This window comes from Opisthocomus hoazin, chromosome 1 (assembly GCF_030867145.1).
Source record: "Opisthocomus hoazin isolate bOpiHoa1 chromosome 1, bOpiHoa1.hap1, whole genome shotgun sequence".
NCBI classification, from domain to species: Eukaryota; Metazoa; Chordata; class Aves; order Opisthocomiformes; family Opisthocomidae; genus Opisthocomus; species Opisthocomus hoazin.
This window is the reverse complement of record NC_134414.1, coordinates 132831058-132899840: the sequence shown is the minus strand read 5'-3', so window position 1 is coordinate 132899840 and position 68783 is coordinate 132831058. Positions and strand designations below refer to the sequence as shown.

Sequence of the window (68783 nt, the reverse complement as noted above, 5' to 3'; positions counted from 1 at the left end):
ATGTCACGCTGCCCTACAAGGTGCATCAGCATCGAGGAGGTAGGTCAGGCTCCCTTCTCCATGCCCAGTCGAGCTGTTGTGACCGTCACCAGAAAGTGCTATTCAGGTTGCAGCTCATGTCATGGGGACGCTTGCTCCAAAGAGAGTCTGGGAGACACAAATATGCCTCCTCTTCACTCCTCTTGAATCGCCAATGGCTGGATGTAATTTAGGAGACATGCTAAACACCCGCGATGATGGACTCACAGAAATTACCTATGCAGGGAACATAAATTACTGGATATTTTCTACCTTTAGTATAAATAACTGTTTATCTCAGCTCAGCTTTGCAGTTCTTTATTTGAGGGGCAAATATTTTTCACAAATAAACAGAAGGAGATCACAGATACACATGGCACGCAGCTGACTCTGGGATGAAAGTGAGCAGCTTTCCTCAAGCTTGCCCCAGATTTCAGGGAGGACTGTCATGGCAGCCCTTCCTGAAGACATCCATTTCACAACCAATACATTTTCGAGAACTGCAATTACTTTGAAATTGCAGTCCAGAAAAAATAAAAACTGAGCTATAAACACTGTCCTCCCTCAGTTCACGGGCCAAGGCTTCAAATATACCTGTCTCACAGATATGCAAGCCCCCCAAGCAATCTGCTTCAAGGGATGGATTTATGTATCAAAGAAATGTCATACCTAAATCAAAAGTATAAGAAGCTCTGAAGAATGCTATTGCACCTGAATTTGCAAATATCTATCTCTCCCTCTCTCTTAGGGTTGGATAGAGCTATGTCACAGAGGTGAACACCAAACTACACTCTCACATACCCGCAGCAGCATACAGGCATGATCCCAGCTGGACCAGCGACACATTGGGCCTCTGGAACAGCAGAGCTGCAGGAGATCTTGCAAAACTTGCTTACTACTATGTGACCCCACAAGCCGGGGATGGCTTACTGAGTGGATGATTTGGTGGCAGAAATAATACGGGGTGCGCCGGGAGCTGGAGAGACTCAGGAGGCAGCAGGAGATGGTCGTGTGGCACGGGCTGCCTCCCGCTGCCAGCTCCTTCGGACGCCAACCCTGGCGCTCCCGGGAAGGGGGACGCTGCGGCAGTGCAAACAAACTCACTGACGGGGATGAAAACCACTACACAACTCCCTGGTATGGCTCCGATTGAAAAGGCAGAGCAACAAGTATCTGCAGCTGGAAGGCAGCACACACACTTGTTGCTCTCCCTTCCTTTCTGTGCCCCTGGGCTTGTTCTCTGTTTGCCCCTTCAGATCATCCTGAAACGAAGTCCTACTCCTCAATACTTCAGGGTCCTCATGTCTGCCCATCTCCCGGGCCCCCGCCAGCCCTGCCTCTGCCCCCATGCCCCCGTGCCCCCCCACCCTGCCCATCGCCCACATCCCGAGCATGAAAGCCGGCCGGATTAATCTGGCACAGAGCACATTGTGTCTGAGGCATGACAGGCTCACTAAGGCGTGCAGCGCTGATAAAAGGCAGCTCTGATGGGCTCTGTCAGGGATCCCGGAGAAACAGCATGGAAAAAATCTGCTAACCCACATCCCAGCCCAGCGGCCGGGGTCTGGAGACAGCCGGGCACTGAGGGGAGCACGGGGAAGCCCCCACGGTGCTGGCAGGTCCCGCTCCGGGCTCAGCCCGCGGAGAAGCCCCCGGCCCCGGGGCATCAGCTGGCGCTTCCCGGGGCCCTGGGGTCAGCCGAGAGCTCACGGGGCCGAAGGAGGGCTGGTGCGATAACCCCCGCTCCCAAGCTGGTATTTACAGAGCTGTAGAAAGGGGTCAGCCCGACCCTTCCACGCATCCTTCTGCCGAAAAGATCCCTCTGGATATTTTTTTACAGTTCAGTTCCGCACAGCCATGGACTACAAGGCAGCTTTTTTTGCAGACCCTTTGGTTAGCGCGTAGCAGCGCGGCTCCCAGAAGAGCAGCGGGGCAGACCACAGCTCAGCAATGCCTGTCACCCTCCGATGTGCTGGGACTCTGCCTCACAAACAAAACCAGGAGCCTGTGGTGGGGGAAACCATCCCACAAGCAAGTGTGAAACTGACTGTAATGCTGTCCCAAAAAGTTAGCGGCCACGTTTGCTGCAAACAGGTTTCTGCCTCGGGCCCCACGCCGTTCAACAGCTGGCCTGACCACAGGAGTAGGGATAATAGGGACCACCGCATCAGGGTTGTTGCAGAGAAATCACGGTGACATTCACGTGCACTGCTGAGCTGGGAGGAGTTGCAGCCATGGGGTCTGCGTGGAGGGGAAAGTGGCAGCAGATTTCAAAACAATCTGGATAAATTGGAGAATTGGTCTCAAATCAGCAGGATGGAAATCACACAAGAGTGAGCGCAAAATACCACAGCGAGGTGTTGGAACTCAGATGCAAAATGGGGACTAACTGGATAAAGAGCACCGCTTCAGGAAAGGCTCCTGGGATCGCAGACAAAAACGTAGTCAACACTGTCGTGCTGTTTCAAAACAGGCAAGTCTCTTGATGGGATCCATTAACGAGAGATTCATAGGGCAGGCATGGGAGAAAATGACTGTGCTGCAGTTGGCCCCGGGGACGCCTCAGCTGGGGACGCCGGGCACAGCACTCTCCAAACTGGGTAAACAAACCGGAGAGCACTCCGAGGTGCAAGAGCAAGCACGATAAAAGCTTCAGAAAACATAATCTGTGAGGGCAGATTGAAAGAATTGGGCTTGTTTAGTCTGGAGAAGAGAAAACTAAGAGGGAACGTAACAGCCTTTCAGTACATAGCGGCTTGTCCTAGAGACTACAGAGTTCAAGGGAGGAACATGAGAACTGGGGTTGGTTTGCAGCAAAGGTTTAGGCCAACAAAGCAGTAACAGGGAGGCTTTGGAGCTGATGAGGGGTACTTCAGACTCCTTCACGGGTGCAATTTAAGTGAAGGCCAGAGAAATGCCTGTCCGGGATGGCTCAGGTATAACAAATATTGCTTCAGAAGATGAGGGCTTCTATGAGACCATAACCAAGCAGTCAGTGGTGTACTCCTTCGCCGTCCTGCTCTCCAAGTGAGCCTGCAGCTTTACTTACAGCTCCTCTCTGACTTCCAGCAAGACAAGGGAATGGGGTTACCCCGAGCAGAAGGTTTTCCATAAAACGATCATCCACCACCCTTGCCTCCCCACTCTAATTCATCACGTCCCCAGGCCCGAATTTTCAGTGGGTTTCCAAAGTTTGTTTGTCCTTTATTATTTATTTATGTGCAATTGACTTGTGAGACCCCAGCAGAGAGCTCCAGGAGGTCTCAAATTGCCATGCATGTACCAAATAACAACACCCATCCCAAAGGCCTTGCTCTCTAAATAGACGGGGTAGAGGAAAATTACTTCCCACTGAGAGATGTGGGGCCTATGGAGAGCACATCTGGAGAAGCTGAGAGAAAGGGACCTGTTTAGCCTGGAGCAGAGAAGGCTAAGAGAGAATCTACTTGCAGTCTTCAGTTATCTAAAGGACGTTAAAGAGAAGACAGCCAGCCTGCACCTGGAGGAGGCCAGTGAGAGGACAAGAAACAATGGGCACAGGCTGCAACAAGAGAAATGGTCACTGGAGCTAAAGAAAAAAATCTTGTCTGTGAGGATGTTTCAGCATTGGAACAGGTTTCATAGAGAGATTGTGAAATCCCCATCCTTGGAGATTTTCAAAACTTGTCTGGACAGAGTCCTGGACAACATGATCTAACTGAAAATCGCATTGCTCCAAGTCAGGGCCAAGGTTGAAGCCCTGTTAAGGTCCTGTCCCACCTGGAGTATTCTGTGACAGGTACACTGTGAACACCACAGAAGCCTCCTATGCGACTGAACCCTGCCACTGATGCTTCATACAGTATCCTCTCTGCCATGCTGGACTCTCTTCATGTGGGCATTTCTGTCCCTTTGCCCCATGAGCCTTTCTTTGGTCTTTATGTTCTGCAAAGCTGGATCCCCACTGTTTGCATCAGGCCTCAATCCACTGTAAAGCACTATGTAATAACAACATTTCTTGATCATGATTCACAACAATAGCTACCACCCAAGTTCTTGGCTCGGTGCGTAGCCCAATATCTAACAGCGTTCAGCTCAACCCAGTATTATCTGCACCCCCACCCCCTCCGACTCCAGCTTCAGAGCCTGGCCAACGCTAAGCCCATGCTGTTCCTGCTTGCAAACCCTAAGAACCCTGACTGCTGCTTGGAATGAAGAGGGAGCACTTGGAGATGAACTTTAGCAGTGCAGGCTCTAGGGAAGGCTGAAGTCCTTGCTTGTCTGTCACTGATTTATTGATGCCTCCCTAATTGTGGAATGCCAACCATACATGGAGATCTGCAGAAAGAAAGGACTTGACTTGAAGGAAAGAGAGGTCATTGCAGGCAAATCAGACACAGGCACCAAGAAATGTTTTTGTTTTGCTTTGTTTTGTTTTTTTCTTTGTTGCTGCAATGAATGTAATAAATGTTCATCTGCTGAGATGTTTCTACTGACAGAGTTTTCCCTTGTTCCAGATTTGGCCTTAACTCTTCTTAGTAACCCTGTTTAGAAGTGATTTGCCCAGCAAGAGTATGTGTGAAAGAGGGAGAGACAGTGCTCGTTTCCAAAGCAGACTTTTTGTTCATCCTCTGCCAGACATTTTTTGGACTGAGATATTTTTTTCCTTCGTTCTTTTGGGTCATAATGCAAGAACGAATTTGAAAATGATCTGTAGAAGTAAGATTTAGTAAGCTCACTGACATAGTAATACACCGAGAAGGAAAAAAAAAAGGAGCAAAATTCAGACCTTTTCTCTAGCCCTCCTTCTTTACAAACGTGGGTACTGTTAAACTAAAAGTTAGTCTATAGCAAACACTAGAGAACATTTATTCAATTTGGAAAGTTTAATCTGCAATAGTTCCTCACATACCACTCTAACACATATCTTTCGTGCCCTCTTCTTCTCTTCCCTCTCCTGAGATGGAGCAGAGCTCTGGTTTAGCAGCCGGCATCTGTCGCCAATTAGAGTGGCTTAAGATTTTACCTCTGTGGAGCAGAGGGGGAGCAGATTGGGGTCCCTATGTGTAGCTGCACACATCTCTTTTCTGGCACTTCAGTCCACATGCCGTCATTCCTCCCTTCTAGATTTGCTCTTCCAGACCCTCCTCAAATCAGCCCTCTCCCCCATTAGCCCTCTTCACACACCATGCCTGTGAGACGGGTCCTGTTGTTTCACCCCGGTGCAAGAGCTAAAGAGCATTGATTTTTGACGGCACACCAGCGAAAACGTGCAGTCTGCTTTACACTTTGGATTAATCACACTAATCGAGCATTTTGAATCTAGCCTTCTGCGGCATGGCCGAATGCAGCATCCAAACTGGGCTCTACAGCAGACAAGCTGTGTTGTTGGATTGAGGTTTCCGAGTCACGCTATTGAAGCATCACTCGTGGTGAAACATTTTATTAATAACTTTTGTTGCGGAACTTTATCCCAACAAACAATCTAAAAATGGCAGTACTCATAATTGCACCCACATCTTGTAGCACAGGGTTATTTTGTAATTTATTTATGTCAAGGGGCTTTTTTTTTTTTTTAAGCCTTCTTCACTGTAACCTGAAGGCTTGCTTCTGCCCTGCTTTGGTTGCTGTAATACAGCTCTGTTTATCCCAGCAGGTTTTTCCCCAGGGTGCGGACCTGAGGGTTCAAGTCTCAGTTCCAGTCTGGGTATAGGGCAAGCTGACTGGCAGATGTCAGGTAGAGATACAGACGTGGCTGACCAAAGCAGAGACGCTACACAACTTAAGACACATTGGTCTGAGTATGGCTGGTGCTGAAGAGGCTCTAAGGAGGGAATAGCCTCTTGCAGCGCAGAAGCGAGGAGCAGCAGCAGCAGGCTGTGTGTGGCAAAGGCTGCGCGGCACCTTCCTGCAGTAAACTTGGATCCAGTCTCTGGAAATCTCTCACATTCCCCTGGCAACGGATTCACTTTCCAAAACAAAACGAACTAGAACAGAATCATTTCCTATGAATGAAGTCGGGATGGAACATAAAACACAGGCGGGGAAATATACATGTATGTGACATACTTGAACCAGCAGAAAGAATGATTTCATCTAGCATCCAGCTGACTAGTAAAGGGAGTCAGCAGCCCCCGAGGAGAAACCATTAACACACAAACACATTTTATGCTGGCCAAGGTGAGAAAGGAAGGGCTGTAGGTACTGAGGTGACAGCTACTTTAGGATCAAAGGAGAAGGCTAAGAGGAAACTATAAAACTAACTTCAGATCTGGATGTGGGAGGCTGTGTGAACAGAGGGGAAAACTTAATTAAATGTGGCAAACAATGACTATTTTTTCTGGGAGGGAGCAGCGATAGTTTCACTTCCAAGATACTACACCTGAGCAAACATTAGCCAAAGATGGCTTGAATTAGGACTCTCCTGCCAGTATGAAAATGCAGATCTAACCTTGACTTCAAAGGCTAAGAAAATTAATTGGGGTAGGAGGGCTCTAGTTTGCCAGTGGCGCTCACTATCCCTTCCCTCTCCTGCAGAGTAGCTGGAATGGATAGTTGCTGGACATTGCTGAAGACATGGCCATCTCATTCATGTCAGTCATTTCTGACAAGACCAAAGAAAGAAGGTGGCACCAGTGCTGAGGTGGGTGGCCCAGAACATCTGCCAGGTGAAATGCTATAGCTAATATAGCTCAGGCAGAAAACACGAGCATCAACAGCATAGGGTGGCCTACAGGTCACCAGATGTAGGCCTCAACATCATATGACAAGTCTTCTGCAAACCATCAAGTCAGGAAACAACTAGCAGATTTCAACCACAGCACAGGCTTTGGTGGTAATGGGCGATTTTTTGCACCCAGCAAGTTGCTGGGACATGAAAGCAGCGAGACACGGTTTGCCCAAGCAAGCTCTACAACAGTGCAGGGAAAGGAAAAGGAGTACAAGGAAAGCACAGCTCGACTAGACTGCTGCTGTTGACCTTGAGCATAAAGAGGTTCTGTATAGAGAGTCAAATCTAGGCTGGATTACTAAGAATTACTAACAAGCATAGTAAAAGCAAGGAAAGTCAAAATCAGAAAGTCTTTGGAAAAAAAGGAGCTGGGGAATTATAGACTAACGAATTTAATTTCAATTACAGGAAAAATTCTGGAATGAATAATGAAAAAAGCTATTTGTAAGGAACTGTAATGTAATGGGATGAGTAACAACCAATATTAGCTTCATAGTTTAGTCTTGAAAAACCCATTTAATTTCCTTTTAAAATAAGGAGACTGACCTCGCAGGCCAGTAAGGAGAAGCAGATGTCAGTATCTTGACTTGAGTAAGTCCTTTGACACTGTCTCGCATGAAATTCTCATAAACCAGCACGGAATGTGTGGTCTATCTACTGCAGAGCAGACACAGCACTGGTACCCAGAAGCCTGTGGACATGACTTCACTCTCCACATACAGGAACCTATTGAACAGAGACGTACAGGTTTCTCTCTGTCTCTGACTCCACTCTGTTAGTGACTTAAACTGTGAGCTATCAGAAAGACGATTAAATTTGCAGGATGCCCAAAGCTGGAAGGATCCGCAAGTACATTGAAAAAAAAACCAGCCTGACAAATTAAAGCAGCAGTCAGGGAAAAAAAAGAGAGGACACAGTAGGAATCCATGTGAGACTCCACACTGAGGAATAACTTACTGCACAAATATGGACATGGAACTACTGGAGCTGAGATTCAGCGCAGATTAAAAACTGAATTGTTTGTCTTCAGTGACATACTCTTGGAAAAAACAAAAAAAGATGTGGGCTAATTAGACACATTCCAGAAGAAAACAAGAGGAATAATCAGAGGTCTAGGGAACATGATCTGGAAGGAAAATCTGAAAGACTTAGTAAAGGTTAGCCTTAAGAAAAGAAGACCAAGGACAAGCACAAGTCTGTAAGTTTATGAAAGGTTGCAGCAAGAGGAGAAAGGCACGGGTCGGTTCTATCTGCCCAAAACAGAGAGGTTAAGAAATAATAACAGGCTTAAACTGCGGTAAGAAAGAGTCAAGCTTGATGTTACAAAAACATCAGTGCAAATAGATGGAAGTCATGCATAAAGTGTCCAGGCTCTCCTAAGTGGAGAGCTTCAAGAACAGGTTGGATAGCTGTCAGGAGTGCCACGGATGTCTTGCCTCGGGCATCTGGAGGAGGAACAGAGATCTGGGGGGAGTCAGCACCTCTTCTGGGGGGGCTTGACTGAGGAGGGCTGAGAAGGATCCATTGTAAGTGGAGGGCCTTGCTAGGAGTATTCAGTGGGACAGGCGGGGAGGAGTGCGAGGCTGCTTCTCCTTCCCGCTTCCTCAGGCTGCTCTCCTAAAACTCCCTTCTCTCTCACACCGGGCCTGTTTCCACCTGCTCCCCTTGTAGTCCCATATCTGCAGTAGGTGCCACTGATCTTTTTGCCCTTCCCCAGCTGCTGCTGCACCCTGAAGGGCAGGAGGGGCTGGTCCAGATCAGCCTTGTCCTGGGGAGGGGAAGGATGAGGGGCCAGACGGGAGAGACTGAAACCCCAGAGGGAGGGCTTGCTGCTCCCACTGCCACTGGTGGGATGGAGTGGGAAAGCGCCATCGCTGCTGCTGCCAAGGGAAGGTCCCTGCAGCCAGCACTGCTGGTGGTGACGGGAACAGAGGGATACGCCTGCGGGAAGTGAGAAACCAGTGGTTTGCCTTCACACTTCCCTAGTGGCGACTGGCACCTGTCTCCTCTGGCCCATGTGAGGAGAAAGTCTGGCACCCAACGCAATTGCCCACATTGCCGGTGCCTTAGAGCACGTTACAGATCCCAGGGTGAGGGGGTTTTCTCACAACAGGCAGTACGGTAGATGTCAAAGCCAATCTGCATCGCTAGCCTGATCTTAACCAGGTTTTTACCCTGGTTACAGGGCAGCGATGTAAACAGAAGATGACTGGTGACCAGAGAATTGAAAGTTACCTTTGTGTTACTTCTGTGCCACAACAACCTGCATTTGTGAATGGAATTGCATTATGGGGAAGCACAGTTTTAGGAGTAAAACGTATTATAAACTTACATACTATCCTTGGATGCCAGAGTAAGGGTTGTTGGGTGTTTATATGCACAGATAAATTGCAGGCACACCACTGCCATCAGTCAAAAACCACCTTTTCCTCTGTGTTCCCATTCTAAATTCAAATTGCACCCTATGCTCTGCTCTGACAACCAAGCACTTCAGGACCTCTCAATTGTGCTTTCTGTGATTTGGGGTAAGAATAAAATTGTTCACCACTGACATGATGGTATAGACTCAGCATTTCAGCTGGTAAGTGGCAACTGAATCACCTGGAACTGCACGTATATGCTATATATCAGGACCTACAGCACACTCTTAAAAAAACCCAACTCCAACACTGAATGAAAAGCTGGCCCCATAAATATATAATATTAATAACAACTCTGATGATCAACAGAAAACTCAGGATAAGATTTTCCGCTTGTGTAAGTTAGCTGATTTAGATTTCATTGAAAGTAACAGTGCCAGCACATCAGCTAAGCAACCTGGACCTATAAGCCCACAGAATCCAATGCAAATGATTTACTTTCAAAGAAAGACTGGTTCTAAGCATTTTCCTGGCCTTTTGGGTGCCCACAGGTCATTTGTTCAACAGTAGTCTCATGATTAATAATAATCATTTTGCATTGCATTAGCAATTCAGCAGAAATGCACTTGCTGGTACATTAACCTTCTCTTCCCTTGTACGTTTTTACTGGCGAAAACCATCTCTGAGTATTTTTTTTCATTCAGCTGGACATTGGTGATATACACAGATGGACCAAGAGATGTCATGACACACTATGTGTGGCAGAATATATTCCTATGGGTCAAATCCTCTTCTAGTGTCACTCAGCATTAAAAATCAGTGGAGCACTATGATTTTACAGACGTAGGAGCCAGGTCAAATAATCTTTGTCCTACACTCTTGCCTTCTGGTCCACATCCAGAGCACATGGCATAGAGCTGCCCCTCCGGCTTCACCTGCGGCACCAGCACCATGCGCTTTGTTACCATGCGCTTTGTTACCGTGCCATTCGTTAGCCTCAACTCCTGTCAGGTCCCCACCTCTCCCTGCGTGTTGCGTTCAGCCAAACCCTGGTGCAGCAGGGAGAAATGACAAGGGCTTTCTTGGTGACAGAAATGGCCCCATTGTCAGAAATCATAAGAATCACTTCCTGGTTACAGTAGTTTACAGTAACCTTTAGATACGTTGATCCAACTTCAACCCCAAGATAAAGACACTGGGGTGATATATTGGCTATTCTGTTTTGTTGAGTGACCGTTTGAGAGCAAGAATGCGGCTCCCAGAAGCGTGACACAAGGCTTGAAGAGGCTGGCTGTATTTTCTTCCACTTAAAACTGGGAGAGGTGAATGGCTGGTGAAAGTGGGGAGGAGATTGATGGCTTTGGAAACTGCAAGGCCCCCTCGCTATGTGGGACAGATTTGGTACAATCAGCTTCAAACCTGACCTTGCCCTGCCTGACCTGTCAGTAACCTCAGCCCCGATCTTGGAAGGACCACCCTTCTCCAGGGGTAAGAACATTTTAGGGAATAAGGGGAAAATCTGAGCAGTGATCAGGTCAAGAATATTTGATTTTCCAGGAGAAGACATGCTGGGAGGCATGTAGAAGCTTGATGTCCTTCTCAGACTTTGGTCTTCATGGCAGAGCAGCCTCATGGTGCTCACACAGCATTAGCCCCAAACATGGTCTGAGACTGACTACCTCATTACACTTCTGCATGGAGCACCTTCTTGCCTCCTTTCCTAAGTCCCCATCTTGGTGACTGGACAAGCTCGAGAAGTGGGCCTGTGTGAACCTCATGAGGTTCAACGAGGCCAAGCGCAAGGTTCTGCATGTGGGTCGGGGCAACCCCCAGCATCAATAGAGGCTGGGGGATGAAGGAATTGAGAGCAGCCCTGCCGAGAAGGACTTGGGGGTACTGGCAGATGGGAAGCTGGACATGAGCCACCAATGTGAGCTCACAGCCCAGAAAGCCAACCGTATCCTGGGCTGCATCAAAAGCAGCGTGGCCAGCAGGTCGAGGGAGGTGATTCTGCCCCTCTGCTCCGCTCTAGGGAGACCCCACCTGGAGTCCTGCGTCCAGCTCTGGAGTCCTCAGCACAAAAAGGACATGGAGCTGTTGGAGCCTCATCCCTGGAAACATTCAAAGTCAGGCTGGACGGGGCTCTCAGCAACCTGATCGAGTTGAAGATGTCCCTGCTTACTGCAGGGGGAGTTGGACTATGCAACCCTTAAAGGTCCCTTCCAAACCAAGCTAATCTGTGATTCCACAATCTTCATTGCACTTTGGATGCTATGACAACAGTCAGACTGCATCCCTGATGGAATTTGTTGAGTCTCTTCTTCTTCAAAAGACATGAAGACCCACAACAGGCTCTTTCCAGACCCAAATATTTCAGCAGCATGACCCTCAGACCCATCTTGTAGCTCTCTGCTTCCCCCTGCAAGGAAATCACCCCCTTCCCTAGGAGCTGCCTCCCCCTGCTTTCCCTTTCTCATAACCAGTCATCCTTCACCGTCCTGTTTCTGTAAAGCACTCGGCACACATGGCAGCTGTGGGGGAGGGATGAAGGGGCTGGTGGAAGCCACTCAGATTTCACATTTATTTAATAGTCGTGGCTGTGCTTGTTTGATTTATCTTCACACATACGTTTGACAGATATGGTCTCATAAAAACTCCACAGAGTAAAAACACCAAAAAGGCCTGCAGCCATGCTGTGTTAGCATGCAGTCTGGCTCCAGCTCCGGAGCTAAGCCGAGATCAAGCTCGCTGTGGCTGGCGACACCCCTCAGATGGGAAACCTTTGAGTCTGCAATACCCGAAACGCAGGGTGCTCAAGCGTAGCTGGACCCGAGTTCCCCAGGTGGTGGTGTCTGGGCAATAAATAAAAAAGGTCTCCATTTCCTATTATCTTGAAATATCCCGCTGCACTTTACATAAATTGCTTTGTTCAAATAAATTTACATTTGGATGGCGAGTCTCATCCTTCCCCCGAATCCTGTGGCATACAGCAGTGTTCAGAATATCTCAAGAAAGCTCATGATTTTTATGGCACTTCCAAAAAACCTCTCCCAAGTCACAGCAATCAAAGAGTAAGCTTGCTTCACCCTTACCTTGCAAGGGTGTCACGAGCTTGCTGTATTTGTATTATTCCTAACACTCCCTTAAAAAATTGAGGTCTTACTAAATGAGTCAGATTCATACTGTCGTGGTTCTGGTAGATACATTTTCATTGGAGTGGAGCTGTGCCTTTGTACAATTTGTGCACAAAGCGACTACTGTGTAGTTTGGGATACAGGCTCCACAAAAGCATAACTAACTTTAACATATGCATACTTCACAGTGTTTTTTTTAAAGGGGAGCACACCTGAAACTCTCATTCCCAGCAGCTAGAGAGGCAAAGTGAAACAGCTGTAAATGAAGTCACAAGCCTGTTAATGTTGCTCAAAGGTAGGACTCCAGCTGCATTCAGGTGGTGTTTTATTACGCGTATAAATAATAACCCCCCACCCCCCAATCTCAGAGCTGGCAGCAGGGTCTGGAAGAAGGAGCTCAGGGCTGAGAGTGAAAGACCCTGTGTTCCAACCTGCTGCTCCAGCGGCCGCTTCGTTTCTGAATACATTACTCCTGTGTGTAAAATAACGTCCTTGATACTTGCCCGTCACACAGAGATGACAGATCTTGCTCTGTTAACAAAAGCAAATGTGAGGACCCGTGTATCTGGCCCGCAGTTATCTTGGCTGGTTAAAACCACTGGAGAAAATCAGCGGGACGAATTGTGACTGCTTCTCCTTGGGCAGATAAGATACTTGTGGTTCCTCCTCTCATTAGGGACGATTTTCCCCAGCTATAGAAACATCATCTTTTCTGCTTTAGGTAAATAAGTAAGGAAGATGCAATGGAGGTTTGGAAGCTTCACGTCTTCCTGACTTTGGATAACCTGTTTTTGTTTATGGGTAGCTCCTCCATCACTGATCTCCCAGCTGTGACGCAGGGTCAGTGATCCTCTCGGTACCATGCCCACCCGGCTTTCGTGGTCACACTGACCGGCGTCACCCCGTCACAATCCACAGGTGCAGCTCAGTGCCTGGCAGGGAGTTATTTTCCAAAGGTGAGGACCTGCACGCAGCAGTTCCTTCTCTCATTAGGGACAGTTTTTCCCAGCTATGGAAATGCCATCTTCTCCGTTTTAAAGAAAAAACGAAGAAGTTTGCAGACACACTGCCTTCAGGACACACTCACCAGCTGGCCTGTTTTCCGATTGCAGATACTGCTTTTCATGGCCTGGCTTTTTCTCCCCCTCTTACTCTGTTGCTGGCAGATGAAAAACTTAATTCACCTCCATTTATTACTTTCAAGGGGTGGAAGGACACGCTCCCAGACTGAGGGCCAACTTCACCCCACAGACTCCTTCTTTCTGGAGTCTGCACCATTTGAAGAAACAATGCATTAACTACAACACCTGTTGCTGAACACATCGTTATGCACAAGTGCCACACACATTGGGCAGTGTCTAGGCTTGGCTGCTCAAGCCTTGACCTGTGACAAACCGACAGAGAAGACCCATGGTCTGACACGACTCCGTTCAGAAGCAAGCCAGCCTTTGCCAGACGCAGGGCACAACAAGCTCCCTCAGAAAGCTGCAGGCAACATGGAAAGGCAGGTCCCTGGAGCTCACAAAATGAAATAACCACATATGAGATCTGTCTATCATAAGAAGGGGGATCGTCTCTCCTATGTATAAATGCAGAAAAGGCAGCCACCCTCACACTGGTGACATAGGCACCGATATGCAGCATTTCTAGCCCTTCTTTTTCATTGCGGATAGCTACAGAGCCGCAAGGAAGGTACTGACAAGCCATCAAGGAATTCAGCTGCTGGTTGGCTGTGCAGGACTTGGGAGCTGGAGGGTGAAAGTGATGCATGGAAATTAAGTTAATTATAAACCGCAGGCAAGAGAAGAGACTTGCTAGCAGTTACTTAAGAGAAGCTGCTGACTGTTTAAATACCATTAAGAAGATTAATGTTGGCCTGCAGAACCACTGAAAAATTAGGGCTGAAAGGGACCTTGAAAGGTCAGACCAGTCCACCCCGCTAACCCACTGCAGGATCACCTAAACCTCGGGCATCCCGAACAGATGCTGCTTAACTTGATCTTAAAGCTTTCCACTCCCCAGGCAGTCTATTCTTTATTATGCCTGTCATTAGAAAGTTTTTCCTAACATCTAAATTGAGTCTTTCCTGCTGTGACTTAAGCCTTCTTTTTTTTCTTTTTTCCCCTCTTCTCCATCACAGACAAGGAGTAAAGATTATGTCCTTTTATGTGCTTAAAGACTTCAGTTCTCTCCTCCTTTGGGTTAGGGAATTCCAGTTCTTTCAGGCTTGCCTGGTAGGTAATGGTTTCTTGACTTCCGCTCCTTCTCCCTGCTCTCCGCTGGGCTGGATCCAATTACCCCACATCTCCCCTCAACTTATTTTCCATCACCTCAACACCGTGACATGGCTGACTCGCATTCAGCTTTTGATCCTTTTTTTTCTGAAGAACTGCTACTTAACCCATCACTCCCGCCTCTGTACTGGGGGAGTTCACACCGCTGCCCGAGCGTGCGACCTTCCACTTCTCCTCATTCAGCTGCCTCCTCTTCCTTACAGACCATTTCCCCAATTTGCCCACAGAATTTTTAAATCTGATCCCGCCCAGCACCACATCTACAGTTTCATTTCATGCGTGAAGTATGACATCCTTACATGTATCCTTTATAACAAAGGAAGAAAAAAAATTCTGAAACAAATTGGATGTCGGGTGAAACCCGGCTGAAAACCACCTTTCACTTGAACGAGAGGTCTCTGGCCGCGGCGCCCTGGGTGAGGTCACTCGAGTAGGGTTGTGCCGGCTTTCTACAGGTCTTCCCGGCTGGCCTTGAGCATCAGACACCCAACAGCTTCCACAACCGCAGCACGGCCCTGCCGTCGGGCCTCTCCCCCCGCACACCCAACGCCTCCGTTTCTGTTTGCCGTCTCCCCGTCCCGGCCACCTTCGGCCCTCGCCCCCTCGCCCCCACCGCCGCGTCCAGGCCCAGCCTGCCCAGTGGCAAACGCCCACCGGGACCTCCCCAGGACCGGGGCTCGGCGCACAGGTGAAAAATAAAAATACACCAATGAGGATGGTAAAAAAATATCCTTTATTTGCTGACAGCGGCTGAGGGCGGGGGCCCGGGCAGTAACGCGGCCGCTACCTCGGCACCACCGGGCAGGCCGGGCGTCACCGCGCGCCTCCACCTGCGGCCGCCCGCCCCCGGCCGCGCGGCCCGCGGCTGCCCCCTGCCGGAGCGGCGAGGCGGCGGCCAGCTGCTGCGGGGTGCCGGGCGCAGGGCCCGCGGGAGCCGCTGGGAGCCGTTACCGCGGGCGGGGCCCCGCCTCAGGCTGCCGCCCCGGGGCCGCCGGGCCCTGCCTGCAGGGGCGAGGGGCGCGGCGTGGGGAGCGCCACCGCCCCAGCCGGGCCGAGGAGCAGAGAAGGTGGAAGTGAGCTTGTCCAGACGGGTGCGCTCCCTCTGCTCGCAGTACCCCAGTCCCGGCCCCCGCCATTATCGGTACTGATAATTTGACTTCTTCTCCCTTTTTTTCAGTCACGATTCCCTGCTGGTATAGGACTGAAGACTGCTGCTGTGCCTCGAGGTGCTAGGGGCTGCGTGAAGGCGCCCGGTGCCAGAGCCTGGAGACGGACGGCTTTCTGCACTGCTGTGAGATTACCAAAAGGTCTCCGCATCCCAGTTTCACCTGAACATGACACTAATAACGATGATAGTTGACTCCGAGCAGAGAAAGCTCCGGTGTGTAGGATAAGAGGAACCTGCAAAAAACTGGGAAACAGATCAGATCCTTGCAGAGGGAAGACTTTCCTCCAAACCGTCACCTTCCAGAGGCTCCAAACAGAACAGGTTTTGCACAGTCACCTCTGCATCCCTGGAAAGTGCTGCTACTGGTGCCTTTAAGGCTTGGTCCCAGATCTGTTCCACACGGGAGTCTCCCACCCTGCAACCCTGGCTTCAGGCTGCCCATGCCTGCTCCACCCGCACTCGGCGGGTCCCAGGCAAGGCCTAGTCTTCGCTCCCTCCGAAGGGCTCTCCTTGCGCAGGGAAAGGAGGTGACCAGGCTCTTCTGGCTATCTTTGAACAGATGTACACTTCTAGTAAGCCTGCCCCACAAGCGGTCATGACTTTCTGCAGTCGGGAACAATGGTTGCACACCAGTGTTGAAGAAGGACTAGATGTCACTCCTGTACAGTGACAGATTTCACTAGCCTGCTCAGGGGCCAATGCAGCCAGTAGACTAGAGAGGAGTGGTGGGAACATGGGTCCTCCTGACAGCTCGCTAGATCAGGTATAGAGAAGGTCAGGCTGTCCCTTCGCCTCCACATCCCCCTGTCCCCTTGCCCCTTTGCCTCTCTGTTCTGCAGTGAGGGCACGTCCTCACTCCACTCATGGTCACAAGGTAGGAAAAGGGGAAGCCAGTAAAAAAAGCCCATGTGGCACCACAGCAGATGTGAAAGAGACAGAACCTAGAACCGCCTTTGCTCTCCAGGTAATCTGAAGGCTACCTCAGTGCCAGACAGGCACCTCTTCATACCGCTGCACCCAGGCTCCAAGAACCATTTTGGGTTTGCATATTAATCAAAATGGGCTGATCTCAGCTCATTTCTTGCTCTATCTAAACTACCTCACTCAGCAGACATCCAAGTGCACTTCATGCCCCCAGCTCCACGCTGCGCCCATCTTGCCAGCAAGCGCAGCTGTGGCTCGGCTGCCATTCCCTGCAGCCTGCAAGGAGCCCACCTGCCTGATACGGGTGTGCCTCTCAGCAGCACCAGTGATTAGCACCTGCAGGAGAGGACCTGGCAGGCAGGCTACGCCCCTCCTAATTGACTGAAGGAAGAGGAACACTTGAACTTCCTCCAAAAGGAAGCACAAGTTCCAGCTTCCCCACATTCATTTACTTGCAGAGCTTGCCCTAACCCGCAAGCAGGCATCAGCTTGCAGTTCAGATGAAGCAGAGTTAGACCAGCCCAAGTCAGCTGGAGGTATTGACCCTTCTGGCAGTTTGGATGCAGACTGTGGGCTCAGCTTAAACATGCCTTTCTTCCATTCTCCACTATCTAGAAGGATTGGCTCTTCCCAGCCATTATGTTCTTCATCATGACTCATTCCAACTACAAGTCCATTGTATCCTTCAGCACTGCCTATCCAGCCCCTGCAAAACACACCAGGGAGAACCCCAGAGCACCTATACTGCTTCCACACAGGCAATTCCTGGGGAGAAACAGACATGCTATCAAATATCCCATTTTTGGTTTTAACCACACAAAGAATCTACCAAAAGGCTCTTCATTTTTTTAGAACGTCATATATTGTAATAGTCCGGTTTAGCTTAGGGCAAAACTTAAGGCCAATAAGAAGAGCAAGAATCTCTCCAGAACAACAATCCACCCCTCAGGAGATGGCATTGCAATATACTAGGTTACTTCAGTGACAAGCCCAGGGAACTCTGGTGACAAAGCACAGAGAGCATACAGACAAAAACCAAACCAATATCTAGCTTCCTAAGCAAGCAGGCTGGGCAGGCTGCCTGCCAGCCATCGCTGCAGTGTTAAACTCACTGCTCTGATTTGTGTAAGTGCTTTTTAGTAAGATATCAGGAAGGCGTAAGTGTTTGCAAAATGCATGGTGCTGTGATCACATAACTGAGGGCTCCACTTTCCAAGCCTCTCAGGAACAATGGTTTTAGGTTAAGAGTTTCCCTGTACTCATTACGTAGGGCGAAGCCTGCTCAGCAATGAATGCAAACAGTCCCACAGAACGACGACAACTGCAGGTGCAAAGGAGGAAATGCTAGAGGCACAATAGTGCTTCAAGGTTTATTTTCCCCAAAGACACATAAAAGAATTAAAACAGTTCTAAAAAACCACAATGCTTTATTATACTTCACAATACATAAATACAAACTGTGCTTCCTGCTTGGACTAACCAGCAGGGAGGTCTTTTATTCAGGCCTTTATGTCAGTAGGTGCATAAAGCTGTTTCATTTACTTTAGGTACAGAACAAGTGAAAGGAGAAGTGTATGACAGAGTAATTCCAATTTTGTTCAAGGCCAGGACCTTCTCCTGAGAGGGATGCTCTGCTGTTGACTGGAAGCCATGTTCAACAGATACTGCTCACATCGCGTACAGATGTCTGCAGTCAGCCAGTCTGCCATGGTTCCTGTGTAACAGCACAGAGGCTGTGCTAGGCAACGGGGTTCCAAAATAACAGGTACACTGGAGTGAGAGAGGGGGAAACAAAAAAAGCCAGAAAGCTGACCCAGGTGTCTGTTAGAGGGTATGGTGCTCTTTCACCCTTCCCCCATGCATGATCCGACACTGCTAAGTGATGTAGCTAAATGCATGAGTTCACCAGAGCAGTCAGCTCCACTTAGGAAGGCTCTTAAGCGCCAGAGCAGCTTCATTTACTGACACCTTCTCTCTGTTGACAGTATGTCAGCTAAAGGGTTAATGGATATCTATGGTTGAGCCAAGGTTATGGCCGCCTCCTTACAGCATATGCTGTAGGATGGCTTTTTGCCCTCCTGAAGTATGGCAGTAATGCAGTCACTCAGACCGCTTCTGCAGCACCTGCATCATGAGCCAGACCAAACCACTGCCCCACAGAGTTAACTTCAGTAGTGAACACTGCCCCTGATTTTTGGCAGCTGAAGTGCAAGCCTTTGAACCAGAAACTGCTGTGACTATTTTGCCTGTATTAAAAGAATGGTTTCAGAAAGAAGAGATACCTGTTCCCTCAGTAGAATATATAACTGATTTGGAAAGAAGCGAACAGATAATGTATGTTTCCAGTCCTAGATATTGCACTTATACCCCCAAGGTCTGTCGTTTCCACCCAGAACTGTTAAAAGCCCTTTTTGAAGCAGTTCCCTTTCTGGGGACAAAAAAGAAAGGGCGTCTGTATGTGTTTGGAGGGACTGAGAAACCATTCGTGGCACTACTCTTCAGTCAGTTATACCTAAGACCGCTAGTATATCTCATATCTAGGTATAAAGGGGCTACTCCTATGTTGTAGTGACAGACCCCCAGCTGTGGGGGACAATGTAATGGGGTCTAGAAATTTTCATACAAATGGAGCTGTCGCAAGGAACCTTCTACATCTGCACTAATATCAACACTTCTGAAACCATGTCTGAAACCTTATACCTAAAAAGCAAAATGGATTTCAGAGCACCTACACATCCTCCCTTTTGGTCATCTAAAATCCACAATACTTCCAGAGAACTGTAGAATGGTTAGTCCAGTGGCTAAACCAGTCATTCAGCATAACATTCAGCTGACCAGCACGCTATCGCATTCTGTTGTCTGCATGTTTGTAGGCTGGCATATACAAATAACTGGTAACACCTTTCAAGTTAAAGACAGAACATCCCTGTCCCAACTTACCTAAAACACTCCCAGTGCTCTATTTCATGCAGCAGCTCTGAGCTCTTCTGCTCTTGAGTAGCTGGGTCCTCCTCTCTGGAGAGTCTCAAAAGTTTTAAGAACTGAAGTGGAAGATGTACACACATTCTGAAGGGCATGGACATCTAGAATCGCAACACAAGTCACCTGAGTTCTCAGGGAAACAAATCCTCCTTCTTAGCAGGAAAATTTGCATGGCATGCAGTTGATTTACTGGTACACTTAGAAGACAGACATTAATGCAGTGAACTTCCTGACCCTTGTATAAATAGAGCACGGAGTTACCCCAACCACTTTACACAGGATGAAAGAAAGAGTAACAAGAGAGGGTTTTTTTAGACAAGTATGACAAGAGATGCCTGCGGCACCCTGACTGCTCTTGCACCTTGTAATATTCCCTCTTCTCTTTTCTAAGAAAGAAGCTAAAGGGTAGATTTGAGGTATCAGTGGGATGAAGCAAAGCTTCTTATGATGAGGTGAGGTGCAGGGAAAACAGAAAATGTACAAAACCCAATATGCTGTTGTAAAGACTAGACTTGCCTTTATGCAGCAGTCACAGCAGACAACACTATGAGAAAAAGATTCCCAGCATTATCATTTGAGTAAAGTTCAGCAGATACCAATGCTGCAGCTAAGGGTGACTTTCCCAAGTCTTAATGTGTGACTGTGGTATAATCACTTGATAGCAAAATGAGCAAGCTTAGAACTCCCCTGTTCAGTTTTCCAGCCCTCCTTTTTATCCTAGATTAAATCATCTGAAATATGTCAGTATCCATAGCTTGAAGGCTTTATCTGCAAGTGTCCATTACTTTTCACCCAGCGCTAGCACCAGACAGTTACTCAATTCCCAGTGGTTATTCACTTGTTGCTTGTAATCAATTCAGTTAAGTGAGCCTTAACAAGCCTGAAGTTTGTCTCTTCCCCTTCCATGAACAGAAAACCTTTGACAAATAAGTGGATACAAGTAGTTCCAACTCCTTTCCCAGTCACAGGATCAGAAGTTCACTTTTTCAGTCCTCAACAGAAGGTTCTGGTGAAGAGCCCCTCCCAGAACCTGCTCAAGCCCTTGACTGAAGTTAAATCAAACCTTTCGAGCAAAATGCAGAGAGTGATCTCAGAGAAACTGAATCTAATACTTGCACAGTAAATTTGGTTATTGCTAGCTTAACACTTAGAGTTAAAACTGAGATACGAAGTTTTGCCACATGCTCTGCAGCTGTAGACACTTCAGCCTGGCTTGTGCAGTAAGGCAAAACTGAAGGGCTCAGCAACCTGTTCCTATCCAGTACTGCAACTGTTTGAATACCGAGTATTTTCAGCACTGTTCTTTCACTCTTTTCTCCCTCCTCATTCAGTCCTTTTGTACCAGCTCACCTGCTGCAGAGGTAACAGCTGTAAGGCCACTTAAGAAACATCTGCTTATGGCAGCTGAAACAGATCTGTGGAAAGGAAAGTTACTTGTGAATGCCAATGGGAAATATCATTGTACCAACACTATCCACTGCCTGCCAAAGAGCAAGCACATAAACCAACCTTCTAAAGGCTTTAGATCCACCTACAATAACAGAGGTCCAATAAAGGATAGCAAGGACACAGGAATTAAAAGCTAAAAAGGCAAAAAAAAAAAAAAATCTCACTTGTAGGCCAATGTTTTTATGATGCAGAGGTTTGGGGCAGCTGCCAGACAACAGGAGTTTAAAAAAAGGCTCTTGAGCAAACAATAGCTGCATTGTGCAAGAGTGTAACAGTAGCTAGTTAAGGGAGCAGGAAGAAGAGAGGCATTCTTTGAGGTAGACTGCAACAATCCCAAAGAGATTAAGTCAAGGCAAATTTGAGTCCAATCCTGAAGCAAAAAATGAGTCATAAGGAAGCTGATGAGTCGCTTGAACTTTATAAAAAAGAACACATTCATGCACAGCTGGCAGTCAGAAGTGATATTATCTTGAGAAGCAGAGCTTGAGAAAGCTAAAACAATTTCAGCAGCAAGAACACAAAAAGGGTAAGAGAGCCATTTTAGAATTGGCAGAGAGCAGGCAAGTTAAAGCAGGGCTGTTAAGTAAGGTGAGAAGAAAACAAGGATTCAGTCTCAGGAGCATCAGACAGATCGTGGCAGTAGCACAGCTCTTAGTAGCACCCTTTGGCTCTGCTAAACAAGCGAGGGCAAGCAGGTGACCCCTAAGCCAAGTAGCACAGACTTCCTCACATCTGTGTTGCAAAGAGCTTGCACTCAAGACGTCTGCTCCAGAGGGGCTGGCTGCAACAGCCCCTCTAAAGGAGACCTGGTGAATAAGCCAGCAGTTAAGCAGAGCGGTCAGCCAGCAGTCCTGTGCTGCAGGTGATGCCCTGTCCCCCTCATCTCCCCGACCTTTGTGTCCACTCAGCAAGGTGGTTTGAGTCAGCACAGTTCAGGTGTGGGAGCCTGAGTTAAGAGCCTTTGTTTCACTGTTTAGCAGTACCAAATCCCAATTAATTTGTGATTTCAGAGCTGGCCAGTCATGGCAGTCAGCTCTCCTAGAGTGGAAACAACAGACAAGATGTATCAAGCAAAGGCTTGGTTACTTTCTAGGCAACTTGCACAACTTAAGCTTGATCAGAAGCCATCACCACACAAGTATTAAAAGATTTTTACAGCCTAGGGTCAAACTCAGATCAGCTGTATGAACAGGATAAGTTGAGGCAGAGAACACCTCAGCATTTCAGCATGGATGGCCATGAAGCCAGCCAGCTCAAGGACAGCACAAAGACAAAGAGAGGAAACATACCTTTGCTCTCAGAAAGGCGCCATCACTACCTCCTTGGAAGAAGCCTTGCCCTTCCAGCACCATCATTGCATACCTGGTTCCAATCAGCTCAGCAATGGTTGGTGATGACCACTTCGCAGGAAAGGGACAGTCCTATCCAAAGACAGAAGGTAAGCATCAGGGAAAGCTGAAGGAAGCAGATATTTGGGGAGGTCATCCTCAAAACTGGGTCCCAAAAGGCTCAAGAGCATTTGTCCCCCAGACTCAGTTCTGCCAGTGATGGGGAGTACCAGTTGACTCTTTGACAATACTAGCACAGAAACTACTACAAGGGTTTTAGTGGTTGCTATAGTTTCCAGGCAGCTTCCTGACACCTCATTAGGGAAGCAGGACCCTTGGTCACAGTAGTTAACATCATCTTCAGTGCCAGTCTCTGGGGAATTCTACCCTTTGGCACAGACCACAGCACAGACAGCACCCTGGTCCCTCCTCAGTACAGGATCCCTTTCCACAGCACATCACTCTCTTCAGATCTCTTTCCCAGGACCCACTGGCCCCACACAAATGGTAGCTATGTTCTGGTGGTTGAGCAGAGGAGACAACAGCGCTTTTATCCCCGAGGTGGGGAGCCCAACCCACCTGCATGCCCCACCACACTGCTGAACAAAGAGGCCACACAGAGTTATGGTCAGTTTAGAGAGTTGCCAGGGGTGGGGCAGGGAGGGATGCAGAAGGAAAGGAGGTGGCAAGGGCACAGCACACCTTGTCAGGGCAGAACACGGCGAGGCCATGATTCAGAAGGTTGCAAAAAAGCACACAAAACCCAGCACTGCTCCCCCAACAGTTATTTAGAGCCTGATGACTTCAGTACCACATACATTTAAAAGTCACTGATGCTGTGCTATCTCCATTTTGTCAACCACTTGTACCCTTGATTGCAGTTTAAAGTATGTTTGTGAATTTATCAGAATCTAGAAAGAATGAGGGGACTAGAAGAAAGCGGGACAGTCCCACTGCCAACTACAGTCTGCTCGAGGAAGCCCTGACAGACACTTTCAAATAATGCAATGGTATTTTTCTCTTCTTGTATGAGGAACAACTTTATTTCATATCATTCAAACTGGGGAGCCTCCACAAGGACACTACAGCATCTAGTCTCCTCTTAAGCTATCTCGAAGGAAAGAATAATATCCCAACTTAAGATCAGTATACAATATGGCCTAAGATAAAAACCATAGAACATGCTTACTGCTTGCATGAGGACCAAGGTACAAGCTCTGGTCATTACCAGATGTATCAGACCAGGCTTGCTAGCTGACATGCTGAACTTACAAGTTCCTTGCTTTGAAGGCCTCTCTCTAAAGATCTGGACCTTCTTCTGTAAGGAGGCAGTTGCTTTTGGCCAGCATTCAGGAAACCATTAGGTTTAATGTCTCCTAGTGTGGGTGCACTCATGGGAGGATATGTGCAATTTGCAGCGAGACCTGGATAGGAAGAGAGAGTTTTAGGGTGCAGAAAACCAACTGGCATCTTCTAAGTAATCACCCCAAAAGCTGAACACTCAAGAGCACTACACTGCCTCTGAAGGTAGCAAGGCTTACATCTCTCCCCCTCAAACCCCACCAGCTCAGATCACAGAAAGCAGAGGTTACATTAATTATGCTTTTCAGTAGGCAGTGATGAGGCTTCATTAGCACCATTTAGTTCAAGAAAATCAAGTGGTGCACAGAATCACGGAATGGTAGGGGTTGGAAGGGACCTCTGTGGGTCATCTAGTCCAACCCTCCTGTCAAAGCAGGGTCACCTACAGCAGGCTGCACAGGACCTTGTCCAGGCGGGTCTTGAATATCTCCAGAGAAGGAGACTCCACCACCTCCCCGGGCAGCCTGTTCCAGTTCTCCGTCACCCTCAGAGGGAAGAAGTTCTTCCTCATGTTCAGACGGAACTTCCTGTGCCTCAGTTTGTGCCCATTGTCCCTTGTCCTGTCGCTGGGCACCACTGAAGAGTCTGGCCCCATCCTCCTGACACCCACCCTTGAGATATTTGTAAGCATTTATTAGGTCCCCTCGCAGCCTTCTCTTCTTCAGGCTGAACAAGCCCAGCTCCCTCAGCCTCTCCTCGTAGGAGAGATGCTCCAGTCCCCTCACCATCCTCGTAGCCCTCCTCTGGACCCTTTCCAGTAGCACTTTCTACTTCAACATTCAAAACACTCATTTAGCTTTTACTGTGAATTCCAGTTAGGCCTTTGGGGTCATGCCATCAATGTTTTGAAGCTGCAGGAGCTATACAAGCTTCAGTCAACTGCAGAGGAATGGTTTTCTAAGGGCATGTCCCCAGACTCATTACACAGTGTTGGAGCTTCTCCTGTACAGTGTCTTCAGGTGGCCAAAGAGAAAGTGTACAGTGAACCCAACCTAAGCCTTTGGGAACCCAGCAGGCCACCAACTGTATTTTGTCACCTGGTTTAGATGCACAGCTAGAAGTACACTGACCTGTGCTGTTGCAGGATGCTACTGATGACCTGGTTGAGGCAAGCCAGGTGCTGGAAGGCAGCTTGGGAGTGGTTTCCTGTAGACCAGAGGACAGGATATTCTTAAGCTGCATACAAGAGACACCAAGCCCACTTCCTCAGAAGTGCTGCTGCTAAACAAAACCCAGGATACCCAGGACTGACCAGAAATGTTCAAAGCTCAGCGAAAAGTGGAGCAGAGAGAGAAATCAATGTGGTATATTTAGCAACTTTATATTCCAAAATGTAATACCAAGTTAATTCCCCTCACAACCAGGAAGCTCCATCCAAGCTAGTGAAATTTCAAATTCATCTGTTCTCTCTCACTCAAGTTCAATGCAGATACTAGTCCCAAAGTTTCATCTGTTCAGGAACCAACTTCACAAAATCCTCCCTATACAGCTATCAGAGTATATTGGAACCATTTTTTTTGCTCCAGTTCACATGCAGCAACACTGGAAAACAGTTCAAGAGACTGTGCCCCGCTAACCCAACTCAAACTCAGTGCTGTATCTGAATAGCATTGTTTCTAGCTTCTCTAGAAATGCAGAAAATAAAATTCATCTTATTAGTCTCCATATGAAGGCCCTTCTAGTTTAGCAATAACACATCAACCACAGGGTTCTCAAATGCTGAACATTCCTACAAGTAGCACAGACTTGTGCAAATATAGCTAAGATTTTCTGCTTTCATTAATTCATATCCGTTTTCCTCAGTTAAGCAACTGCATTTCAGACAGAAATGTTTACAGAAAACAGATTCCTGTTTGTATGCCAGCGCATCTGTGCTAGACATGATGTGTTAGGGCTTAAGTTCTGTTCCACAGAATGTCTGAATATGCTCAGACTGAATCCCAGAACCAAGCAGTCAAGCTTCTCATGATCAAGCCAGGGCTTAAAGAACCGAAAGACTACATAGCATGGTTTATTGAAGAACGGTGCTCCCAAAATTGCTCCACAGGCAGAAGAATGGGAATTCACTTGTAAGGTTGCTTCCTCAAAATAAATCATTCAGTTTTCCTTCCGCAAGCTCACATACCACATGAAATGCAAACACATCAATACATATAGCATCAAATGCCTCACTGTGAGGTAAGAGCAGGAATAGTTTTGGCCCATACTGGCAAAACTCCTATGCATATTAAAACTTCTGCAAGATCTAGTTTTAAGAGACAAGAGCAGACCTTGTTTCTACAGGCTGCAGTCATGCCACAAAAGGCAGTGTTTAAATATGGTATGGACTTATGCACAGGAAAGGACTTCAGTGAACCTAATAGTACCACATTCGTTCATGTTTGAGAGACAAGATTGCCCACACTAGGATTTGAACCTGATGTTCCAGGATACATCTGTGTCCAGATCTAATGCCTGTAATACTTGTGCCTCTCCAGTGTCCTTTCATTTAAAGCCATACCTGAACTCCTGATTGCAGCTGCTGTGTTGCAGGGTTGACAATTTTAAACTCAGTACTGGCATCTTGCAGAGTTAAGAAACTATCACTTGGAGATTTCAAGGCAATATTATTTGGTGTCACGAGCATTTCTGCAGGAGAGAGGGGGAACAAAAAACCCCCCATGCACAGACAAGATAAGACATTGTGCTGCAACAAGAAAATGACAAACTTGATATCCACACAACAGAAACTGAGATTTGGCTAGACTTCGTCCTGGTAGTTACATAGTTTTAGGTGATGGTCAAATCCTGTTCTCCCACTTAGTGGACAGACAAATTTGAACATCCACAAAAAAAGGGTAAGTTGAAACATCTTTTGAGTCTTAATAAGCCACAAAAGGATTTTCTAGAAAGAATTATTTTTATGCCATACCACCTCTATCACACAAAATTTGTGTTGCCACCTCCCTTGCATTATACATTCTATGGAAAAGATAAGTGGGCTTTCATTTCAAAGGCCACCTATTATTTTTAGTCAACGCTGACTTCACTTGCATGCTTGATAGGTCACTTTGTAACAGGTACCTTTGGGCCTGCTCCCATTTTCCCTTGCTGCTGCTGACCGAAGCTTCTGCGGTTGCTTTATTTGTGCCATGAGCTGTTCATGTGGGCTGGACTCCCATGGCACATGCTCTTTCAGCTTCCTCTCCAGCACCTGTGGGCAAAGCATAGCACCAGAAAGAGCCAGTGGACAGAGCAAGGAGACCAGCGGTGACAAAACTACTCCTTCAGCAATGGCACTGCTTTACAAGTGCCTCTCACTCAAGAGGGCACTGCACCCAGCAACGAGACACACATGAGAGAACCTTTAGATCATGCATAGTAGAATACTTTCGCAACTCTCAAATTTGAAACTGAGAACTCCAGGAGTACTTTCAGGACCACAAAATGCTCCAAGTGGAGGAAGTAGGGAGTAAGAGGATCATCTTTCTCCTATGAAGATGTCACCTTCCATTTTCCTATCCCCACGTTTTGACAGAAGGATCTACCCAAAAGTTAAGTATGGTTAATATATCCCCCTCCCAAATCCAAACCAGAAGCTAAGACATTAGCTCTATATTCCTAGAAACTGTCCTGTCAGCTCCAGAATCATCCTGTTTTGCTGTCATTAGATGCAGAACCAGGTCACCTACAGGCTTTAGAAGAGGCTTGGGAGCAGCTACCTCAACTTTGGGGGTCCTTTGTGTTTGCTCGATGATCACCTGAAAGAGCAGAAATGATGCTTAAGCAATAGTTCTTCCTCTACTCCTGGTACACCCTCCCATTCAGTGGCACAGTGAATGACCTAAGTCAGGAATTGGAGAGGTGGGGAAATCACCGCAAACCTGAGTTGGGAAGTGTAGAATGATGTAGTTTACTTGCGTGAGTTTTTGGTAGAGACAGATTTGCCTGTGGCAAACTAGAGGCAATCAGAAATGCTGCACAGCCCTTTGAGGCTTGCACAAGAAGCATACAGCCTTCTCACCACAGCAGCTCATGAGCTGCTCTAAGCCACTGGAAAACATCGTACTCAGATTTTAATGCCAGAAGTGATTCTGATAAGTGCCATGGTCACACCACATTCATCAGTGAGAACTCAGCTCCAGGGACGAAAGTGATTGAATGGGTTAACAAGGCTGTAACTAAAGAACTGTAGCACCAGGCAGCTGTACCCATAAGCTAGAGTCCCAGAGACTGGCTTACAGCCCTACACAAACTACGAACAACAGCAAGATAGAATTGCAGGGCCGGTATTCATGTGACACAGACTGTCTTCCTCATCGAGCCCTGTGCTTGCTGCATAGGGGAGAACTGACAAAAAAGTAAAGTTGCACATGCATGTCTTTAGGTGCCTCATTCACTTATTCTTACTTTGAGGCTGTGCCATTTACTGTCCCTGTGTGTACAACTTCAGAACGCGTAGGAGTGCAGGTAGAGCAACACTACAGCTTCCCACACTAGCTGTGCTTTCATGCATTTGCAAATTAGACCGCTGTTTGCTAGAGAAGCTTTAAAATACTTTTGCTCATGGGGAGATCCTCGTTTAAGAGCCCTCACAAAGACCTGAGTAGCACTCTGTGCTTTCTTCTAGCATTTCTGACTACTGCTCTTCAAACACCTTTGTTGTTCTCATAGACCACAGAAAAAAATTTTTAAAAAGGAAGAAAAAAATAAAATCAAGACCCAGTTCATCCTGCCACCTTGAGTTATGGTTCTGTACTGCACAGTGCATTGATACACAGTACCTTGCTAGGAACACAGGTAGTTATGACATATTGTCTTCTTTCCACTACTATTCATTTATACATCAATTAAGACATCATCTCCAGAGAAATGTCATAGCCTTATCTGAAGGCTGAAGCCACAGTCAAGACTAGCAAGAGCTGGGGTTTTATAGAGGTGCATGGCTTAGCTGAGGCTTTTAAACCCCCTGCACTCTAGCAGCACCAACAAAGAGAAAAAAAGCTGATGTCTAGCATGGTATGCAAAGTTTTCACTTTTTAAACTATCACTCTTTATTACAAGTGGAGTTGTGTCTCATCTTCTGCCAAGACATCTCTTTGCAAAGCACGCCAATGCCACAAAGCCTTATGCCAATGTTTTAGATCTGCTCATCATTCCCAGCTCAAGCTGCAGCAAGCGAACAGCATCACAAGCCTTTAGAGACATCCTAGACATTTTTGTATCTGGGCATCTTCACCAACCATCCACACTGTTGGAAGTCCCTACCACTTGAGTGAGCACAGCAGCTGCCTCTGGAAGGGGCTCAGTGTTTTTTACCCTGACTAAACACCTGCAGTAGCTCATGTACACTGCCTAGAGACCTCTGCCTGAGGCTGAGCAAAAGACTCGCTCCAAAGTGCTTTTGCACTTGCACATATCCCATAACATCCAGGAAAGCAAAGAAACTAGTGAGATGCCAGGCACAGCTCAGCTCAAGCAGCCTGGGAGGACACAAGCGTCCAAGGTGGAAAGCACACGCAGACAAGCGTCTGATTCATGAAACTGTTGTGTGCAAGGCAGTGAAATTGCTCCAGGGAAGGGAGTGGATGACCCCTGGAGGGAGAAAAAGTTTACCACCCAGCTTCATGAAAGCGTGGCTACCTCTGACTTAAAAAGTTACTGGAAATTAAGCACTTCGGTGGACAAACAGGGTAATCTAACATTGACCTGCAGCTGAGAGGGAGACCCAGACACTTCTGGACTTGGAAGTACCTTTGAGAAAGGCAGGCTTTTGGAGACGAGGTCTCGACAAATACTGCTTAGAAATGAGATACAGCAAGTGGTTTCAAAGTTAACCCTAGTCACTCACCTTCCGAAGGGTGTACCTCTTGTGCTGAATGTCATCCAAAAGTAATTCATAGGGAGAGCAGATACGTTTCTTTGGAGGCGCGTGACACTGTGGTTGCTCAGTGGTCTTGCGTAGCCTCACGCCATTCTGCAGTTCATGGATGACACTGGGCCACAGGGATGCCTTGGAGAAAGAAACCAGTAAGGGCCAAGTCAACAGCTGGCTAGAATTCACAGAGCAGCATTCCCTCCCTCCGTGTAACAGGGCACACTTGGAAACTGAAGTAATTCAGAAACACAGAAGCGTGTCCTTGACACCCCCTTCAACTCACTTCCAGATCAGGACACAGTACCAGAGCAGAGAATTGCTTCTCTTCGCAGAACTTAATTTACAGCGAGGCATCTGGGAGCTGGTTCACCAGGCTCATTCCCAAATCTTGTCATTAACTTTATGAATGTACTTCAGCAAAACACAGCTTCTGCTTCCAGGCAGCTAGACCCATTTTCTCAAATACCTACTTCCTGCAAGTGCTCCAGGTGCCAGAGTTTTTTCATATTATTGGATCCTAGGAAACATTAGGAATGAAATCCCAAATCTTACCACTAAAATCCTCTGACCTTTCAGAAACCGAGAGTTGAAGGGACCACAGACAAAAGAGGAAGACAAGCGGAAAGGGATCTCATACTTTAACCTTCACAGCAGCATAGGTTGTCAGTTTCAGCCTGGAGATGCAAGCTGATAACTCTGACATTTGCTCATCCTGTTCCTGTATTAATATTGGAGGATGCTCAGGCACGCAGTATAACCCAACAAAAGTTAAAGACAGGAAAAAAAATAATCAACTCAATAGCATGTTTAGACAACATTGTAATGGAAGTGCTAAGTCAACAGCTTATCTGGATCCCAAAGGCAAATTGAGTAAGAACAAGTGATTGTATTATAAACAGTGAAAGGGAAGCAAAACATTTTAGAAAACTGCCTCAGAACAAAGTTTCTGACTCAAACTCCTCTCCCTTTTCCACTTACAGTATGAAGCATCTCCTCTCAACTTATCCCTTCAGATATCTTGGTATAATATTAGAAGAGTCTTATTCAAGCTATGACTGATGGCTGCCTTCAGGAAGACAGATTTTTTTGTTGGATTGTTTTAGCCTGGCTTTGGTACAGTCATACCTCGACTCCAGAGAACTAGAACTGTCAAGAGTGACCATATACTAGCCATATGTCCTAGGCTATATTTATTATTGTGTAAGAGAACACACAAACGTCTCTGGGCAATATTGATCAGCATTAGAGACCTTTGAAATAATATCCTGAGCCATTTGTACTTTCTAGAGTTGTGTTTCACATGGTGACAGAACTTCACTGAAAGATATGACTTGAAGAGAGACTTCTGTACTGTAATATTGCCCCATTAGTTTTGGGACAAGAATTGCCTTCAGCTGGCCATTTCAGAGCAACTTGTATACCCAAAACATTTTTCAGATGTAGTGACATCATTATCACTCATACTTTTCTTTCCTTACTGACCTGGATCACTGCAATTACTCTACTTGGGCCATCCCACATATTGTCAATCTCCACATAAACTTTGCACACCTGTGCAATACAACACAAAATGCCACAATACTCCAAACACATTGAATTCAGTTCAGCAGATGAGTGGTAAGACAGCTGTGTTCCTAAGAGGTCTCACTGCTTAGATTTCAAGGTGAAGATTGTCTTGTGACATGTACGGATAAGCTCTGCTGAAACCCTGCATGCTACCAGGCTGCGGTCTGCTTCAGAAGGCCTGTTTTGTGGCATCAACATGAAAAAGTGCAGACCGTAGAGGGTATTAGCTGCTTGGCACCACTCAAGGCATCAGCTCTAATCTGTGGGATCCAGTGAAGTTGGAATCCTGGTTATTTTAAACTAAAAAGTTTGTCAGAGCAATGCAATCAACTGGCGCTTAGGGACTTGGAAACTAGAGGCAGAGGACTTGCAACAGACATCCTGCTCTTGGAATTCATGTCTCCTGAAGGAGCAGAGGCCAAATACACTGGCCTTCAGGCCACACAGCAAAGCCCATGTATTTATTCATGTATTCCCTGCAGAAAAGAGCTATAGCAGTTGATGAGTTTGTGGTTTGAGATAGCTTGCCAGTTTATTTTAATAGATCACAAAATTGAGAATATGCCCAAACACACATTTCACAAACATTTTCATACGAATAGTTTGAGCACGCTTCAAAGCAAGTGCTATTTAGACAAAGGGAGCGAGTCCACAAGTCTCTTGGGGCTTGCCGTTTGTCTCCGCAGACTCCAGACTACAGTGCATTTGTTTATGCTGGGCAGAGCTCCAGCCTGAAGAGCTATTTGTTTTCTGATTGAGCCCTGACAGTGTAGGGCCTTGAAAAGAACAAAATAAGTTGCTTTCTCTGCCCCAAACACAGTCCAAGATCTATGGAAGGACAGAATGGAAAGACAAGAAAGGCAGTGAGCAGAAGGTAGGAGCTACATCTCCAACCTCACCCTCCTTCAGCCCTTTGTTTGAGCTGCCGGAGCTGCACAGCCACAAAGATGGACAGAGCTACTGGCCTTCAGTCCCCTCCAGCCCTGAACCAGCACAGACTCTGCATAGTAAGAGTGAACTAGTCCCCCCCAGTACTACCACCAACAGAACAGTTTTCTGGGAGTTTTCAGTCCACATACAAGAAAGGAGCAGATTACTTTTGGCAGGTGTCAGCTCCTGCCAAGAGCTGGTGTTTGGGGCTCATTTGCAGGAAGAAACAGCCTGAGTAATTACTTGTGGACACTTACTCCAAAGACTGCCTCCAGCTTTGTTTTTAGAAGTGGTTTAAGTTGAACCACAAAGACAATCTTTGTGTAGAATAAATGTCCACATGAGGTTAACACATGAAATAGTTTAACTTCAGGTTCACTCCTCCACTTGTTTTGCAGACAAGTCTTTAACTACATGAGCTCTGGAACAACCTAAGAAGTTTCATTTGTGTTCAAGCTCTACTTCTCACAGAAGAGTCAACAGAAAGCCTCAGAGAGCCAAGGTAGACAAAAAAAAAACCCAACCTGCCATAATGAAGGAATTAAATCTCTTACCGAGCGTTTTTCCTTCTTCTGAAGGGGATTTCCCACCAAATCTTCCACATCCATTTTTCTCAGACTCTGAGAAGCAAGCACATGAGGTCATTACCTTGCAATGTTCAGTGATTTCCTATCTATCCAGTATAAATTACTAATGTTAATCTGAAAAGCCTAGAAGCCCCAAACACCCACGCTTTCAAAAGCTACAATAAATAACTAATATGGTGCAGGAACAGTAGCCTTTCACATCATGAAAGCAGATCTTCAGCTAGGTACTCCATTTCTAGTGCAATGGGAAGGTTACTTTAGAACTAGGTGAATGTGTGAAGGTAGAAGGAATAGCAGCTAAGGGGCGATCCCAGATGTACCTCTTTGGAGGTCTGGATGATGGCCACAAGCTTCTGAAGTTCCATATATTCAGTAAACAGACTTCTACAGGTCATTTCGTAATGGCTGGTAGCCTCAGAAGGCCTGGACAAATGCTCCTCACAGGCCTGAAAGAAGTGCAGCTATTTAAAAAAGATCTTGAAATGAAAAAAAACTGGTAGGATAGAATAAAGCAAGATTCCTTTTCCTCAATCCACAGTTAAAAAACATCTTCCTCATAGTCTCTTTTTATCTTTTTTTTTTTTCTCCTATTGCAGATGCAGAGGAACAAAGAAGCAAGATGTCCAGTCTTATAAGAACAGTAACGTAAGTAGCTGTGTAATTTATCTAGCTTGTTCTCCTTAAGCTGTGCTTTGAAATAAGTACCTGGAAGGGGAATCCTCCAGTGCAGACAAAGCACAAAAAACCACAGCAGGTGGTCACTTGTCTTGTTCTTTTTCCCTACCCTGATTAGACTGAGGGATGAGAAATTTCTCATACCTTTAAATTATGGTTGAGAGGAAAATATTTGTTTGAGCTGACACAATCAAAGCCCAGCTCTTGCAGAAACTGCATACTATGGACAAGTGACATTTTTCAATAGCCATAGTCTTCTAGGTATCGGATGTGGACAGTATGTACAGGACTTGGTAGACACAGCTGTGCAAGAGCCATGTTCAGTCTTCCCTCTTAATTCTTTTCCATAGGCACTTGCATGCACCTAAGATGGTTTTGCCTTTTCCCTCTGATGGGAGAGCCCCATGCTCCCTCTGTGTCCTCCAACAAGCTACCCAGCTTTTTCCCAGAAATGGTCTTGCCCCTTGGTTAACAGCATTGTTGCATCAGCTCCTCTAAAGCTGCTAAATTTACTAAGTGGGAAGAAGGAAACCTTGATAACATCCTGCAGGGTGACTGCTGGTTTCATTGCCTCATCATCCAGTTTCAACATGTGGCACAGCAGCTTCTCCAAAGGATCACTCAGTTCTCGCTCCACTTGGCTGTCGATTCCCCAGTCCAGGGCTTCATAGATCACGACTCCCAAGTACTCCAGCAGCTGCAGACAGAGACCAAGGAAGTAGTGCAGCACAAAGCATTGTGGAGAACTTCACAGCTCTCACCTCCCAGCCATGCACATACCCTCCACTGCCCCTCAGGGCTTAGCACACCTCTCAGGATGAGAAGGATGCAAAAGGAAGCTAGATGCTCATCAGGTAGCCCGAGATAGTCCCTAAATAAACAGTTTTAAGATTTTTAAATGGCCTTATCTAGCACCTCTAAGTCATCTGTTATTAAGAGACAATGACTGTGGGCTATTCCACAGTAAGCAGCATCTGTGCACATTGTTTCCCAGTCCCATTGTCTTACTTGAGTTCAGTCCTAGCATTTTGTTTCATTTTCCAGATTGCAGGGGACAGAGTCACTCTCACAGGCCACAGCAAATATAAGCACTTTGATAGTTTCCAAAGACGTCTGCATCTCCTGAGCTGGCCTTCTACTACAGCAGAATTGTATATGCACACAAAATGAAGGTGAAGACACAGGCTTACCTTGTCCTCTGACTGCTGAATGCTGCCAACATCTGAAAGGGAAAAAAGAGGGGAGGGAGAAAAAGGTAACTGCATAGAGATTGATAAACAGCTTTTAGAATCCCTGTATAGAGGGAGAAATCAGAAGAATTCTTGGTAATAAGGAAAGAAAACCCTCTGGTTAAGGTCGGTCCCACCTGGGGAAAATAGGCCTGTATTTGGGGACTCCTGGAAAGCAACACAGGATTCTCTGCTTATTGGGAGCATTAGCCCCAGACTAACTGGTGCTGAGTAGTTTTGCTGTTTGCTCATAGATACCTAACTACAAGGAAGGCACTGGATCTTTGTTGTCATTCTTTATTAACTGCTCTTGTCCCTGAAGAGTTTGCCTAGCACTGACCTCTGCAGCAGTGCAACCAAGCAGTGCATAAAAGCAGCTCGTTGCCCCGGCTGGCTACACATAGCAACAAAATAGGGAAACTGTCAATCATAGATCTGTCATGAGAGTTACTATAACAAAGAAACCATACATTGGAACATATAATAAAGCCTCAGACTATTTATTTCAAATAACATAAGTGGTAACAAACTTCCATTCTAGCTATTCCCTAGAACCAAACTACTTGCTACAGCACTATGAGAAAAATTAGTATGCCGTACATCTCTATTGCCACTCATCTACAGCCCTTTGAAATGAAGTATAGGCAGCAGAACAGCTTCATGAGAACATACAGAGAAAAGAGAGGGAAAAAATAAAAGCAGGGAAAAAAAGCCTCCCCATTTTGTCCCCATGTTACAGCCTGTTATAGGAATAGCCCTTAGCATCCACAGCTACCTACGCTCTTACCGGACTTGTGGTACGCCTTGAAGGAAGCAGTACCATCAGCATGGATAAAGATGCTTCCAGGACCTTTTATGAATACAGAATAGAGCGGTGGACACAGCCCCTGAGCCAGCTGCTCCATTTTATGGCAACACTGAAAGCATATAGCCCAGGCTTGCTCCTCGCTTATAGGATGTTCAAAACACCTTAGTATCTCAGCTAGAGAGACCTTCGTGACCCCCTGCTCACACTGTGGAGACTCCATTTTCACCTTCACTTCTCATCTCCACTCTCAGCCTAGGAAGCCAACACCCCCCCCTTTCCAGGACAGGCAAGTGCTGTTAGCAGCCTTTTATCAGTTCTGCCTCCTGGTTTGCTCTCATCTTTCTTCCCTACAGGTGTGATCATTAATGCCAATTTTGCTCTATGTTTTTAAAGGGACACCACTTTCATCTGTACAAGACTCCTTGAAAGAAAACAGAAAGTATACAACAAAATGGAATCTAAAGAGAAGATAAGGATGTACAAAAATCATGTTCCATTTAACTCCATTGTTTATAACAAATACATTAATTTGAATTACCAATATTGGCAGGTAAGAAAAGAGTACATCCAACTTCAGGCAGAGAAGGAAGGAGGCAGGAAATAATGTCTTAGGGGAGAAGAACTCACAGAAGCCCACAAAATTCAGTCTGTTTGATGGGAAACTATTCTGGAAGCACGAATATGTTACAGCAATCAGCTCCACGGGGCAACTGCACCCATCCCAAGCCCCACTCCTGCCTGGCCTTGACCCTTTAGCCCTGCCACAGGAAACCCCAACCGCTGGGGCTAGGCGCAGTGTACGCAGCGACCGGGCAGGCCGGGTGGGCACCGGGGGTAAGCGCAGCAAGGCCCTTCGGCCGGGTGGGGGGCGGGTAATGTGGGGCATGTGTGGGAGCGTGTTGGCAGAGGGCAGCTGCGTGGCTTGTGACCAGGTCAGAACTGTGACCAGCTGCCGTGCTGGCTCCCAACAGCCCGGACACCCCAAGCAGACACCGAAGAACGGCGAGGTTCAAGAAGTGCGAACAACGCTCATCATTTGTGTTTCTGTCCCTTCTCACTTCGGGCATTTCGGGAGGGCAGCATGGCAAGGCCAGCACAGGGCGCCTCGGCCTCACCCGACCCTGCGGCGGGGGCTCACGACTGGCGGGGGCTGTGGGGGGTTCTCTGGCATGCCCCACAGCCGCTGCCCTGCCCGCGGCGCTTGGCCGCGTCCCCACTCCCGCCCGCAGCGCAGGGGGGCGGCCGGGCCCTGCTCCCGCGCTCGGCCCTGCCAGGCGGGAGGCCCGGGGCTCCCGCGGCTCTGGGGTGCCAGGCACCCCGCAGCACCCGAGCCATGCTGTGCGGGGAAGGCGTGAGGGCACCCCAGGGCGGGCAGCCCCGCGGGCAGCCCCCCCCGCCGCCACCGGACCTACCGGGGGCAGGCCCTGCCCCGCGGAGCGGCCCAACCGCTCCCCCCCGCCGAGGCGACTTGGTCCGGCCCGAGCCTCCCCCCTCCGGCCCGGCAGTATGGTCCCGCCCGCGCTCGGCCTCCCTCCTGCCCTGCGCAGCGCCGCCCCCACGTCGGGGAAGATGGCGGCGCCCGAGGCCGCGTGGAACCGGCTGGACGTGCCGTGGCCCGCGAGCAGCGCGACGGTGGCCCTGGCGGACAGCCACCCCGCAGGTCCCCGGCGCGGGCCGGGCCGGGCTGGGCTCGGGGCGGGCCGGGTCGGGAGGCGTGTGAAGGCGGTTGGCGGGGGCGCGCGGGGGGCCGCGGGGCGCGCGGGGCGGCAGGCGCTGAGGCGGTGCCCGCCTCCCGCCCGCAGTGAGGTGGCTGCGGGCGTTGCGGCGGCAGTGCGGCGCGGCCGGCAAGCGGCTGTCGGGGACCGGCTTGGCCGCCGAGGGACGCGTCCTGCGGGCCGTGCTCTACGTGTACCACAGCAGGCTGCTCCGGCACCGGCCCTACCTGGCCCTGCAGCAGGTGAGCAGCGGCTGGGCGGCAGCTACCCGGCACCTGGTCGCTGCGCCGCTGGTCCCTGAGGGGCCTCTGGCGCAGCGCTCGATGGCTGGGGCGTGGTGCGGGAAGCCTTTTGGAGCAGGGGCCTTGTTGTCGCCTTTGAGCCTCCTCGCAGTTCGGTTCAGTGGGTTCCTGGCGCTTTGCAGCCCTGTGGAACCAGTCCTCGGTCTCTTGCACTCGTGCTGAGACCTGAAGTACGTACAACTACATAACTTTGAATAACTTTGAATACATGAGTAATAAAGGGATTTAATTTTCAATTAATTGTAATGATGGGAGGGGGGAGGAAGAATCCTAGGCTACTCTGTTAGGCACTTTCTGTTTTAACATCAAAAGCGAACTCCTTACCAGCTTTCCAGTAAAGGGATTGTCAGCAGTATCTTCAAGTAACTGTTCTGAAAGAAAACAGGAATAATTCTTACTTTTCTCATTTGTTTATGCATTTTCATTCTTGAAAGCCAATACTAAAGGCCACTGTATGCAGCAGGGGAAACTGTGCAGCACCAATCCACAACAACCTGCTCAAGCCCTTAATTCCATATTCACAGTAGCGTGAGAAAGGGATCTTTTTCGTCATAGCGCAGATATGGAAACGTACCCGAACATTCCATCACACGAACCTGCAGTTTATGCTGTTAAACTGATAAGGGCGAGGTGTCACTTAATGTAGTGACAGTTCTTAGACCAAGGCACTCCCATCTATCAGAATACCAGTCAAAGGAGTTTTGTTTTTTTTTCTAGGTAGAACAATGCTTGAAGCGCTTATGGAAAATGAACTTGGTGGGCTGCATTGAAACTCTGGCAGGACTGATTCCCAAGTAAGTGTCGTGATCCCATACGTTATGCTATCCATTAACTCAGTCTCCAGAGCTGAAGGGGGGCAATGCTAGGTCATAACTGTCTCCTCATCCTTGTATCAACATAGGAAAAATACTTCCCAAGCCCACACGGAGTGCTTAGTTCCCAGCCAGCCTATGCTGGAAACAGTGGCTGTGAAGGTGTTGGGAGGTTGCAAACTCATACTACGTCTACTGGACTGTTGCTGTAAAGCTTTTCTGTATCCTTTTTTCACCATGAAAACATTCTTACAGTTCACCAGCAGCACCTCATGAGACCAAAACTAGGTCTGCTGTACGCCCTGTATTGCTGATGGACTCAACTGTGCAATTCATACGTGCAACTTGAAGTTTATTTGACAGCCAAACATATTATCAAGTTATTATGTGGGAACCTCAGGCTGTTGGCTGGCTGCTGTTCTGGCCTTGAGCAACCCAAAGTTTGGATACTCATCTCCGAAATTATCCAGGATATTGCCTTGTGAATTGCCCCTAGTTGGTGTGTTCAGCAAGTCCCATTAAGTGCTGTTTGTTTTTTGTCCTTAACTGGTGTAATCTTCAGCTTGTCCGTTAAACATCTCTGCTCAGAAGAATTCATACTTTTGAACACTGTGGCTTCGGGGTTGTTGAGCCGGCTATGGTTTGTGTATTCAAAAGTCTGTCGTGTTTGTTGTCTGACATGCCTGTCAGGGAGAAGGGCTTGTAATTAGGCTTTGCTGCTGAGTGAGCTTTATTTGGTTGGGAGGAGGAAGAGGGGGGTCCTTCCATCCTCTTGGACTTGATTCTAGCACCTGAAGCATTGCATCAGTGGGGAGAGACTTCTTACATGCTGTTCTGGAAGGCTTTGTTCTTGGTTCGTAGCAAACTTTATGTAGCACTAACAAAATCACAGTGGATGAAGAGTTAGAATGTACCCTCAGCAAGTTTGCTGATGACACCAAACTGGGAGGTGTGGTAGATACACCAGAAGGCTGTGCTGCCATTCAGCGTGACCTGGATAGGCTGGAAAGCTGGGCAGAGAGGAACCTGATGAGGTTCAACAAAGCAAAATGCAGGGTCCTGCACCTGGGGAGGAACAACCTCATGCACCAGTACAGGCTTGGGGTGGACCTGCTGGAGAGCAGCTCTGCGGAGAGGGACCTGGGCGTCCTGGTGGACGACAGGTTGACCATGAGCCAGCAGTGTGCCCTGGCTGCCAAGAAAGCCAATGGGATCCTGGGGTGCATCAAGAAGAGTGTGGCCAGCAGGACGAGGGAGGTTCTCCTTCCCCTCTACACTGCCCTAGTGAGGCCTCATCTAGAGTACTGTGTCCAGTTCTGGGCTCCCCAGTTCAAGAAAGATGAAGAGCTACTGGAGAGAGTCCAGCGGAGGGCTACGAGGATGATGAGGGGACTGGAGCATCTCCCCTACGAGGAGAGGTTGAGGGAACTGGGCTTGTTCAGCCTGAAGAAGAGAAGGCTGCGAGGGGACCTTATAAATGCCTACAAATATCTCAAGGGTGGGTGTCAGGAGGATGGGGCCAAGCTCTTTTCAGTGGTGCCCAGTGACAGGACAAGGGGCAATGAGCACAAACTGAAGCACAGGAAGTTCCGTCTGAACATGAGGAAGAACTTCTTCCCTCTGAGGGTGACGGAGCACTGGAACAGGCTGCCCGGGGAGGTTGTGGAGTCTCCTTCTCTGGAGATATTCAAGACCCGCCTGGACAAGGTCCTGTGCAGCTTGCTGTAGGTGACCCTGCTTCGGCAGGAGGGTTGGACTAGATGACCCACAGAGGTCCCTTCCAACCCCTACTATTCTGTGATTCTGTGTTAATGCCAGCCTGCCGCAAACGCTAACATCTGGTACTCTTTGCAGCAAGCAAAGCAAGTCCTGCCTCATGCAGAAATGGAAAGGCTGGGATAAAGTTGTTCTATAATACTGCTGAGTGTTCCGGGGAAATCGGTGTTCTGGTGTGTCTTGGTGGAAGAAAGTAACTGCTGTCTGTAGCTGAAGGAGTAACAGCAGTTTGAGAAGAACTCAGTAAAGCGTTCTTCGGCGCAAGAAATCTGTCTGCCCAGTAAGTGTAGAGCAGGTGACCAGTAAGTGTAGAGCAGGTGACTGTATGGTGTCAGTGCTAGCGCCACTCCTGAATTGGCACAGGTTGCTTTTTGAGGGAACACCTCATCTTAAATGATTTGGATGTGACCTGAGAACCTGATGAGTCCCAGGTTCTGCTCAGGGAAAGCAGAGGGGCTCCTGATCAGGGACTGACGAGTCAAGTCACTCCTATGCTCTGATCTTGACCAGTTCCTTAAAGCTCAGATGATTATTAAGGAAAGCCTGGTGATGGAGTGTAAAAAGGTAAGCTTGTATTGAGGGGGAATCGGGAAAGGGCAGCTTGGAATATCTTCCATCAGCTCTTCTGCTTGAGCTGAAGGTAGTTGTTCAGTGACCACAAGGTGTTGCTAGAGGAGACTCTGTACCTTTCTGTCTTCTCTCTTCAGGATTCAGTACAGGTGTGTATTGCAGAGCCTCACATCCCTGTATGGCATCTTGTCGACATCCCTTCGTCTGGTGTCCGAGACCCAACAGATGCCTTATATCAAGGGGTTTACCTTCCCTTCTGATATCAGTAACTTCCTTGGAGTTAACGTTTCCTCTGAGGTGAAGAAGCAAAAGGCTAGAATGCTGACAACAAAAAAACCTACCAGCTGGCTGAAGAAGCTCTCCCCAGAAATGCCAGAGGCAGTGTCACAGGTTGGGAAAAAGAGAAATTTTGCGACCTGCACGAGTGCTGTGAAAAACTGTAGCATCGCCATGGACATCGGCGAGCCAGTTCTGGTGACCAGAGCCAGCAGAGGTAAAGCCTTGTGCCACAGTGCCACTTGTTTCTGACATCTGAGACCGACTGCAACTTCTGTCTAACACAGTCACGCAAGCGCTTCTGCTACCCCCAGAGTGCGGTTCTAGTACAAACTCCCCTCTCCGGTCCTTGGAAGAGGAGGAGAATGCTGCACATAACCCTTCAAAAGCTTCACAGAGCTGTGGATAATGTCAGTATTGTGAGGTTTTTTGTTGGTTTTTTTTTTAAACATGACACAGTGTGGAGAGAAGGTAATGAATGCAGTATACATGTCCTGTAAACAGTCATTCATAGTTTCCTGCTTTTGCATAGGTGGGGCCCAAGCATAGTGAGCGAAACTAAGAGCACTGTCTGCAGTCCATACAAGAGCAGATAAGGTTGTAAGTACAGGATGCAAGTATCCTGTGCTTGCTGGTTCTGGGCTGTGCCAAAGTCTTCCCCTGCAGTCAGGGCTATGGCCCAGGTGTTTGCGTGAAGCTTTTACCCATGAAGTTCCCCTTTGCAGCCATCTGTAAAACTCTGCATCCTCTTCATCCCTTGCCAGCTGCCATGTGAGATGAGTGTAGTGCCCCTGAGTTTGCCTGGAAATGCCGAGTACAGGTGTGAACCTACAGAGATGGCAGGAGGTCTGAGAGCTCAGCAGGGCAAAGCACTGCGGTGTCTCTGTGCAACAACTTGAAACTGGCTTTACTTCATAATGCAAACCCTCCTCTCTCTTCGTAGGGAAGCACCTGGAGTTTGATGTGAAGAGCTTACTTAGACCATCCAGACCTCCAACACAAGAGGTTTGTATGGTACTGTTTTATGCTTTCTTTTTTTTTAAGTCCCTAACACTCAAAACATGATAACCCTGATTGAAAATGTCCCCTTTCCCTGCCTTGTTTTTGCTTGTCTGACAACCCAAATTGTCATGGAAGCTTTGCACTGAAAATCACTACTAATTTCTGCTTAGGAATTTTAGTATTTATTGGTACATCACGTGAAATGACCAGAGAGCAAGTCAGTAGTAGACAGGCATGCAAATTCTAACTGTCTCTTCTTTTTGTATTCTACAAAACAAGACTGCTCTTCCACTTTTTTCTTGGGAAATAAGGAATGTTCTCTGAAAAACCTCAGTGCTCTGCTCCTGTCCAGCAGAGAGGATCAGGCATGTCATTTTAAAAGACTATTTCTATTACCCTTTGTTTCAGGGTATAAGCACTGCATCAACACCTTTTAAAGCAAAGTCGGCATCGCTTTCGTCTCGTATAGCAAAATTGCAGCATTCTGGATCTCTTGTACAGATGGTCCAAACAGCTGCGTCATTTGGGGAGCTCTCAGAGGCACTCAGAAAAGCTATTCTGTGGTGCAGAGGCAACAAATTCAGATCAGAAGCTTATTTTCTGCGTAACAAGTTGCTGAAAAGCAACCGGCTGCACCACGTGGAGGCTCAAGGATGCAGGTAATTTTGCATGGGTGTGGGGTTTCTGGATCTGACACTTTACACTGTAGCAAAGTATATAATCATAGAATCATAGAATGGTTTGGGTTGGAAGAGACCTTAAAGATCATCTGGTTCCAACCCCCCTGCAGTGAGCAGGGACATCTTCCACTAGACCAGGTTGCTCAGAGCCCCAGCCAACCTGGCCTTGAACACCTCCAGGGAGGGGGCAGCCACAGCTTCTCTGGGCAACCTGTTCCAGTGCCTCACCACCCTCACGGTGAAGAATTTCTTCCTAATATCTAAGCTAAATCTGCCCTTTTTTAGTTTACAGCCATTCCCCCCTTGTCCTATCACTACACACCCTTGTGAAAAGTCCCTCTCCATCCTTCCTGTAGGCCCCGTTCAGGTACTGGAAGGCTGCTCTAAGGTCACCCCGGACCCTTCTCTTCTCCAGGTTGAACAGCCTCAGCTCCCTCAGCCTGTCCTCGCAGGAGAGGTGCTCCAGCCCTCTGTAGAGAAACGCAGTGGTCTAACCCGTTCTTTCTGAACTCAACTGGGGTCACTAGTTCAGGTTACTGGACTCTCTGACATAAACATTCTGTTTGGTGTCAGTCATTTGTGAAAGGATTTAAAAGGCTAACCAATGCACAAATACTTAAGCAGGAGGATGAAGATGCAACTTAAATCATGTGCATGTTTAATGTTAACGATTATATGATGCAAGAAGTGTTGCCTTTTCAGAATGCTGTATTGTGGCTACCATTCTACAAGGTCCTGTTGTCTTTCCTGAGTATGACAAGCAAAATGGTAGAGAAGGCTAATAACCAAATCTCTCCAAACCCCAAATGAAATAACACTTTAGCAGCTGATAAAGTTATGTTTTGTGCATCTTCCTCCCCTTAAGCTTGAAGAAAAAACTGTGCTGTGTCAAAACATCTGTCCGTAAATACCTCCTGTACGGGTCACAAAGCACACGCTGGCCAAAGCAATACCTGATGGCACGGTTCTGTCGAAGGAGGATCACATCATCCATGCACTTGAAGAGAACTCTGAAGACTGTTTGGAAAAAACCTTCTGAGCTGTCTGCGGTCTGTGAGAGCAGCACATCACTCATCCTCCCAGCTTACCAGGATGGGCCTCCGAGTTGGGAAGGACAGTCCAACGCTGATACAGGCTGTGTCAAACGAAGCACAGCAGGGACCCCTAAGCAGCTGCTGCTGGAAGGAAGCCCTGGACCCCTGTGGAAAGAAGCTGCTGAGAACATGGATATTGATTCTATTTTTGCAGCAATGGGTGTCTGACCCTGGACTTGCAAGGAGGAAAGGGGTCAAGTCATTCCAATTTTTGTTGTGGTTTTTTTTTTTTAGTAAAAACCCTCAGAACCCTAATGGTGTCTTGGTACTTAAACCCTGAATTGTTAAGAAAGTAGCAACTATTTTATTATGGTTTTGTAAAGCAGCTATATTAATGGAAGGGTGTTCCAAGCAGCTGAATAGCCTTCATCCTTTTACCTAGCCTTGTCCAGGAGCAGGGGTAAGGAAAGGCTGTAAGTGCAAGTAAAGCTGAAATAGGTTAACTTCAGTTTCCTAGGCTTAATAGTGGTAGAAAACAAAGAGCTGTGCCCATTGGGACAGACGAAAAAATAACCTTCCTAGGCAGTTAAGTGCTAAAACCCTGTATTATGCACCTTGTGTGAATCCATCAGTGAAAGTTTAGTTATGAGGAGTGGGCACAAACTTAAAAAGTTTATTCAAAGAGCACATACAGAACAAAGAGCAGAACTTTGGTGTTGAAGACTGTCCAGTTAACCAAGATCCATTTTCTAGGTTTCATGTCATAGGAATACCCAGCGATAACCGAAACAGTTGCAGAGAATCGCCCATCATTAGTCCTCTAGGTATCCGACTGAACACAACCCTACTTCAAACAGACTTCCCGCCACTATAAGAATCATTACAGAGATCTTTTCTCACTTCATAAAATGGCATAAAATTACCCAAGTATGCCACATACAATCAGGTAGCATTCAGCTGCTTGGATAATTTCAGAAGCAGCTGGGAGTGAGGGCAGACATCTCAGCAGTCACCTCCAGCCTGACTGGCCCCTCCAAACAACACCCATGACGTTCCTTCCTTCTGGGCAGCAGGTGCCCAAGTAATGCCCCAGTGTAGCCTGCACACAGAGTCAAGATCCGTAGTTCGCTTCATCAAAGGCCTTTCTGGCTCGTTTCAGTTCTTCGTTCATGGTTAGGAGGTCTTTAACTCTGGCAAACTTCCGGGGGTCCTTGCGGATCAGAAAGACAATGTCCTCAACCTGTACACGGCCCTGCCGCCCAATGGACATGGCCTTGTGTGTCTGTTAGAGGAAAAGAGGAAAGTCATCAGGGTTTCTGTGCCCCTTAGCTTCTTTAAAACTCTCAATTCCACTTTATTTCCTGTCATTTTATAATCAAAAGGCAAGCAATGGCAGGATCAGGGCACCACCATCCTAGTCACCAGAGAACTTCCCAGTAAGCCATGGACTTGCTGTCGCTCTGCTGTCCCCAGCTGCCTGTCGGTTACACCCAGCACATGCCACTATACACACATGACAGTAATGGCATCAGAACTAGAGCTGGGTTCCGTGTGGGACACCCGGCCTGCAGAGTGCTTGAAGGTGAACAGCATCAGGCAGAACTTGGAAGCAACGTGAAGTACCTGTAGCACAGGACAGTTTAGGGCATTTTGATGAGGGAAGGCAAGGCCAACCTTTCAAAAGAAAGGGGATCCACAAACAGTAGGAGTAACTTTTTTTTCAAAAAATAAAGTTTCAAACAGTATCCAAACGTCTGGAAGAGGGATGGCTTCAGGCCCCAGAAGCTCTGACTACTGCTGTAGCACAGAGCTATGTTCCCATCCGTGTAAAGACAGGAGGAGTACACAGAAAGTCGGCAGACTCGGAAAACTGACCCTTGTCTTTTATCAGCTGCACGCACAGTGGTGCCACCAAAGTGAACCCCAGAGTCATCCGCGTGTTCCCCCCCACCCCCAATACCAATCTGACTGCTACTTAAGGACTTTGTTCTGAATCCAGATGGAGCAAGAGGCATGAATTTTGCCTTAATCTTGGAAAAGCAAAGTCTAAGTTTAGCTTTTTCCCACGAGTGTCAGCATTTCGGGCCTGGGACAGCGCAGTGTTCGAGTCAGAGGTGTTAGCCTTCAGAAGACCAAAGCCTTGGGAAGTTTTGACCCCGCTGTCTGGAGCTGACTCACCATTTCTGTGATAAACTCTATTACCAGGTCCTCCAGAATGTCCACCGATTCCGTGTAGGGGTTCTGGTCGTCCCCGAAGCCGTACATCATGCACCTCACTGCGGGAGGAGACACTCGGCGTGAGCGGGGCCCGGCGGGACGGCACAGGCGGCTGCGGGGCAGCGCCAGCCCTGGGCGGCCCGACGGCGACACCGACCGCGCACGGCCCGGCCCAGAGGGTCCCACCCGGCAGCGGTCCGCGGTCCGCGGCTCGGCGGGGGAAAGCCGAGCTGGGAGCGCCGCGGCTGCCGCCTCGGAGCCCGGGCCGTGCCGGCCAGGCCGCAGCGAGCCCGGCGGCCCGGCTCGACTCACGCTCTTTGGAGAACAGCCTCTTCCTCCGGCCCTGCCCGCCGTCCAGGCCCCCGCCGGCGTCCTCCGCGTCTTCTTCGAACTGCAGGGGCAGACCGGAGGGGAGGCGGCCGTCAGCGCCCGGGCCGCGGCCGGCCCCACGGAGCCTCCCTCCCGCCCGTCCGCCCGCTACCACTCACCGGCACATCCTCCTCCTCGTCGGCCATGGCCACCAAACCCCGCCGGGCGCTGCCGGGCGGCCCGGAAGAGCTTCCGCCGCCCCAGGCCCGCCCTCGCGGAGGCCGCCACGTTGTGGTGCGGCGGGATCTCGGTGGCGGCTCGGCTCCAGCGGCCCTGCCGGGCGGACGGGGCCCGCTGGCTGGGTGACCGCTTCCCGGCGCCGACGAACTGCGGCTCTGCTCGCCCGAGGAAGGGCCGGGGATGCCGGGGGACGCAGCGTGGGCTCGGGCTGCGCAGGCGCTGGGCCCGGAAAGGGGCAGCTCGGGGCCTGCGAGGAGCAGCGCAGCCCGGAGCGTTCGCCTTGGGTCGGTCACTGGCACTCGCGGCTGCACGACTCGCTGTAAAGCGTGCAGCATCGCCCCCGATGCAGAGATGGGCGTGCTTCAGCCTCTAAAATCCTGTTCCTGTGGAAGCAGGGATGCTCTGAGCATCCTTTTCTTCTTGCAATTAATTTTTTAATTTTACAAAACCAGAAATTGTAGTTATACTAGACTGAAGCTGTGGCATAGGGATGTGTAGTGATGGGGGAACGGCTCTAAACTAAAAGAGGGCAGATTTAGGTTAGGTATTAGCAAAAAATTCTTCACCGTGAGGGTGGTGAAACACTGGCACAGGTTGTCCAGAGAAGCTGTGGCTGCCCCCTCCCTGGCAGTGTTCAAGGCCAGGTTGGATGGAGCTCTGAGCAACCTGGTCTAGTGGAAGATGTCCCTGCTCACGGCAGGGGCTTGGAACCAGATGATCTTTAGGTCCTTTCCAACCCTTACCATTCTGTGATTCTATGAATACTCGGAGATGGATTTGTTGACCCTCCCCAAATCTGCATGCAACACTCATTGTTAAGTGGTCAGATCAGTTGTTTGAAAGGGACCTCAGGAAGCATCTGGTCCGTTCCCCTGCATAAAACAGGGTCAGCTGTGAGGTCAGAAAAGTGGTCTTTTCCCAGTTGGTCAGTGCCTGGCCTGCATGGTTGCCAGAGGCTCTTCCTTCACTTGAGCAAGACTTGCACTTGCCCTTGCTGAGATTCGTAAGGTTGCTGTCAGCCCTTTCCTCCCGCTGAGTGGCAGCCCTACCCTCAAGCACGTCAGCTGTTCCCCCAGCTCGGTGCCAGACACACATTTTTGCAGGAAGTCACCTCCTCCCCTGCTCCAGATCACTCACAGAGATGTCACACTGGATGCATCCTGGGACAGACCCTTACGGTGTTCCACTGGTCACTGCCATGCAGGTAGCGTATGACCCACTCACTTCTACTGTCTGAGCCCAATTATTGAACCTGTTTTTGGTGATGTAGCTGTGCACCTGTCCAGGCTGTAATGTCCTCATTTGGATACTAGAATAATGCAGGAGACAGTGTGAAAATTTTGGGTTATATGACATCTGCTACTGTCCCCTCAGACAAAAATCCAGTCATTTTATCATAGAAGGCAGTCGGGTTGGTCAGGTGTGATTTACCCTTGATAAATTCATGCTGTCTCCAAAGCCTTGCTTCTCTTTCACATGCCCAGAAATACACTCGAAGATAACTCACCCCATGATTTTTCCCAGGGACAGAGGTGAAGCTGGCTGAACCTGCAGTTCCCTGGGTTGTTCTTTTGACATCTTTGAAGAGGGCTGCGGCATTTGCTTTCTTCCAGTCACCAGGGACCTGCACCTTGCAGGGACATCTGCCAGGTCTCTCAGTACGCTCAGATGTAGCCCGTCAGGTCTCCTGGACTTGTAGGAATCCATCTCTCTCGAGAAATCCCTAGCTTGATCCTCATCCACAGCTGGCAGCTCTCCTCTTGCACTCTTACATATTTCAAAGGCCTCTGAGACCTTTTTGGTAAGAAGAAGCAGAGGTGTTGGGATGTATGACCCACTCAGCAACAGGCCTACATTTCCCAGTGTAACTGCAGAAATTCTGATTGCCCTCGACATCCTTGAAAAGACTCAGCTGCAGCTGAGTTCTGGCTTTCCTCATACCATCGCTGCACACCTGGGGAATGTTTCTAAATTCCTCCTTTGTAGCCTGTCCCTGTTTCCACCTTCTATATGCTGCCCTTTTATGCTGGAGCTCCATCATGGGTTCACAGGGCAGCCAAACCGATCTCCTAGTAAGCCTGCTTGTCTTCCCGACTACAAGGATGGCCCGTTCTTGTGCGTGGAGGATGCTCTCATTAAAGACCTGCCAGCCTTCCCGAGCTTCCCTTCACCCATCAGAGCCGCCTTCCATAGGATCTCATGTAGTCGCTCCCTGAGTAGGCAAAGTCCAGGATCTGCTACTCTGTTTCATCACTCCCCTCGGGACCTTCAACTCCACGACTTCATCACCACTACGGCCGAGTTGACTACCACGTCCCCGGTGAGCTCCTCCTTTGTTAGCGAGCGGCAGGTGCTACTGTGCGTCACCCCTGGCTGGCCCATTCGATAGCTGTGTCGCGAAGCTGTTGCTGACACCCCATGGAAATCTTGGCTGCTTGTGTCTCGTCGCCCTTCCAGCAGACACCGGGGAGGTTCAAGTCAGCCATGAGAACCTGAGTCTGATACAGAGACTTCCTGGAGTTGCTTGAAGAGGGGAGAGTGTCCTTCCACTTTGTTACCCTGGTTGGGTGGTCTGTAGCACACTCCCACGAAAGCTGTCCCCCTTACTGGCCTCTCCTCTTGTCCTGAAGCTTGTGAAGAAGGCACCTTTGTCCTCACAACAGGTAATTATGGAACAGCTGATATGAGAGCAGCTTCCCCTTTGCCTTTGGTTGGCAATTGGTTTGTGATTTGAAGCTGAGTTCCTGCGCAGATATAGTATGTTCACTGTAAATCTGTGTATTCTGCAGATGCAAAAAACAGTGGATGTGCTGTATTAAAGCTCAAAACTAAGTTCAATTTCTGAGTTTTGTTTTAGGAAAAAACTTGTGGGTTTTTTCTTCCTTTCCTGATGGCATTGGTACTCTTAATATTTTTGGTGAATTTCGTAGAAGTACTCCTTTAGATTACTAACTTTAGAACAAATGTCTTGATTATGCCTTGGGAGTCATGTTGGGGACCCACTAAAGAGGGAATAAAAGGAATATTTTTCTGTTAGAATGGTCTTTAAAAATTGTCCAAAACTATTCCTTTACCCCAAATGTTGTAAATACTTTGGCCACCTGAACCCTGGCTGCTGTGAGCCAAAGCTGTCAGCAGTACTTTCTGACAGCGTGCAAACTGTAGTCATACTTGGCTTGCTTACACGTCTACCTTTTTGTCAAGAAATTCTTCCTCGTAAAGAGGACATCTATTATGTCTCCAGTAGGAGGCTCACTCTTCTGCTGCAACAAGTGGCTTGCCAAGTTTCGTCTGAATGCAGGTTTTTCTGTAGGAAGCTGAAGAGGAAGAAGGTGCAGCTGAGGTGCAGACACTGGAGAAACAAAACCCTACTGCAGAGCGGAGCCGGAGCGAGTCTTGATGAAGCACTGAAGGATCCCAAGGAATGAATTCAAAAGAAGTGAGTACGGCACCTTTCGCTGTCTGAGTCTGAACAGCCTTCCTTGAGGGAGCTCGGGGCTGGTGCCGCCCCAGCACGCCACATTCTGTGCTGGCACCAGGGCCGAGGGCAACAGCCCAGCAGCACTGTATTCATCACACAAGAACCAGAGGAGGATAGCTTCTTGGGGAACAGCATTAGCCAGAAGAGCGCTAAGATGTATTCCCCCCTCGCCCGTTACTACTTGCTGGCATAGTATGTTTTCCATCATTCTCAATGTTTTTCAAAGAAAATACTGGTTTAAGTAGCTATGTCTGTGCAGGTGATAGATTTATTGTCTGGTACAAACTTGGTAAATATGCCATAAGGTGCATAAAATACCATTGTAGATTATTAGAATATAAAAATGTGAACTACCTTCCCTGGAAAGATCTGCTGTATATTTAACTAAACAGTTGAATGCTTCTCAATAATTACTTTACTAAGCAAAACAGTTTTCTGTGCTTATATAAGAGATGCTTATAAGTAGACTAGGCACAGCTGTAGTCAGAGATCAAATATTTAACAAGTGCGTGGACAGCGTTAAATTAGTGTTAAAATAACTCTGTGCACACAGGCTTAATGCAGTGGCTAGTTCTTAGGAACAGATCCACCTGCACTTACCAAACCCGGTGTTAACATCACTTGTGTAGGTAAGGAAGGGGCGCTTACTTTGCTTTTTGTTGGTGGTGTTTTTAGCTACGAACCAGCTGTGAATGCACCAGGTAAGAATAAAAGGAAGTTATAGGGCTGTCTACAGCCTAGTGTGGAGGGGGTGGCTTCTTACAGAGGGCTGTCGAGGTGAGTCGTGCCCCTGCGACGGGTGCACCCACGCTGACTGGATTACCAGTGCTTTGGCTCAGGTCACCAACTAGTAGGCCTGAGTGAAGTCAGCCCTGTTGTACAAACCTTGAGAAATCGTGGGAGGCCCCATCTTCTCAGGAACCGAAGGGATTTAGGTCGTGCCTTACCAGAAGCTAGCAGTACCTGCCTGAGCTGGGACCAGATGAAACCACAGCTGCTGGGGCTGCGCAGCTGCATCTGCACCAGAAGGGAGCTTGACTAGAGGTCAATCGCTTTAAGCTGTACCCGTGAGCAGCCACCGCAGCCCGCTGAGCTCTCCTGCACAGCAGCGAGCTGCGCAGTGGCAAGCTCCCCTTGACAGCTCCAAGGTTCGTCCTCGAGGTCGAGATCCCTTACCTGCACCCGGTATCTACAGCGAGGTAAACTACATTTTATATTAGATCTAAAGCATACTGTATACAAGCTAGCTTGAAGTGTAGCAATTAGTGGAGTGTTTGACCACTGTCTCATCATCGTTTAATCATCATTTAATCATTGTTTAATAAAACCTTCTGGTTAATGCCACTACACTGACTTCTCTCAATAGTTCACCTGCTACAGCCTCTCAGTTTATTGACTTACCATCTTTATTTTGAGATGTAATGCAAGATCAGTTTGCCTTTTCTTGGTTCTGTTCCTTTCCTCTCATCTCGTGTCCTGTTTGTAGCATGGGACAAAAGCACAACGTATTCCTCCCTCCTCTGCCTCTCCTGGCAATGGGTTCTGGTCCTACTCTGCTTCCAGAACACCTGAGCAGGAGAGCGATGCAGGAAGCTGTATGTCTGTCTCCCTGGCTTTGTCCCTGCTTGCACAGAAACAGCTACAATGTCTCCATAAAATACAGTATCACACTAGAGCTGGGGTGAGCAGGTACTAAGGTAATCTCAAGCATGGGTAGGATTAGCCAGCGATACAGACTGGAAACATGAGCTGCTGCTGAAATTTCTGTGTCCTCTCTTGCCAGGAACTTGAACCACTGAGGTGACAGTATCTGGCTTCCCACGGGCAGCCAGCCCACTCAATGCAGAATGAATTGTCTGCATTTTAACACTTGGCATGTTCTATTTGGCATCCAAAATTTGTTTCATACCGTACCAGGGAGCTCCTACTGCAATGCAGCCTTGTTCCGAGCAGAGTCTGAAAACAGCGCTGGGCCCCACTTCGACACGGTGAAGAGTGAAAGGTGGCAACACCGAAACGACCTTCGAAGTGACAGTAACGCAGAGCTCTTTCTGCCTTAGTGCATGTCGCCTCTCTGTGTAAATGCCTCAGAGAGGCTAAATCTGAAAGGTCTCCCTGCTAAACCCCACCCCTCGGCTTCTTCAAATAACCCAAGAAACCTGTTTACGTACTTCATTAATATGAATAGAATTATTGACGTAGTATCTGGTCATCCCTACTGAAATGCGTTCTATGCTACAGTGACTCTAGGGGACTGTTGCAAGAATACGGTCAAAATACCGGCTTTGTGGTGCCAGGGTGATGGTGACAGACTAGACCAGGCACAGCAGAGGAAGAAAAAGGAGAAAACACTGCTGAGAGACCGGAGAGATGCACAAGGTAAAACCCTTTTCCATAGCAGCCTGTACTCAGCGTCACTTCTGTAAAACAACAGGTGCAGAAGAGGCAAAGCTTTACAAGATAATGCCGGGTGCCTGCAGTGTGGTGCATAAACTGCAAACAATTTAAGACACCAAAGGCATTTAAAACTGAAATGATCTCCGCTACTTCAGTATGCTGCCAGGCTCACCACTGATCAATGAGAGGGGAAGAAGACAGGGAGAGCTTTTGTGACCCTGGCCTGAGACGGTGCAGTTCCTCGCTCAGCAACACAGCGTGTTCCTTAAGGCAAGGAACTCCGCTAGTGCGTCAGAGGCCTGCTTACCCAAAGCACATTCCCTGAAGGCTCCTAAATGGGAGTTTTAATGTTTAAGTGAAGGGGGGGAATTGATTTTATTTACTACCTCACCTGTCACGGGGGCACTGATCCTTGCATGTAACAAAACCGCGGTGTTCCCTCCTGACTGAGGAAAATACAAGAGTTGTTCCAGTATTTTAAGCAGCTGTGAATGAAGCTCTTCTGACCAGTACAGCAGAAACCCCAGATGTGTCCAGAGGTGGTTCTTCAGGCTCAGACTGCAACTACTGCTTCTGGTACAGCTGTAAGAAACTGTATGACCTAGCTCCGTGTGGCTTCCACTACGGACACCTCATGGCACCTGTATACACCCACGAGGATCACGGGGTCCCACTCACTTTGCTGACATTTCAAAGCACTTTTTATACAAATAGATTTAGCAGACATATTTAACGCATTGAAGTGGTTAATAAGAGACTTCCTAGCGCTGCAAGGCGTTTTGTTCTGAAGAGGGACTGAAAACAGAACTGCACTTTTTTACACACCAGACGTACTTTCAGAGGGTCTTCAGTCATGGCTGAGGCCTTGAAAATGACAGCCTTGGCAAGACAGATGCTTTTGGAAGATCCTGGTTTTAAGGTACCTGGAAAAGATTATTCCTGAAGTGTTCACTTGCACCTGTTCCATTTGTCTAGATACCACTGCAGTTTTCCCTGGGATCCAGCATCCTATGGGCTGGTTTGCCCTGGAGCACTTTGGGATTAGAGGTAAAATATTAGAGAATTACAGGTTTGATCTCTGCTAAGATGTAGAAACTAAAGATCCACATCTTTCTGCTGTATTCCCCACACCCCGACTTCTTACATGTATACTGAAAACAGAGCTCACCTGGTGTCTAGTTGGGGAGTTACAAGAGATTCCGTAACAAAACACTAGAAACACCTCAGAGTGGCTCACAAAAGACCTGCCCTTTCTTGAGGTTACAGAGTAACTTTGACAACTGCATATGCACACTTGGCAATGTGAAGACACGACAAGACAGTGCCAGAGCTTGACATACAGGTATTTAATAGCTTTGCCTAAGTTCTCTTGTAACAACTACTGCTATTGATGCAGTCCTTTTTTTTTTTTTTTTTTTTCCCCAATTCTGTGCCTTGTAACGAGCCAGCTTCGTGTGCTCTTAGCTGCTGTGGGACACAGCTCTGCCAGCTGCTACCGTGCCCCGGCAGGGGACGGGGCATCAGTGCTGCAGCTGCCGGGGTAGAACAGACACAGGACACGGACACGGTGTCTCATCTCTGGCAATTCCTCTGAGCGCAGCTGCAGAGCTTCACACTGGATTTAAAACAGAACATGGATGCAGCACTGACAGATGAGAAAGTGCAGAAGGAGAGAGTTCCCCTGGGTTCCACTCTGTTTCAAGCCAACAGTGATCAGAAAGCAGATCTGAAGATGTGTCCTTCCCTTCACCCACCTGGAACCGGGACAACTTGATGCACGCATGCGAGGCGTGCTATCACGCTGCACCTACGGAACGCACGATGCAGAGGAGTTACAACAGCAAAACATACAAGAAGTCCTAAACACACCTTCACAGCCGACGCGTTGGCTGTTTCCCTCCAGATCGCCTTACAGCAGGAGGCAGGGTGCCCAGGTGCGAGGCTTTGGCCCCTGCTATATCAGCCGAGAGAAGTAAACCTCTGTGTGTCACTCAATTCAACTGGGCAAGTACAGTTGGCTTAATGGTAGGGCTATGTTTTCTCTTTTCTAAACTAAATGTCTTTTTATTAATAAGATTACTAGACTATCTCTGGTATCCTATGTATAGAAGAGCTTATGCAGGCAGTGGTAGCTTTTCGAACATTTAACTGGAGAGAGAGCAAATGCTGTATTAAAATTTAGCTTCTCTTTGGAGATTCTTTTTGCTTTTTTCTCCTTAACACAACCAGGCAGGTTTTATAAAACAGTTTTGTAATAACCTGGATTCATTCATAGTGCAAACTTCCTGAACTGATGAATTTATTAAACAAAAAGCCCTACAATTATTAATTTATCCAAAAAATTATACAGGTCTATCAAAAAATAAATTCCAGTACCTCCGGTTATTTACAACAAACCCCAGACCTCTAGCTTTGGCACCTTTTGTTCTGGATGAGCCGAGCAGACCAGGAGCCAGACTTCTCAGCTGGCCTCCACCGCAGGCAGGTTTCCAGTAACATGGGCTACAAAACACCGTAGCAAGTGAACCCCTGAATACTCCAGAGCGCTGTGGAGACAAAGGTGTGGATGGTCAGTGCCAGATGCTGCTGTGTCCTGGAGTAACACCAGCACACTCAGCCACTGGCTGTATTAAATTACATTTCCTACAGTGCAGTACGACCCCGGTAAGAGCAAGCACTTCAGCTACGCAATCAAACAATAACGGCTTGCTACTGTTAACTCCAAATAAGATGGCAAAGCCCACGAGCATGCAGCGTAGGGACTGCCTTGAAAACTGAGCTCCACTGACTTGCAGAGGAGGGGGCAGCAGGGCAGGGGCGCTTCCCCCCCAGCAGCCCACCCTCGGTCCGCGGGGCACAGCGAGGTGCCGCCTCCAGAGCGGATGGACCCATTCCAGGTAGTTTGCCCCATTGCAAATCCTCGCCTGGAAGGGAACGGCAACAGTGAAGAAGAGCTTTACCTGACCAGGAATAGCTGAGGAAAGCATCCCTGAGTTTTCTCCTTTACGAACTCCTGGATCTCCAGTACGTTCTTTAACAACAGTCCCCGGGAGGCTCGGTCAATTTTTGTTAACACCATCTGCATGGATCCAGAAAAGGAGGATTAGAAGAGGAAAAGAGGATTATTTTGCTGCTAGCCTGGAACATCTGTAAGAGTCCCGCACCATCTTGCAAGGCAGGCTGAAAGCTCTGGGTCATATCTAGGGGGAAAAACGGTATGATACAGTTCACCAAAACATTTCTATAACCTCCAAAGGAGTAGACATTTTCAAGCTCCACAAGCTGAGCGCTGCGAGAAAAGTGTCCATTTAATAAATCAAGCAAAAATCCCTTAAATCCCACTAGCCCCCCTCAACACATTTTAGGCCCATTTTATTAACAACAAAGGGGGGGGGGGATTTACTCCTTAGGTGGGACAACCTGCATCAGCTCAGGTAGCGGGTACACACCTTTATTGATTACCTGTAGCTTACAGCCAACAGAAGAACGAAGCATTACCCACCACATAAGGAATCCCAAACTCTTCCAGCATCTCCACTGCAATGTGATCTGTCTTCTGGAGTCCTACTACACCATCAACTAACAGAAAAGTCCTCTTCAAGCTGCCAGAAATACAAGCAACAGTAATCACCACCGTTATTTCACGCCTGCTCTGCTACTTCCAAATTCACAAGCAAGCAAGCAAGACAGGACCCGGGGACAGGAAGAGCCAAGAGCAGCCACGCGTGGGAGCTGAGGGTCAGCACGGAGCAGCACCTCAATCTTTTCTGCTGTTTTGATCTGTCCAGGCATGAACGAGGGACACCACAGAGGCTCCCAGGGAAATGATGTCAGAACTAACCAATGCTCCCACTGGAGCAGCTACCCCTCATCACATGGCACTGCGGACAGGTGTCCGGCTTTCACTGCTCTGCGGAGGTACAGCGAAGCCCCTTACTTCTGCCGTTCCTGCAGGTAGGCCTCCACCATCTCCACAAAGTCTTGCGGGGCACGGTAGCCATATCCCGGCATGTCTACCAGAGTAAAGTACTTCCCTACTTTGAAGAAATTCATCTTCTTGGTGTGGCCCTGGGGAGAAGATTTCAGTAAGATGAAGGAAGGGGGTGGTTTTGAAAAGTTGCTTTAAGCAGTGGACTAGGAGATGCCCTGCAAAACCTCTCTGCACCATACCCCGTTACCCCCCGGGAAGGCTGCAGCAGTGCCGCTGTTACTTTAAGCTCCTCGTCTCCTACCCTTGCAGCGATCCTATGTGGCTCTGTCCTTAAAACCAACTGAAAATCATGGGTCTCTGCGCTTGGCTCTTCCCACAGAGCTTTAGGGCACGGCTGCTCAGCTCCTACGACTCTCCGGGCCGGGACGCGTGCCAGCCCTGCCCGAAGGGCCAAGCCGGGCTCTTCCCACCTTTCCCTTCGCCAGAGGACGGCCTCCGCCAGCCACTTCACAGTACCCAAGATCTCAATTCCCCAGGCCCTCCTCGGGCCAACCTTTGGGGCCGGCACCAGCTCCCGACCAAGAGCCAAGAGGGAGGGAAATCGACACCATCGCTTACCGGGGTTTTGGACACTCTGACCTCCACTTCTGGCGACAGCGAGAACAAGGCCCGGATTAGAGACGACTTCCCCACGTTGCTTCGCCCGACGAAGCACACCTGGGGCGGGAGAGGCAGAGACAGCGCTCGGTATCTCCGCACCCCTCAATCTTCCCCCGCCCGACGTCTCCGGGCAGGCGGTGCCAACCCGGCGCCCCCGGTCAGCCCTCGGCGGCGGTGCCTGGGGACGGCGCTGCCCCGCGGCCCCGGGCACAGCAGACCGCCGAGCCGCGCCGTGCGGCGGGGCGGTCCGGGCTCGCCCTGACCTCGGGCAGGGCCGACGGCGGGGCATGGTCCATGCGGACGGCGGAGCTCACGTAGTCGATGGCGTGGTGGCGGCCGGACCTGAAGAGCGCCTCGGCTCGCTGCAGCGCGGCCAGCCCGGGCTGGAAGAGGCCGAACCGCGCCGTGTCGGCGCCGGGAGCCAGGTGACGCGCCAGCCGCTGCAGCGGGAACAGCAGCCCGGCGCGGCGGCCCCGCTCCAGCCGCAGCACCTCCGACAGGGCCGACAGCGGCGGCCGGCACCGGCCCGCCGCCCCCGGCAGCACCATCCCGGCCCCGGCCCGCCCCGGAAGGCACCGGGCGGGAGGCGGGGCCCGGCGCTGCCGTTCCGCCGCCGCCGGAGCCGCCGGTTCGAAGCCCCGCGGTGCCCAGTAACCGCTTCGGGGGATCCCTTCCTCTCCGCTCCCGAAAGGAAATAATACCCTGGTTCAGGAATTACAGGCGCTCCACTTAGAAGTTAACCAAAACCTACCACATCGATACTCAAAAGCAACAGTGAACATCCCTGAAAGTAAAATATTTTGTTTTGAACGTGATACAGCCGATCGTTCAGAAAAAAATCACCTTTTCGGCGTGAGCGTCGTTGCTTGCTTTGACCAGGAGATGGAGAGGAAGGCGCGGCTAGAGCCCGGCTCCTGGAGGAAGCCCTCCCAGGGGGACTGCGCAGCAGCGTGAAGCCAGCCTCTGCGAAACTCCGCTCTCCCGGGGCTCAGCCGCTGAGAACGGGCGAACAGCCCCCTGGCAGCACGCTGCCCAGAACCCCGGGGCGCAGCTAACCCGGCGTTCTGTACGGCAGGAACTGGGGGGGGGGGAGGCCAAGTCCCTCTGCTGGAGGCACGATGTGCATATGGAGCCCCTTCCCAGGGCTCTTGCAGAATGGCTAAAAAAAATTAGGTAGCAAGCAAGAAATGACACAAAGGAAACAGGACATCATGCGCTTGCCCGTGGCACTCTGCGACTTCAAATAAAACAGGGGCTCAAAACATGGAAGACTCACGAGGTTCAGCCAGGCCAAGTGCAGGGTCCTGTACTTGGGTCGGGGCAACCTCCAGCATCAATACAGGCTGGGGGATGAAGGGACTGAGAGCAGCCCTGCCAACAAGGACTTGGGGGTACTGGCAGATGAAAAGCTGGATGTGACCCAGCAATGTGCACTTGCAGCCCAGAAGGCCAACCGTATCCTGGGTTGCATCAAGAGAAGCGTGGCCAGCAGGTCGAGGGAAGTGGTTCTGCCCCTCTGCTCTGCTCTGGTGAGACCTCACCTGGAGTACTGCGTTCAGCTGTGGAGCCCTCAGCACAAGAGCATGGAGCTGTTGGAGCCGGTCCAGAGGAGGGGCACAAAGATGATCCGAGGGCTGGAGCACCTCTCCTGTGAGGACAGGCTGAGAGAGTTGGGGCTGTTCAGCCTGGAGAAGAGATGGCTCTGGGGAGACCTTATTGCGGCCTTTCAGTATTTAAAAGGGGGCTTATAAGAAAGATGGGGAGAAACTTTTTAGCAGCGCCTGTTGCAATAGGACAAAGGGTAATGGGTTTAAACTAAAGGAGGGTAGATTTAGACTATATATAATGAAGAAATTCTTTACAATGAGGGTCGTGAAACACTGGAATGGGTTGCCCAGAGAGGTGGTAGTTGCCCCATCCCTGGAAACATTCAAGGTCGCGTTGGATGGGGCTTTGAACAACCTGATCGAGTTGAAGATGTCCCTGCTCATTGCAGGGGGGTCGGACTAGACGACCCTTAAAGGTCCCTTCCAACCCAAACTATTCTTTGGTTCTATGAAGTCTTCTGAGCTGAGGAGGAAGCAATCTAACACTGAAGGACATTTAAAACCAGCTCCAGCGCTGTGCTGGAGGTGGATGGAGAGCAACCAGGTCCAGTGGCTCAGTTTCCTGGGTCAGCTGCCTGAGGCACAGCAATGGTGCTCTTGCCACAATATGACCATGTTGTCTGGCTCCAGCTCTGGCGTCAGGCTGAGAGTTTGGGCTTCCAAAAATAAAAAACATTTGTCAACCCTCCCCCGACAAGTCACCCATATACAACATTTCCACTCTTCACAGTCATGCAGTAAGTTGCTGCGCTGTGGCCAGACTATATCTGAAGACTCAAAAACCAAGAGGCTTAACTAAAGAAATATGAACATGGTTTTCAGACGTCATCTTCACTATCAGACAGCAAGCAGAATCCTTAGCAAAAAAACGCCCAAACCCCAAAACGTTAGGCCTCACCCCAAAGACAACTGGACTGGGTTGCATCACATGCTGTAGGGAATGATCCCTTTCCATTCATCAGGAGATCTCCTGTCTTTATTTCTAAAATGACCTTCCAGGTGCCTGGGTGCATTGCTTCCAATTAAACCCCAAGTGATTAGGATCCTGAAAGCTTCTGATTTTCATGACTTGGACCATAATTTCTTGCTGCCTCTGGCATTTAGTGCTATCTCACTCACAGATTCTATGGCTGAAACTATGGTATATCTCACACTGCAGGGATCTAAATGTGATCTTTGCATCTTGGAGCTGCCTCTAAACATGAGAAATGGTTGTTGCACTTAACCGCCAAACCACACATCGCTGAAGCAGAAGCTGCACTGACCAAGGGGCAGGTAGCTGTCTGAAATTGTTTGACAAAGTGACATTTGGAAAGTATAACTGCAACAACAACAGCCAGAGATGAAGATTTCATTATATTGCTGCTGTTGGCTTTTCCGAATCTCAGAACTGTGAACACTGGTTGCATAACTTTCTTTTGAACTTACCCAGCTTTTCCTTTGAGTCACTAATGGCTGCTACGCCTCTTCTCAGTTAAAGGGCACCCGCTATTTGGTGGGGGGGAGACACGATTGCTGGCCTGCCAGCGATTCCCCCCATTTGTGGATGTCTTGCATCTATCTGACCACAGAACTGAAGACCTTCCAAGCTGTAGTTGATGGCCTTGCTGGACTCGTCAATGCAAGAGGAAAGACATGCTCGGATTCAGGCGTCAAGAGCCAAAGGGTGAACAATCATAGAATCATAGAAAGTTTTGGGTCGGAAGGGACCCCTAGAGGTCGTCTAGTCCAACCCCCCCTGCAGCGAGCAGGGACACCGTTAACTAGATCAGGTTTCTCAGAGCCCTGTCCAACCTGGTCTTGAATGTTTCCAGGGATGGGGCCTCCACCACCTCTCTGGGCAGCCCGTTCCAGTGTTTCACCACCCTCATTGTAAAGAATTTCTTCCTTATATCCAGCCTAAACCTACCCTGGTTTAGTTTAAAACCATTACCCCTCATCCTGTCACTGTTGTCTCTACTAAAAAGATTGTCCCCATCTTTCCTATAGGCTCCCTTTAAGTACTGAAAGGCTGCAATCAGGTCTCCCCTCAGCTTTCTCTTCTTCAGGCTGAACAAGCCCAACTCTCTCAGCCTGTCCTCATAGGAGAGGTGCTCCAGCCCTCGGATCATTTTTGTAGCCCTCCTTTGGACCCGCTCCAACAGTTCCATGTCTGACTTGCGCTTGTCTTATCAGACAGAAGTAAGGGGGGATAGCCCATCGCTGTAAATCAAGTGACCTGTGGGGCGCGATGGAGGCCGCGCTGCCAGAGGTTGCTTCACATAAAGAACAGATGGCCCCCTTGAGCACATACCAAGATGCCCGCTCCAAAGGTGTGTTGAACTGCCGAGTCCCGCTTCTGACGACACAACATACCATGCCAATCAACACATAATAATTGACTTCGGCCCACCTTGTCAAAAGATTTTCAGATGTATAAAAATTGGCATTTGAGAACTCTCTTCGGAGAAGGAGCCAAGCAAAAACCTTACCTGATGGACGGGTCGATGGACCTGAACCTCTGAACTTCTCTTCCCCCCAAAGAGGGGATGCCTTATCTGACTTTGTCAGATGTATCCCCGGGAACACATTGTTAACTAAAGCACTAAACCATTACCCTGAGATCCACTTTTGTAGACAGCGCATTTATCAACGACAATCCTGAATCTGTGATACCTGTCACTTGAATAAATCACCTGTTGTTTCAACTCTGCAAAACTGTTTCAGTGAAATTCTTTGGAGGGGCTCTGACAGGCAAGTTGAATGTGATAAGTGGCTACACACTTAACCCTTCAGACATAAACCGTTGACCAAGTCTGGGAGTAGGAGTGGATCCAGCTGCACCTAGACTCTCCTCTGAGAGAGTTTAGAACACAAGGGGGTCTGCTCTGAACCTTGTGACTCAATGGACGGCTTTCCTTTTGCCGCTTATCAGACTCCCTTACCCCTTTTAACGCGACACAGGCACATTTCAACAGAGCCATGGAAATGCATAAATCTGCTGTGACAGTAGTTGTGGGGCGGAGAGTTCTGTTCTTACAACAGGCAAATAGTCACTAACTCATTACAACTTGGTGGCTTCTAAGTTTGGGGAGGCCAACATTTTTCTGATAAAATTAAATTCAGTGCATTAATTTCCAGGGAGGTTCATCTTATATCTAGGGAAGCTGTCTTTACTGGTATAAGACAGCAGTCTTAATCACAGGGGAAGACGGACATTAGCAGCTTGGGAAATGCCTTCAAGGATCTTGTAAAAATTAAGGGACTCCTCCGGCTCTAAACAAAATCCTGCAGCTCCCCACTGGAACAACCTTTAGTGTTCACGTACGTACAGGGGGAATATAGAACCAGAACAGTCTGAAAAACAAAAAATGGTGGCGCAAAAAAAGCAACCTTGGTGTAACTGTCTGTAGACATACTATTATCAGAGAAACAGAGCTGTAATATGAATGTGCAATGTACCTATCTACCTTCCCTCCCTGCAGGGGAAAAGTGATTGCCAGTGACTTGTAGAGGAAGGGTCTTAGGCTGTTAGGTATGTAGGGGAGGATAGGGTGGGGAGGAACAGGAATTTGTTTTAAGAGATTTTTTGGAGTATGTTGAGCATCCTTTAAGTGGTAGGCTAAGAACATCCTTCCCCCAGTCCCAGTGATAAAATGCTCTCTGCAAGATCAGAACCAGGCATGAAAAATCACACTGCTTAGATTTTGTGCTGTAGAGTTTGTCTTCCCTCAGTAACGCTATACAGAAGGCCAATGGTCAGAAAGCAAATACCAAGACCATTTCCTCTCTGTTCACCAATTCTCTGCACAGGCAGCTTTGTGCTAGGAAGAAGAACCACCACCTCTTTGTAGCTGCACTGCAGGGGCTCTCAGGAGCACAGGAAGACCAGTGACTCTGGCTGCTGAGAATCATTGGCAGAAGAAGATGGGTAGCTCTCAGCAAGCTGGATGGTCCAAGAAACCCATATCACCCAAAACCGCAAGAGCTACTTTGAAAGTTGTCAGGAATACCATGTACACCATTGTTCTGCTCAGCTTCAGTGCGGTCACAGGAGCTACAGGTACTTCTGGCGGTACTTTGGTACCAACTCTCGGTTAAGGGCAGAGGAGGAAAAGGCAATATATCAGAGTGATGTTTACTCAATTCATCTTTGAGCAAGAAAAAAATCTAAGGGAAGGGATCTTTACGAATTGCTGAAGCGACTTTTTGGTGGAAAACCAATAACCTGCAAATCAAAACTTTTCTAGATGCCACTACATCTTCTCAGTTCTCAACCAGTAAGATGCTGAACTTGGGCTTTTCAATGATTTAGTGAAAACTGGTAATGATTTTCTTGGAGTATGATATTTTTCATGATAATTAACAGATTTATTAAAAACACTTTTGATAGGAGGTTTTCTTATCAGTCTTTTACTCTTAGGTGTCAGTGACTTGTGCTGACAAATTAAGTGTACTGGGATTTGATGACACTAGATTCAGATAAAAGTTTTAATAAGACTTAGTGGGAAGGTTCTTTCCCCTTTCCAAACTCAGTTAAATACTCAGAAAAGCTAATTCCGTAAATGTGGGATCTGAAAATGCAGCTATAATCCTTCTCCTCCCTGCTCTACTTTAATTATGCACACTCTTGTTTGTTTTTCTTGTTTGTTTTTGTTAGGACAGGTGAGGCAGGTCACAAGGCAGTGAACTTGAGTCTAACAGGGATCTCTGCATCCAACAGCAACCAGGAATGTGTTTTCTTTCCATTTAAATGTCATACTCCTCTACTATTTCATCTGTCACCACTATAATCAGGGAAACTGGTTGATTGGAGCTTTGGACTGGCAGGGCAGAAATTGCCACATGTGCTTGACCTGATTAGGAGGGCTCCTCATATCCAGCACAAAAGTGGGGTGAGTGTCTCCAAACGTTCATTTTTCTGCTGCACTGGGCAGTGATACAGAGATCTCCCCATACAGATGGGCTCTGCAGCTCGTTAAGACTCTCCTCCCCAGTCATGGTATTTATCCACTGTCCTAGGGAGGGGACCTTATAGAGGAAGGGAGTGAAAACAAGGACCAACATATGCGAACACTGCCATGAATTTGGAGATCTATTCCTGCCTAAGAAGAGAGATACAGCTCTTGGGTTGGCACCAACAGGGCCTCATGTTGGTGTGTTACAGTGAAGACATTTCTTGGTGAAGCACAGACCAGAACTCCAAGGCTATGGGTGACATCCCTGGGCACCTTCTCACACATCCTTCTCCTTCTTTCTCTCCTTCAGGGAACAACAGAGTGTCAGCGACAGGAGGTAGCAGCTCTGAGCTCAACTGCTCTCACAAATCAAATATAACTATGGTAACATGGAAAATCAGCCCCAAGGTTGGAGGCCCCTGCACCATGGGATACAGGGCTGATCAGAACAAGACAGACAGAACAAACTGCAGTGACAGCATGAACTGGAAATTCAGACCAGACGGGGATCCTACCCTTGAGATACGGCACGTGGGAATAGCCCATGAGGGAAACTATACCTGCGAACTAGTAACAACAGAAGGGAATTTCCACAAGACGTACTACCTGACCGTGCTAGGTAAGGGACTCCTTCCTCATTTTGCAGTTCCCCAAAGGACCATGTCTGGGCTGGACATATAAAGCTCCTCTCTGCATGCACCAAGGGAAGCATGCAGTAAAGAAGAGAGGTTTTCTTGCTGGGATAAACTGCTAGGCATTACATTGATAGTAGCTCCATGTCTCCCTTCTCCTTACTTCCCAAAATTCTTCTGCCTTCTGGTGCCCCCTTTTCCACTGTCTAGTTACAAATGACAGGTGTGAAGCGATTTCCAATGTACTAAAAGAGGATTCTGCATATGCATCTGGTTATCCTGTAGAATCAATTGTTAATACACTAATTTAAGAGAACTAAACATGTGAGCGTAACACTGCCAAGTGATGAGATGTTCTATCAAGCATGAGATGTTCTTCTCCAGACCATAGGAACGGACCCATTTCCTCTCATGCCGGCATTCAGATACATTTTAAACCACGTGTACGATGGCTGCTTAGGACAAAAGCCTCATTCAGCCCAGTATGTGGGACAATTCCCTACCACAATGTCCAGGGAAACACCCTCTAATGGTACAAGGCTGTGGTAACTCACCTGAATGGGGGAAGAGTTGTCCAGAAGGGAAAAAGGGGCACAATCTTTGCCTCTTATGACTATGGCCTTTGTCACCGTAAGGGGGTGGCACCTGCAACCTTATTCTCCTCTATTCCCTGTGTTCATTTTGGGTAAAGAACAAGAACTTCCTATCCCAACTGCGGCAAACTAACTCCGTGCATCTCCCTGACGGTTTGCAGTGCCCCCCAGGCTGGCCCTGTACTGTGACAACCACGGGGACCCCGTGTGCGAGGCGGCAGCAGGGAAGCCGGCTGCTCAGGTCGCGTGGGTCCTAGACAGCAACTCCACCCCCAGGGAAGAAGGCCATGACAACGGGACAGTGACTGTTCTCAGCAAGTTGACAGCACGCAGCACCAACATGACTAATGCAACCTGCATTGTGTCCCACCCAGCAGGGAACCAGAGCAAGACCATAGCTTGCCATCCCTCAAGTAAGCTGCTTCTTGTGCATTCTGCGTTCAAAACCCTAGTTAGCCCTCTGTTCGTGCACTAAGACAAATATCAGTGGCACTGGCAGGATTGTAGCAGGAACCGTGCAACTGAGCTGAAGTTTCCAGTGAGAAATTTCTTGGGTGGGCAAAGGGTGAACAAAAGTGCTGTCAGAACTGTAAAGTCCTTTATGAAATTCTGGGAAAGGAGATGGATGTAGTGGTCTTTCCTTCCACCAGTAGGGCTGAATGGAAAGGCAGTATTATTCAGAAGTCCATGACACAGAAAGATGTCAATGGTATGATCACCCAGATCTATGTATTGTAAGCCAGTGGTACCATTACGTCTTGCTAATTGTTGGGTTACATATGGGTTGTGACAGCAAAGCTGAAAGCCAGCTTACAGCTTCCAAAGATTGGCTGGTAGGTAAAAGCTTTAGGTGGTGAGGTTGAAGACATTGCTGGGAAGTTGTGTGCGACCATATGTACTTCACTGAAGTACTCATTTAGAAGAGAATCAGAGCTGAAATTTGCTGGGATGCACATGCAAAGCCTGCAGCTGGACTATGGGAGGCAGTGAGAAGGAAGATCTAGTTAGTGCCTTTACAGTAAAAGATAAGGCTCCTCCATCAAGGGCATGGGGGAGACATCGTTTTTTCCCAGTTCTGTGCCTGGCACTGTATTCCAGCTACCTTAGATTATCCTCCAAAGTACAGCATAAAGAGAGCATTGTCTAGAAGATACCATCCTGACAGAGGCACAGGGTAAACAAATTGTCTGTGAGATGTATCCTCCTGGAGAAACTAGCTGCCCATGGTTTGGATGGGTGTACTCTTCCCTGGATAAAGAACTGACTGAATGTCCGAGCGCAGAGAGTGGTAGTGAATGGAGTTAGATCCAGCTGGCGGCTGGCCATGAGTGGTGTCCCCCAGGGCTCAGTTTTGGGTCCAGTCTTGTTTAACATCTTTATCAATGATCTGGATGAGGGGATTGAGTGCTCCCTCAGTTTGCAGATGACACCCTGGGCAGGAGTGTCAATCTGCTGGAGGGTAGGAAGGCTCTGCAGAGGGATCTGGACAGACTGGCTTGATGGGCCGAGGCCAACTGTATGAGGTTCAACAAGGCCAAACACCAGGTCCTGCACTTCGGTCACAACAACCCCATGCAACACTACAGGCTTGAGGAAGTGGCTGGAAAGCTGCCTGGTGGAAAAGGACCTTGGGGTGGTTGGTCAACAGCTGGCTGAACATGAGCCAGCAGTGTGCCCAGGTGGCCAAGAAGGCCAACAGCATCCTGGCTTTTATCAGGAGTAGCATGGCCAGCAGGAGTAGGGAGGTGATCGTGCCCCTGTACTCAGCACTGGTGAAGCCACACCTCAAGTACGGCGTTCAGTTTTGGGCCCCTCACTACAAGAAGGACACTGAGGTGCTGGAGCATGTCCAGAAAAGGGCAACAAGGCTGGTGAAGGGTCTAGAGAACAAGTCTTACGAGGACTGACTGAAGGAACTGGGGCTGTTTAATCTGGGGAAGAGGAGGCTGAGGGGAGACTCTATTGCTCTCTACAACTACCTGAAAGGAGGCTGTAGTGAGGTGGGTGTTCATCTCTTCTCCCAACTAATTAGCATTAGGATGAGAGGAAATGGCCTCAAGTTGTGTCGGGGGAGGTTTAGATTGGATATTAGGAAAAATTTCTTTACTGAAAGAGTGGTCAGGCATTGGAACAGGCTGCTGCCCAGGGAGGTGGTTGAGTCCTCATCACTGGAGGTGTTTAAAAAACACAAGTAGATGTGGCACTTCAGGATATGGTTTAGTAGGTATGGTGGTGTTGGGTGGTTGGTTGGACTTGATGATCTTAGAGGTCTTTTCCAACCTATGATTCTATGAACCTTAAAGAGCAACTGTTTCTCTTTAGAGAACAGTACATGGTTTCTTCACTGTTTCATCAGCCTTGCTGGTCTCCTGGGCCTCCTTTTGCTGCTTGCTGCTCTTCATCGCTACACCTTCTGTGACAGCAGGTATGTATGGGACATGAGACACACAAGCCCCTTTGGCCAGTCCTGGGGAAGTTTAGAAGGGCTTCTGGTACTATTTCATGTCATGAGTGGTCACCTCAGTCTGTCACAAAGATGCCAGCTTGGCACATGTTCATGGAGGCTTGTCCAAGGTCTATAACCCCATAGCTGGGGCAGAGGGGGAGGAAGTCCATACATGACTGTTAGGGACCTTCTTCCTGCTGCCACACTTCTTTCAGAAGCAAAAATGGAATGGTTATTTTTTTCTGCCCAGCTGAGTGATCTGAACAAAGATTGCCAGGCTATGAAAATTAAGAGGCAGCAAAATGTCTTTCTGAGCTTGGAGCCAGACTTTTGGTCCAGTTTGTCCTACTCAGAGGAAGCTGGGGCCAATGTAGAAATGCAGGAAGTATTGCATGAGAACAGAACAGGTCTGCTGTTGTAACTGCTCAGGAGTCCTGGCAGCAGTCTGGCAGCTTGGCCAGTTACCTGTCTGAGCTAGCCTCTCTGTCACAAGGCGCAACTGCTGCCCAGAATTACAGTACAAACACCACAGAGGCAGAACTAACTACTGTGTTCAGGTCACTTGAGCTCCACACTTTGCTGGGGCTCTTGGCAACTCTCTGGTGCTGGCCAGTACATGGCCAGCTCTGGTCATGCTTGTGTGAGGTCACAGACATAAAGCCTCACGTTCTTTTGTTTCTCTACCAAATAAAGGGGAAGAATTCTCTTCTTACATTCCTAGAGCCCCAAATCACATTCTGCAATCAGCCTCGTCCCCACTTACAATGTTGGTTTTGTTTCCTAGGACAATGAGAAACCAGTACAAGCCAAGGCATCTTCCATCTGCAGAGCTGTCTGGGCCTATTTCTAATGCAGCACATGAGCAGAAATGAAAGAAACTCGCAGTAAGCCTCATTCAGCAATGTGACGACATGAGCAGGACTCACCAGTACCAAGCCTTCACGAGAAAGAAGCAAACATCTGCAATGCAGCCACTGTAACTGTGCAGAAATACGGCATGCAGGGCAGATCCTACCTGACCCTTGTCAGCTCCGTCTTCCATCATCTCTCTAGTGCAACTATAGGTGCTGTTATCACTCATGCAAGTATCAATCTTTTTTTATAAAACCAAATCTAAAATATATGCAATAGGGAATTAATTAATATTGTATGAAATGAGATCACTCCATTTCAAATACATTGTATCCTAGTATTTAAGTATCATGTCTTGTAGGATAAAATAAAACTGAAGAAATTTTCTTGCATACTAATAAGCAGCAACCTTCCCAGGATGATCACACAAGACTGAAGCTAAATTTGAGCAACTCTCATTTTCCCTATAAGAATTTTAAAGCGTTTCACCAATAGCTATAAAAAAGGGGGAGAGAGAATATTTGAGCTTGAGCAGTTATCGCTACGTGAAGCATAGAAGTTATTACAATACTGAGATCTAAACCTCATATTCATTTACCTCTTTGCATAACCCAGAAAGCCGCAGCCCACAGAACACAGCTCTCTAATATTAATTTTTTTAAACACATCTTAGCGGTCCTATCACAAGTGACCTCTTGAGTTTAATCTTTCATTTGATGACATACTGCCACTACTAAGCCTCTAAACATAACTGTGCATCTTCACCATTTCTTAACTTCTATTTTGGATAGACATGACTAGAGGTAAATATTACTATGCATTCAAAATTTCAAAGGAACCACAGATATTTCAGACCCACCTCACTGCTCCACGCTCAGCAGAAATCCATGTCTTGTCATTACTGTACAAAATACTCTGTTCCAAACTGTAATAT

At 48.3% G+C, this 68783-nt stretch overlaps 5 protein-coding genes across 7 annotated transcripts; 2 read left to right on the top strand and 3 right to left on the bottom strand.

The window, feature by feature from the left end:
• Positions 1-18205: 18205 nt before the first annotated feature.
• Positions 18206-35600, bottom strand: LOC104333932 (protein spire homolog 1). Its single transcript, XM_075412707.1, is given in 17 exon segments — positions 18206-18377; positions 19548-19690; positions 20106-20133; positions 20940-21004; positions 22328-22459; positions 23639-23790; positions 24799-24874; positions 26229-26356; positions 26792-26921; positions 27400-27468; positions 29559-29732; positions 29734-29760; positions 32636-32701; positions 32989-33114; positions 33876-34040; positions 34534-34565; positions 35360-35600. Coding segments are annotated over 17 exon segments (1926 nt in total).
• A 1333-nt stretch (positions 35601-36933) lies between these two features.
• On the top strand, positions 36934-43861 carry RMP64 (ribonuclease MRP subunit p64). Of its 2 annotated transcripts, XM_075436671.1 has the most exons (9): positions 36934-37040; positions 37183-37337; positions 38115-38191; positions 38299-38430; positions 38772-38849; positions 40693-41048; positions 41775-41836; positions 42242-42492; positions 43379-43861. In XM_075436671.1, the coding sequence occupies exons 1-9, from the start codon at positions 36950-36952 to the stop codon at positions 43773-43775; spliced, it is 1599 nt and encodes a 532-aa protein (XP_075292786.1). In that variant the 5' UTR covers positions 36934-36949; the 3' UTR covers positions 43776-43861. The 2 variants fall into 2 exon arrangements, with proteins under 2 accessions (XP_075292786.1, XP_075292778.1); XM_075436663.1 differs by lacking the exon at positions 37183-37337 and having other exon boundaries at positions 36959-37040.
• A 336-nt stretch (positions 43862-44197) lies between these two features.
• On the bottom strand, positions 44198-46445 carry TAF13 (TATA-box binding protein associated factor 13). Its single transcript, XM_075436685.1, has 4 exons — positions 46253-46445; positions 46077-46155; positions 45726-45823; positions 44198-44829 (listed from the first exon to the last, which is right to left on the bottom strand). The coding sequence occupies exons 1-4, from the start codon at positions 46277-46279 to the stop codon at positions 44659-44661; spliced, it is 375 nt and encodes a 124-aa protein (XP_075292800.1). The 5' UTR covers positions 46280-46445; the 3' UTR covers positions 44198-44658.
• A 7077-nt stretch (positions 46446-53522) lies between these two features.
• Positions 53523-57333, bottom strand: GTPBP8 (GTP binding protein 8). 2 transcript variants are annotated; one of them, XM_075436640.1, is made up of 7 exons: positions 57046-57333; positions 56741-56839; positions 56129-56259; positions 55694-55793; positions 55152-55270; positions 54611-54737; positions 53523-53998 (listed from the first exon to the last, which is right to left on the bottom strand). In XM_075436640.1, exons 1-6 carry the CDS (start codon positions 57328-57330, stop codon positions 54653-54655), a joined length of 819 nt encoding a protein of 272 aa, XP_075292755.1. In that variant the 5' UTR covers positions 57331-57333; the 3' UTR covers positions 53523-53998; positions 54611-54652. The 2 variants fall into 2 exon arrangements, with proteins under 2 accessions (XP_075292755.1, XP_075292763.1); XM_075436648.1 differs by having other exon boundaries at positions 57097-57333.
• A 4962-nt stretch (positions 57334-62295) lies between these two features.
• On the top strand, positions 62296-67869 carry LOC104333929 (cell surface glycoprotein CD200 receptor 1-B). The gene is made up of 5 exons (XM_075412683.1): positions 62296-62431; positions 63637-63945; positions 64713-64964; positions 66874-66976; positions 67782-67869. The coding sequence occupies exons 1-5, from the start codon at positions 62296-62298 to the stop codon at positions 67867-67869; spliced, it is 888 nt and encodes a 295-aa protein (XP_075268798.1).
• The last annotated feature ends 914 nt before the right edge of the window (positions 67870-68783 follow it).

Excerpts from the sequence above, each read along its gene's own strand:
- RMP64 (XM_075436671.1), top strand. The coding sequence starts at position 36,950 with ATGGCGGCGCCCGAGGCCGCGTGGAACCGGCTGGACGTGCCGTGGCCC. Across the intron at positions 38,431-38,771 it reads TGTTGCTGTAAAGCTTTTCT|CTTGTCCGTTAAACATCTCT; the intron begins GTATCCTTTTTT and ends TGTAATCTTCAG. Across the intron at positions 41,049-41,774 it reads GGTGACCAGAGCCAGCAGAG|GGAAGCACCTGGAGTTTGAT; the intron begins GTAAAGCCTTGT and ends CTCTCTTCGTAG.
- TAF13 (XM_075436685.1), bottom strand. The coding sequence starts at position 46,279 with ATGGCCGACGAGGAGGAGGATGTGCCG. Across the intron at positions 46,156-46,252 it reads ACGAGGAGGAGGATGTGCCG|TTCGAAGAAGACGCGGAGGA; the intron begins GTGAGTGGTAGC and ends CTGCCCCTGCAG. Across the intron at positions 45,824-46,076 it reads GAGGCTGTTCTCCAAAGAGC|TGAGGTGCATGATGTACGGC; the intron begins GTGAGTCGAGCC and ends CTCCTCCCGCAG.
- GTPBP8 (XM_075436640.1), bottom strand. The coding sequence starts at position 57,330 with ATGGTGCTGCCGGGGGCGGCGGGCCGGTGCCGGCCGCCGCTGTCGGCC. Across the intron at positions 56,260-56,740 it reads TCAGAGTGTCCAAAACCCCG|GGCCACACCAAGAAGATGAA; the intron begins GTAAGCGATGGT and ends TCTTCTCCCCAG. Across the intron at positions 55,271-55,693 it reads AGTTTGGGATTCCTTATGTG|ATGGTGTTAACAAAAATTGA; the intron begins GTGGGTAATGCT and ends GGATCCATGCAG.
- LOC104333929 (XM_075412683.1), top strand. The coding sequence starts at position 62,296 with ATGGGTAGCTCTCAGCAAGCTGGATGGTCCAAGAAACCCATATCACCC. Across the intron at positions 62,432-63,636 it reads TGCGGTCACAGGAGCTACAG|GGAACAACAGAGTGTCAGCG; the intron begins GTACTTCTGGCG and ends TCTCTCCTTCAG. Across the intron at positions 63,946-64,712 it reads GTACTACCTGACCGTGCTAG|TGCCCCCCAGGCTGGCCCTG; the intron begins GTAAGGGACTCC and ends GACGGTTTGCAG.